The 60,617-nt window shown below is 37.9% G+C and overlaps 4 protein-coding genes across 5 annotated transcripts in view; 3 read left to right on the top strand and 1 right to left on the bottom strand.

The window, feature by feature from the left end:
• Positions 1–11,419: 11,419 nt before the first annotated feature.
• Positions 11,420–28,887, bottom strand: tes (testis derived transcript (3 LIM domains)). Of its 2 annotated transcripts, XM_079809410.1 has the most exons (8): positions 28,705–28,887; positions 24,090–24,175; positions 18,990–19,564; positions 18,736–18,923; positions 17,605–18,009; positions 15,899–16,114; positions 14,436–14,594; positions 11,420–11,977 (listed from the first exon to the last, which is right to left on the bottom strand). In XM_079809410.1, exons 1-8 carry the CDS (start codon positions 28,729–28,731, stop codon positions 11,783–11,785), a joined length of 1,851 nt encoding a protein of 616 aa, XP_079665536.1. In that variant the 5' UTR covers positions 28,732–28,887; the 3' UTR covers positions 11,420–11,782. The 2 variants fall into 2 exon arrangements, with proteins under 2 accessions (XP_079665536.1, XP_079665535.1); XM_079809409.1 differs by having other exon boundaries at positions 18,736–19,564; positions 28,705–28,880.
• Positions 28,888–37,146: 8,259 nt separating this feature from the next.
• Positions 37,147–43,097, top strand: LOC307121525 (carboxypeptidase A1-like). The gene is made up of 11 exons (XM_079809136.1): positions 37,147–37,249; positions 37,409–37,490; positions 37,605–37,739; positions 38,119–38,217; positions 38,315–38,416; positions 40,642–40,740; positions 40,851–40,961; positions 41,080–41,170; positions 41,534–41,733; positions 41,806–41,890; positions 42,739–43,097. The coding sequence occupies exons 1-11, from the start codon at positions 37,185–37,187 to the stop codon at positions 42,924–42,926; spliced, it is 1,257 nt and encodes a 418-aa protein (XP_079665262.1). The 5' UTR covers positions 37,147–37,184; the 3' UTR covers positions 42,927–43,097.
• A 2,094-nt stretch (positions 43,098–45,191) lies between these two features.
• On the top strand, positions 45,192–49,782 carry LOC307121485 (carboxypeptidase A1-like). The gene is made up of 11 exons (XM_079809089.1): positions 45,192–45,268; positions 45,496–45,574; positions 46,477–46,611; positions 46,731–46,829; positions 46,968–47,069; positions 47,577–47,675; positions 47,769–47,879; positions 48,271–48,361; positions 48,863–49,062; positions 49,135–49,219; positions 49,296–49,782. The coding sequence occupies exons 1-11, from the start codon at positions 45,204–45,206 to the stop codon at positions 49,481–49,483; spliced, it is 1,254 nt and encodes a 417-aa protein (XP_079665215.1). The 5' UTR covers positions 45,192–45,203; the 3' UTR covers positions 49,484–49,782.
• A 5,912-nt stretch (positions 49,783–55,694) lies between these two features.
• The window catches only part of LOC307121484 (carboxypeptidase A1-like), a 6,131-nt gene continuing 1,208 nt past the window's right edge, over positions 55,695–60,617 (top strand). Inside the window, exons 1-7 of the mRNA XM_079809088.1 lie at positions 55,695–55,941; positions 56,182–56,260; positions 56,968–57,102; positions 57,234–57,332; positions 57,528–57,629; positions 58,154–58,252; positions 58,333–58,443. Coding sequence (XP_079665214.1) covers positions 55,850–55,941; positions 56,182–56,260; positions 56,968–57,102; positions 57,234–57,332; positions 57,528–57,629; positions 58,154–58,252; positions 58,333–58,443 — 717 coding nt within the window. The 5' untranslated portion in view covers positions 55,695–55,849. The remainder of the gene's footprint in view (positions 55,942–56,181; positions 56,261–56,967; positions 57,103–57,233; positions 57,333–57,527; positions 57,630–58,153; positions 58,253–58,332; positions 58,444–60,617) is intronic.

Genomic DNA, 60,617 nt, shown 5'->3' with positions numbered 1-60,617 from the left:
TAAGGAAATGCGTAATTGAATCATGCGTAATTGAAAAAATTAAGTTATGTGAACTAGACAATTCCACATAACTTATTTTTTTCAATTATACATGAGGTTTATTTAATAATTTTAAGGCAACAGGTTTCCTCAATTTTTAAAAAAAGTCAACTGATTACTTTTTACAGTGTTCCTAAAAAATAAATAATGTGGACGGTACAGTTTAAATAAAACAGTATTCTGTACATATTCATCAATTAAACTTACTATTGCAATAATATAAATCAATGGTCCCAGAATGTTGAAAAAGTGTTTTAAACATGTTATGCTGCGAACATTCCCACAACCAAAATATAATGTTTGCTAAATGTTTTGTAGAGTATAAATGTGCTAGCTGGGAGTTTGGATATAAATTAGTAAAAAAGTAATACTAGCAAACCGCTTGTTAAAAAGCTTGCATTAACTTATTCTTAACACTTCCCCATGTGTGGACACTCAGTTTAAAATCAAACTTTGAATATTGTTTTTGCTAGAAAGTGGCACCAAAAGTCAAAATTATGACAGATGTGGGTGTCACAAAGGTCAAAGGTTAAAGGTCATTTCTCTGTCACCCGCCAGCAGAGTGTGCAGTACAGGAATGAAGAGGCTTGTCCTCTGTCTTTTGATGTCAAATGTCAAACATCCACTTTTCTCTTTCATCCAAAAGATGGATGGATGGAAAAAACTGATGGAGATGTAAAAAAAGGAGTTCAGAAAGAGCCAGACTTTGACCTCTCGCATTCTCATCTCAGTACTTCTCCTTCACAGAGAGGTGATACTCGGTGGCATCAGCACCATTCAGGAGGAGGAATACCCCCCTTTCTTTACTTAAAGGGTCCTAGAATGAGAGAAGATACAGTGTGCTATCTCAGTTTGACCTCCCCCCCTCACCACCTTTAGAAATCCCCCTTATTTAAACCACATTAAAGTAAAGTAAACCTCTTTGCTTCAGAAAGATGACAGAAAAAGGAGCTCTTGATTTTAATGCCCATACAAGGTAGTTACACATTCCTGCTGGAGACGTTTATTAGCTCTTAAAAATTTTCTCCAATAGCTTTCTAAATCCAGAGTACAGCCTTTAAGAATACTTATCTCTCTACAGTTAAATCATATTAAGTGTGGGGTTTCGTACGTATTTATGTAAAGGTTAAGTGCTTCAGTCAACATGCATCATCATTATACATGAACATGATCATGGTCATATTGACAGGAAAGAGGTACTATGTTTAACGTGTGATTCCCTTGTTCAAATAAAATAGGATGTTTGTGTTTATAATCCATCTCCATTGGTCAATCGGATAGTTACACCCCAAACCCATGCCATTGGGAATGAAAAACAACCAAGTCAGTTTAAATATGTTTTCTCTCCACAATGAGTGGTACAAGTAAACAATGGAGTTGTGTGAGAAGAATCAAACAATAGAGGATCTATTGAATGGGTCATCTACACGTTTGTGGCATTTATGTCACCGGATTATTCGCTTCTCTTGGCCAAGTTTTTGAGGTGTTTAAATGACTGAGCTCTGATGGATTGTGTTTGCCTCTGCTTGTACGTTTTTCCAGGGTGAAGAAGGGGAAATGAGACACTGTACAAAGGCAGGAAACTGAGGCAGTTGCTATGCAAACTGAACCTGGAGAGCCCATGGTTAATGCGGCCCAAGAAATCTGTGTCAAACACTATTGAGTAAACATCAGTAACACAATACACCAAGAATGTACTGGAATAATCGTTATCGTTTTTCATTGTTCTGTAGATTCTCTGCATTCTTGCCATAAGCAATAGTCCACTTTTGTTCTTCAGCTTTGATCCATCTATCTTGACTGAGATAGTTTAAAGATTTGTTTGAGCAGAACACCTTAAAAGGCGTCACATAGACAAAAAGCAAACTATTTGAAAGCGACTACCTCAACTATTCTAAATACAGTGACCCAAAAAAGTATTTGGACACTTACACCAGGTTTAAAAAATGCATTACAAAATATACAACCAAATGGCATCTGCAAAGCAAACATAGTAAAGGGATAGTTCACCCCAAAAATGAAAATTCTGTCATCATTTACTCACCCTCAAGTTGTTCCAAACCTGTATGAGTTCCTTTGTTCTGCTGAACACAAAAGAAGATATTTAGAAGAATGTTTGTAACCAAGCAGATAGAGCAACCATTGACTACCATAGTAGGGAAAAAATACTATGGTAGTCAATGGTTGCTCTATCTGCTTTGTTACAAACATTCTTCAAAATATCTTCTTTTGTGTTCAGCAGAACAAAGGAACTCATACAGGTTTGGAACAACTTGAGGGTGAGTAAATGCTTAGCACAAAGACTGGAGGTAAACGGCTCCAGCTAGCCTACTGCTCAATAAGTGACAAAATAAAGCCAACATTTTCCTATTTACATGTTGTGATGTGTATAGTTACATCGTGTACTAAGACCGGCGGAAAATGAAAAGTTGCGATTTTCTATGCCGATATGGCTAGGAACTATACTCTCATTCCTGCGTAATAATCATGGAACTTTGTGACGTACCATGGGTGCAGCGGCGCAATGATATTACACAGCGCCTGAAAATAGGCTAACTTCCGTCAACATAACCAACGTGACAGCCTGCTTGCACAGAGAGCGTGCTGGTAACTATTTTCAGGCGCTGTGTAATATCATTGCGCCGCTGCACCCATGGTACGTCACAAAGTTCCATGATTATTACGCAGGAATGAGAGTATAGTTCCTAGCCATATCGGTCTAGAAAATGTAACTATACACATCACAAAATGTAAATAGGAAAATGTTGGCGTTATTTTGTTACTTATTGAGCAGTAGGCTAGCTGGAGACATTTACCTCCAGTCTTTGTGCTAAGCTAGGCTAGCGGTGAGTGCGTCAGACAGAGTTATGGCACGCACGGAGATGAGAATGCTATGTATCAACCCGTTCTCACTCCCAAGGCGTCAAATTCCGACGCATGGTCAAGTGCTTTCCGCGTCACAATAAAGACGCTAAAGGCACCCCTAGGCGTCACTATATTGACGCGCCAAGTGCTCCATTCATTTCAATGAGAAACCTTTGGCGTCAGAAACAGACGCGTTGGGCATGGGAAAGTTATCGTCATGATGATCATATATTGGGTTATAATTTTGCCATTATGACATGTTGGACTGTGATTCTCAATTTAATCAGCCAGCATCATTTTATTTACGCTATCTAGACACGTTTTAACATGTAACCCAACCCCATTCCATCCCTAAACCTACCCATTTGTGTGGTATAAAACGCAGATATAACAGGCAGAGTCGACTGCATGCACAATTTATTCAAAAAATACAAATATTCCGAGGCCAAGCGATTGATTTGTGTGAAGGAAATCCCCAAAAGCGATCAGCGTCTCCATCCGCAGAAGATCACGAACACATAAAATTTCAAATATTGCCGCCCGTTACGTCAGTTTTCATAGTGAAATTGCATTGGCTCTAGTATGTCTCGTGACCAATTGCGTCATTACGTCAGCTTTGATTGTAAAATGTCATTGGTTCTCGTGTGTCTTGTGACCGAATGCGTCATACTAAAGAGGCATGTGTATTATTTGAATGAGATATGAATGAGTGCGTTAACGGAGCTGCGGGATCATCATCTCAGCGATTAAAACATTAAGATCAACTCTGTTCTTTACATGAAGACATCGTGTGACTTCAGAAGACTTGGAATGCAACATGAGTTAATACTTTTATACTGTTTTTAGTCAGTTTTTGCAATAAATAGATGTGACTGTACTTCTATTTGCCTGTTATGTGTTTCTATATTGTTTAGGAGTGGGTAGGTTTAGGGTAGGAGTTGGGTTAGCTGCTCCAAAATATAAAAGTAACCTTTAAATATGAATAAACTATTAATAAAATCATGTATACTTTTACAAATGCAAAGAATAAAATGCGTCTTGATCTGACGCATTGGGTAAACAACTGAAATCAATGGAGCACTCAGCGCGTCAATATAGTGACGCCTAGGGGTGACTTTGGCGTCTTTATTGTGACGCTGAAAGCACTTGACCATGCTTCGGATTTTGACGCCTTGGGAGTGAGAATGGGTTGTATGTATGGACTTATCTAACTCTGGGGGACACGGTGAATAAGCTAAAGTCCCAAAAAGTTGGAGTGTTCCTTTAATATGGCTCCTTCTTTTTTCACATTCTGCTCTTCACACACAGTCGAGAGCGCGAGCCTTTCAAAGTATACTCCTTTGAAAATGACATTACGTAGACGTGGACAGTCGAAGTAGACTATACTTTGGGCTACAAGCATCTTTAGAATTTTGTGTTTGAACTCGCGTTTTTGCAGGTGTTCTGTATATTTCTATGGCATCGCTGTCAAGGAGTAAGCTGGCGAAGTGAATTTACATACTGTAGAGTTAACGAACGTTAACATGAGCATTGTAATATTTGAAGCGGATGTCATAACAAATGTCAGTAGACGTTTAGAAAATTTTAAAACGAGCGGTTCATTCATAAATCCGTAAGATCTTACCTTCATGCTGTGGAAATACAAACCGAGCAAAGAGCTGAAATGGGCGGGGCTACATAAGGTCTATTACTTTTTCGAAGTAATCCCGTAAACAAGTTGTGATTTGAGGATTGTGCGCTAATATTTTCAGCTCAACCGGTTTGAACGTTGTCTCCAGGACAAACTCATTTTTGTTCATGCCTTTCACGTGGTGAAATTTATCTAAATGTATCTATCTATCTATTGGGACAGTACATTTTGAGGACCAGAACTAATTGCGATATTCATTTTATAATTACATTCTCTATATTTTACCTGTTAAGTATCCAGATGTGTTTTGTACATTGTACAGTGATTAATTACGAACCCTCAGTTCTAAAATTGGGTGTTTTACATATTACTTGACATATTGTTCTACAGTATTGTATTTCATAATTGATGTGAAATGCTAAACCAAACGTCCCAAAAATCGTAAATGTAAAAGAGAGTGATCTCATCCTGATCCATTGTGCTTAAAACATTTTTGTGCTACCCAAAATAAATACCCACCATGCCAAAGAAAAACACTCTCAGTGAATAATAAGTTGCACTAATATCTTAAATGGTCTTAGTGGAATATGGATAGTGGAATATGGATGACTCCTCATTCTCAACTATGTTTGGGGCAGAGCTACAGTACCTATCTCTTCAGCTGGGTGGGGCTTCTCCATTATTGCCCTAGAGAAAAAGAGATAAACAGACCAGGAGAGAAATAGACAGAATGAGTAAGAACATCAAACAATGGTCTAATAAACCAAAGGTGGGTGTGGAGAGTTCACTTAATATCATATTTAAGTTGACACAATGAAAAAGGCAGGAAAAGGAGGAGTGTACGAGATAAACAAAAGCACAAAAGAGTGCAGAAAGAACCCAAAGCCAACCGCAGATATGATTTAAAGAGCATTTAGGCTGTGCCAGGGATTTGCTTTATTTGCCTGCCCAGAGTTGGTATGAGCATGCCCAGATGACAGGCGGGGAAGTACACCTTTAAACCCCGGTGAAAACGACCGTGTCTGCTTCAGATCAGCACACCATATGCAAAAACAGCTCAAACAGCATTTGGAAAGCCGTTGGAGAGAAATGTGAAGAGAGGTGGCCTTAAGGTTTTATGGCAGAGTAAACATCACTGAGGTGACTAGAAAAATGTCAGGCCCATTCTGGCAGGCACTGCAGCACACTAGTTCCTTCTGTTTCGTCACTGTTATGTGTCAAACTATCCCTCGTTTTCTCTCTTTTAGGAGGAATGTTGTTAGTGAGGCTTATCAGGCTTAAGAGACAGCTGACATTTACCTTGAATTCTGAGTCTGACTCTGCCTCTTTCTGTATTCACATTCCTATCAACTATTACATGAAGCAGCTGGACGAGTCTCATGCCGTTGGATCATTGCTTAGTACAGCAAAAAGTCACATAACTTGTCAAGTACGTTTATTTGACAATATTCCTGTTATAACCTTAACCACACACTTCTCAAAAAGAGAAATGATTCATTGATAAGATTGTTGTTCAAGCCTCAAACCAGCCCAACAGGCGTTTGGCCTGGAACCTGGTAAACAAAAATGTTGTTGCTATGCAACAACAAATAGAATGTGGAAGAGCGCCCTCTCCAGGATTATCTCAACAAATTTCTTCTTAAACTAATGAACCCAGAGGGATCTAACATTTCATTTAGATAGTCACCTTCAGACATTCTACTATAAGTAACTTAAGAACTACATGTCAACTAACAGACATTAAAGTACGAGTAAATTGTCGCCTTACTATCTGCTAACACTTTTTTGATGGTCCCCCAACAGAGATTCTGACTATAAGTAATTTTGCAAGTATCAATTTATTCTACAAACCCTAATCTAACATGCTACCAATAATCTGAGAGTTAATTGACATGTAGTTGCAAAGTTATGTATAGTTATATAATGTGAACAATCAAAATAAAGTTTAACCAAATTGAACTGACCATGTGCACTTTAATAATGTTCTAACACCAGATTATTTCACAATAATATGCTTTATCACAACAGGGCTACAGGCACACCTTAAGAAAAAAAAAAAACTTTTCACTACACCCATAGTGTATGATAGCAGATTTTTATTTTTACAGTGGTTTACAGTGTCCTTGTTACATATGTTACATGTACTTACCATAGTAATAACAGTATATTATGCTCAATTATGCAACTAACCCACAACCAAACCCTAATCCTACCCTAGCCATAGTAAATGCATGTAGTTAATTAATATTGCTTAGTACTTACATATATAATAACATTGTGACAATGCACCTTAAAATAAAGTGTAACCAAAGTTTGTATTGAACATTGATAGAACATCATATTTTGTGTAAAAATAAATTATAGAAGCGTTTTTTGTTTTTGTTTAAAAATCTCACTAGCATGGGGCAAAAGGCACAGTTTTTTTTAAGTTTTTTTAGCTGTTTAGCTAAAGTAATGTTTTTATTAATGTCTACATTAATTCTTTGTTCAAAACAAAAGTTTGTACTATTTTCTGTTAAATATGTTCATATAAAAACAGAAACAAAATAATTTTTAAAAGTAAAGATTCTGAAAGCATTGAAGGAGATCCAATAATAATTTAATATGGATTTATACTAGCAACAATAAATTATATATTTTATTACATGATATGATTAATAATATATTGTAAAATATGATGGTTTCATTATAAATATGGTGATTACCAACTTAATATATGATATTTACCATCTGAATCTAATGTCATGTCAACAAATAGATAAGTCAGCCAGCTGTCTATTATCGTCCTATAATGCCCCTTTGTACAAGATGTAAAGTCACAGCGCATTCACACGGGGTGTCAGCATTAACGCTTGCCAGAGGGCGTGGCTGAAGCTTGCCGTTGATGCGACAACAGCCAATCACATTACTTGCCGCGGCTGCTCTAGGGTTGCATGAACGCAATAGGCTAGCGTCTGCTCTAGGGTATTTGCATATGGTGATCTGATTGGATGACGCCTTCGTTGGCGCTTGAAAAGTTGAGAAATCTTTCACTTCTGCTGCTTGCAACGCGAGTGAAGCGACGGAACCCACAATTCAGTTCGGCAACGCATGACATCACCCATTGAAAGTAAATCAGAAGCGTTAACGCCGACGCCCCGTGTGAATGCGGCGTCACTGATGTCCCCAGAGTGTGTATGTGAAGTTTTAACTCAAAATACCCCACAGATATTTTTTATAGCATGTTAAAATTGTCACTTTTTGAGGGTGAGCAAAAACGCAACGTTTTTGTGTGCGTCCCTTTAAATGCAAATGAGCGTCCCCCTTTCAGGAAGAGGGCGGAGCTTCTAGAGCTCAGCAGCTCCAAATACCTCACACACACTGAAAATGTCAGAAACTGTTCAGCCTTTTATGTTCAAACTGGAGTCAGACAATGATGGAGACTCAAGAAGTGACAACATGTAGAATGCATCAGGATGTTTCTGAATGGAAACTGGATGAATTTATGAAGCTGATGTGGAGTTACCTATCTTCAAGTCATCGATCAGCATGTTCTGTCATGATAATCCATAAATCGCTTGAGTGGGAACTGTTGTAAGATGCCTACAGAGCCAGAAAATATATGCTGCATGAAGATAGAACAGGTATAGTTTTGTTTAATTATACGGTTATAACTTATGTTGTCATCTTGCTTGGATGACAAGCTATTACATTTGTGTTACGTACTGTGTTGCAATAAATGTGAAAAGACGGCGACTGTCTGAGCAGACTCCCACATGTGCTACAACTTTTCCTCTTCTCAACATGGCCTTTGTTTAGAGTTAGTGACATCACTAACCCGTGAAGAAGCTTGTTTGTTGTAGTCCTTAAAAAGCGATATCTGTAAAAGAAAATATCTCTCTTTGCACTGAACATTGAGCGTTGTAACTTCGCAGATGTTGTATATGCTCAAACAGCAACATTACACACTAACTAAAGTTAAAAAAGTGAAATCATAATCAACCACCCCTTTAATTATTGTGCCTTTCGCCTCAACAGCAGAGGCACCTTTTACCCCAAATACCATACTTTTACAAAATAATACTTCCATTATTGAAAAACAGAATCACTGTTTTTGAAATGGCACTTCTGCCCATGATCGCATCAAGGATCAGCCAAATTTCCATGTGCATCTTGAAAAGAGGATGTTCTGGAAAGTGCTGTGCAAGTTGTTGTGCCATCTAGTGGTTTAAAGGACAATAAAGACAAAGGCGCCTTTTAGCCCTGGGCGTCTTTAGCCCCGTTGTACCTTACTGGAATTACACAATTTAGTATCTATGTGCTTATCTAGGAATATTTTCTCAGCTAAAGAATGCCAGATAAACATGACTGCGATGAGGAGGGTGGGGGACTTGCAAAACAAACGCCTTTAATAAAGGCTAAAAAAAAAAACACCACTGCATAGTTAGCCAGATTATATACACTACCAGTCAAAAGTTTGGAAACATTAAAGGATTAGTTCACTTTTAAATAAACTTTTGCTGATAATTTACTCACCCCCATGTCATCCAAGATGTCCATGTCTTTCTTTCTGCAGTCGAAAAGAAATCAAGGTTTTTGATGAAAACATTCCAGGATTTTCTCCATATAATGGACTTCAATGGGCTCCAAACGGTTCAAGGTCTAAATGACAGTTTCAGTACAGCTTCAAAGGGCTTTAAACGATACCAAACGATGAATAAGGGTCTTATCTAGCGAAACGATCAGTTTCTGCGAGAAACCGAGCAGTATTTATGCTATTATTTTACCTCTTATCAGACAAACGTGATCATCTCTGAGCTCCGCCATAACCTCCGCTAAGTGAGGTCAAAATACGAGCATGGTCATAGATAAATCGATCGTAGATGTACATTCTATTGATCCGTGCAGGCGCTAATGAGGCATCTACGTATACATCTATGACCATGCTCGTATTTTGACCTCACTTAGCGGAAGTTATGGCAGAGCTCAGAGATGATCACGTTCATCTGATAAGAGGTAAAATAAAAGCATAAATACTGCTCGGTTTCTCACAGAAACGGATCGTTTGAAGTCCATTATATGGAGAAAATCCTGGAATGTTTTCATCAAAAACCTTAATTTCTTTTCGACTGCAGAGAGAAAGACATGGACATCTTGGATGACATGGGGGTGAGTAAATTATCAGCAAAAGTTTATTTAAAAGTGAACTAATCCTTTAAGGTTTTTAAATGTTTTTGAAGGTGGTCTCTTAATCTCACCAAGGCTGGATTTATTTGATAAAAAAATACAGCAAAAACAGTAATATTGTGAAATATTTTTACAATTTAAAATAACTTTTTTCTATTTGAATATATTTTAAAATGCTATTTATTCCTGTGATTCAAAGCTGAATTTTCAGCATTACTCCAGTCTTTAGAGTTACATGATCCTTCAGAAATCATTCTAATATGATGATTTGTTGCTCAAGAAACATTTATTATTATTATCAATGTTGAAAACAGTTGTTTTTCCAGGATTATTTAATGAATAGAAAGTCCAAAAGAGCAGCATTTATCTGAAATATAAAGCTTTTGCAACATTATAAATGTCTATACTGTCTCTTGATCAATTGAATGCATCCTTGCTGAATAAATGTTTTCATTTTTTAAGTTCTCTCCCCCCCAATCTAACCGACCCAAAACTTTTGAACAGTAGTTGCACTGTTACAAAAGCTTTCTATTTCAGATAAATACTGTTCTTTTGAACTTTCTATTCATTAAATAATCCTCAAAAAAATATACACAACTGTTTTCAACATTGATAATAATAAATGTTTCTTGAGCTGAAAATCATATTAGAATGATTTCTGAAGGATCATGTGACTCTTAAGACTGGAGTAATGATGCTGAAAATTCAGCTTTGAATCACAGAAATAAATTACATTTTAAAATATATTTAAATAGAAAAAGGTTATTTTAAATTGTAAAAATATTTCACAATAATACTGTTTTTGCTGTATGTTTACATGTGTGTATATATATATATATATATATATATATATATATATATATATATATATATATATATATATATATATATATATATATATATATATATATATATATATATATATATATATATATATATATATAGGCCAAACCTGACAACCATATTTTGCTATATTGTCATTTCTCAAGTGTCGTAACAAACAAGCTCGAAAGTTGTGTGACTAACGAGTGCAATTCCACAACCAATTCCAGGATCCCGTCTGTCACATTTTTGCTGTCACCAGTAGGATCCTCCAGGGATTTGTATCGTCTCCCTGGCCTGCCTTGACTCTTCATGTGTGGGGCCTGTGGAGCAGCGACGCTTTGCATCTGGGTTCCATCACCTCAGGGAGCTACAAATCAACAGATCATATCTCTTGCACCGTTAGTGCTCACGGGGAAAACAAGTGCTAAGGAGGCAAGCGTGCAAGTAAGTGCACTTCATGTTTGGCAGGGAAAGCACTATGTAAATAAATTCCTGCACGAGGGGTGACTCTGAAGGAAAGAATTCCCTCCTGGAAAACTCCACCCTAGTGTGGCGTGAGGTGAGGGGAGGTGAAACAGCAAAGCCCCTCAACTGTGCAACTATGGACAGTTACGATGGGAGGAAATGACGGCAAAGTCTTCAGCTCGCCGCCATTAGAGACAATGGAACCGGGCTTCCTTGAATTGTGCCCCGTTTCCATATCTAAGTGTAAGAAAACACACAGGACTAACTTTTCCCCAAAAGTGCCGGCCTAGATTGGATTTTTCAATGGTGTGAAACGGTCAAGACGTTAACATGAGCGTAACACCTGTCCCTTGAGATGCCGGACTTGTACATCACAATAACGATATTATATAATGAATATTTGGTGGAAAGATTGGGAAAAAGTCCATTCAGATTACTGCAAAACATTTATTGGATTACAAAATGAAAGCTATGAAATAATAAAGTGCAATGTTAGACCTAAAAAAAGGGAAAAGTATATTTCAGTAGCCAAAGAACAAAAGCCATCATTGCTTCTGTTTATTAATACTAAATTATTTAGTTACATTGACAACACTTATTAAGTTGGGTCACCAGCAGCTGCTCCACTGTATTGCTTATTATTTCTCAAAAACCATTCAAATGACATGAAAATTAAGAATTGGTCATACAATTAACTTCTAAAATGGTGGCATATATGTATATTTATATATTTGTGTGAGATGCATTAGAGAGAAACTGGCTTGCAGTGCTCTAGAATTCCTAGGTGTTCCTTCAGGAGGCCATGATCTTTTTCTTGCACTCTACGGAGCAGAGCAGCATTCCCTGCAGGGCCATGAAGCGCTGGCCCATAAGGCACTTGGAGCAGCAGGAGCACTGGAAACACTGGGGCTCAGCGTGCCAGTGGTGCTCTCCGTACGACACACGCTGAGCTTCAGGCTCGATGGGGTTCTGACAGGCCGCACAACACTGTGAACACAGAGAGACATGGAAAGTAGTATGTTATAATACATGTATTTGTTTGAAATTTGACATTTGATAACGCTCTATACCAGCACAGCTGTGAAACGGCCGTAGGCACGAGGCTGCAGGCCGAACGTTTGTACAACGATTCAACGGCACAAGTGTGTAAATAAATAACAAACAACAACGAAGGAACACAGAGTTGCTTCACTGAAGTTTATTTTATTATGTAGAGTAGAGTATTATGAGAGAGAGATCGTCTAAGCGAGTGTGTTACCTGCATCTAGCTGATATTCTTTAGGTCAATCTTATAATCACAAAATAATTTTGAATGTCTGCTTAGAAAAGCGATCTTTGTTTATTAAACATTTTAACGTTCTCATAATGTCATTCTAACATTATTTTAACGTTCCCAATATGTTATTCTAATAGAATTCTCCTAACGTTACTTTAACATTCCCTAACGTTATTTTAATGTTACTTTAGAATAACTTTAATGGGACCATAAAATAACGTTAAAGTAACATTAAAATAACGTTAGGGAATGTTAACGTAACGTTAGGAGAATTCTATTAAAATATCAATAGAATAACATACTGGGAACTTTAAAATAATGTTAGAATGACATTATGAGAACGTTAAAATAATGTTAGAATGACAATAGGGGGACGTTAAAATAATGTTGGGGGACATTAGAATAATGTTAGAGCAATGATACAATAACTTTAAAATAATGTTAGGGGAATGTTAAAGTAATGTTAGAATAACGTAAGAAGAACTTTAGAATAACTTTAATGGGACCATAAAATAACGTTAAAGTTCTCCTTACTTAACATTCCCTAACGTTATTTTAATGTTACTTTAACGTTATTCTATGGTCCCATTAAAGTTATTCTAAAGTTCCCCTTACTTTATTCTAACATTACTTTAACATTCCCCTAACATTATTTTAAAGTTATTGTACCATTGCTCTAACATTATTCTAATGTCCCCAACATTATTTTAACATTCCCGTAATGTTATTCTAACATTATTTTAACGTTCCCATAATGTTATTTTAATTGAATTCTCCTAACGTTACTTTAACATTCCCTAACGTTATTTTAATGTGACTAACGTTATTCTATGGTCCAATTAAAGTTATTCTAACATTCCCCTTACGTTATTTTAACATTCCTTTAATGTTATTCTAATGTCCCCCTAACATTAGTTTAACATTCCCCTAATGTTAATCTAACATTATTCTAATGTTCCCCTAACGTTATTCTATGGTTCCCCTAACTTTATTCTAACATTCCAGTTATGATATTTTAACGTTTCCCTAACGTTATTCTAATATTACTTTAACATTCCCCCAACATTATTTTAACATTCCCCTAACATTATTTTAACATTGCTTTAATGTTATTTTAACGTTATTCAAACTATTAAAACGTGTAATTAAAAGGGAAGGTGATGTGACAGTTGTAAACATGTCTCATGACATTTTTGGAGTGTGTAGTAGCCATCAAAATCCAAATTTGTGTACTACATTTACAAAATACAATTAAGTTTTTCAGAAATCTTTTCTTTGTACTTTTGTCAGTTAAATAAAGCTTAAAGAGAATGAACAAAAATCACATTCTCGATTTTATTGCATTTTACAAAATGTCCCAACTTTTCTGGATTTGGGGTTGTTAATATGTACATTACGCATATTTATGTATATTTTATACGTCCTTCAGCAAGGACGTATAATCCCAGGATGCACCAGTGCAATAGCACCTGTAATAAGTGTAATCAAAGTCTTTTGGAAGCAAGCCTAATTAATTATTCATATTATTATTTTAATATAATATACAGATATAAAATATAAAAACTCTGCTCTATTTAAAATGTCTGAAGTTTCCTTCCTAAGCTGATGTCTAACAGATGAGTCATAAGAGCGGAGTGTCATCGGACAGGCAGGCGTTGAGAGAGAATGGTGGTGTCCGATATCACACGACTCCATTACGAGCGCATCCACCCTCCCTTTCCTCTGATTATCATGTCACTGGCACTTCCTTAATCTCCTTCACCTGCTCCTGAACCAACATGACTGACAAACACATGCCGAGCCTGTTAGTTTTAATAGCCCAGGCTTAGCAGGAATTCACTTCCATTTATGCATGATCTGAATGATACTTGTACAACGTGAGGGGTTGTAAAACTAGCTGCTAAATGTTTCACTAGTTAGAAGTGCTCCGACTTGATAAACTGTGTCGGAATGTATGCATGTATCTATCTCAGTCATAACTGTAATGCATTTAATTTGTTCATATATATTTACATTCTGCTTAACTTAGATTATATTATTATGAATTTAATATATCTGGAAGAAATATAGGAAGAACAAAAATCCAATAAAAAGATACAAAAGGTACAAAATGAAATAAAGCAGAGACAGTGAGAAGGAGAGAGAAAGTGAGGAATTTCTTCTCTTTACCACAGCGTGGTTCTTCATGTAGCAGGGTTTGCAAACAGGCTTGTCGTTCTCCATGACGTAGGTCTCTCCAGCCAGCACACAGTCACATTCAAAACAGCAGAAGTGCTTCAGGTGCCAATTGTGGCCCTCGGCCTGAGTGTACTCATTACTGAAGATGAGCTGGAGACCACACACACACACACACACACACATTTTCCCTTCAGTATTGTGCTTTGAGCCACATGGCATGTTAAACACAATTTAACAACATTCGACAAAATTGCATTCATTATTTTACTAAGACTGGTTTAACACAAAACTTATGGTGAGGTCTAAACAGCTGTGGTGACATTGAACATTTTCAGCACATTTTACTGTACCAATCTTTTTTACGAACTATTCAACTTAGCACATTTTACTGTACCAATCTTTTTTACGAACTATTCAACTTAGCATATAAGACAATGCACATCGAGCCGCCTATTGTGCCATCAGCTCCTTTTGTTATGTGGTTTCTCGGCCGCACAGAGGATGCATTAAAGCTGACATAACGACTTTATATTACAATTACTGCTCTAATGAAATCTAAATTATCAGTACTGTACCTACTTTTAATAGGCCTTTGAACTTGGCATGTGGTATAATGCCCACTGCGATATTGCACCATCAGCCCATTTTGCGGAGCTGTTTCTTAACTTTACACATAAAGTTACATAACTTTATACTAGAATTACTGCACTCACGAAATCCAAATTTGGAGCACTTTTTACTGTACTAATCTTTTTTTATGAGCTATTGAACTTGGCATCTAAGACACGGCATAACTAAGAGTTATTCTAACGTTATTGTAACATTACTTTAATGTCTCCTAACACTATTCTATCATTAATGTTATTCTAATGTTATTGTAACATTACTCTAACGTCATTCTAACATTCCCCTATTGTTATTTTTTATATTCCCCTAACGTTATTCTAACATTATTTTAATGTTCCCCTAATGTTTTTCTAACTTTACTTTAACATTCCCCCTAGCATTATTTTACTGTTGCTCTAACGGTCCCCTAACGCTAACGAAATCTAAATTTTCAGCAATTTTTACTATACCCATGTTTCTTATTGGCCTTAAACTTGGCATGTGGGATAATGCACACTGCCGTATTGCACCATCAGCCCATTTTGCAGAGATGTTTCTCGGCTGTCAGAGAGGATGCATTAAAGAGGACAAAAGACTGCTATAGTAGTCTTACTGCTCTAACGAAATCCAAATTTCCAGCACTTTTTACTGTACCAATCTTTCTTTATGGAACTTGGCATATAGGACAATGTACACTGAGCCACCTACTACACCATTAACCCAAATAATCGACATGTAAAATATAGTTATGATTCAGTTATTGAAGATTCCGCACTATTTCCAGCTTGCTAAACAAATGTAAGCAAATTTGCGACACTGACCATGTGAACTACTTTGCCTCCACTCACCTCATCGCAACCCGCACACCGAGGCTTTTCGCTATCGCCATAATGGCGGCCACAGTACAGCCGATCCTTCTTCCAAAAATAGATCATGTCCACCAGTAGCTCGCTACAGGTACAGCACACAAAGCATGCAGGGTGCCAGAGTTTATCGTATCCTGCCCGCTCGGCGTAAACCGCTGGCTCACCCTTCTTCATGGGCAGCTGGCACTGGTGACATGACTGTGGGCAGAGATTCGGTTATGAATTCAGCTTGGCATAAACATCAATGAAGAATGAAAGAGGGAAAACACAGTGGGGGGAGATTGGTATTAAAGAACAAGACCAGAGACGGTTCACTTTGAAAATTCATCACCCCTGGTGGAACATGAATATTGGAAATACGAAAAACTACAAAGTCTAAGGAACAGACTCAAGATTCAAATGACTTTATATCACACAATGTGACTTTCTCGTAAATTTCACAATTTTTTTAAAAATTTTACCTCATAATTGTGACTTTATATCTCATAATATGACTATTTCGCATAATTATAAATTTACGTCTTGTATTTTTGACTTTCTTAGATACATTTACAATGTTATATCTCATAATTATGACTTTTATGATTATCATATTTATGACTATCTCAATGCAACATTTGAGTAATGACTTTTTGTATTTATCGCACTTTATGATTATTTAAACATTTCTCACAATGACTTAATCTCATAATCATAACTTTACTTCTCAAATTTATGACTATGTCTCATAATTCTACTTTTTCAGATAATGAATTTCTCATAATTATGATTCTCACAATGCAATTATTGCATTCAATAATGACTCTCATATTTATAACTTTATTTAACTTAAGTACGACTTATTTATGACTATATATCAAAATGACTCCCACATTTATTTTGTATAATTATGACTTGTATCTCACAAAATAACTTTATTTCTTGTAATTATGACTTAGTATATTTTATATTTATAATTTTAAATTGTATTATACAATAACCACTTTTTGGAATGTATGATTGAAATATGTGTTCCAGGGAAACAATAACAGCATACGGGTTTGCAACAACATTAGGTTGAGTAAAGACACACAAAATGTCCATTTTTAGGTGAACTATCCCTTTAAAAAAGGCAAGAACATTAGGCTGATGGCATACATGTGTTTCCATCATGAGATTTCAGATGCTTACAATAGATTTTGGAAAAATCCACCCCAAGCTTGAACATAACCACAGGGACTAAGTGTGGTAATTTATGAAGATCTCTGGAAGAACATAACGTTCATTCCAACCGCCTGACTAACACAGGCTTGGCAGTATATGAACTGCTCTAATGTTAATCAAGTGAATCCGGAGATAAGCACTGGAGAACGGTCCGGCTCCTGTGGCGCACATGTGGTGGAAATAAATACTGCTGCTCAACAGCTCCAATGGGTATTTTTCATTAATAGATGGTGACGTTTAACTGGCAATAAATTAGATTGAGAGTCATTTAGATATAAAGGGATAATGAGGATAAAAGGTTACAAATGCTATTTGTATGTAATAGAGAAAAGTATTCACGACAATCAAATCTTTGTTCTCTATTTAAATCAATTTATAGCTCATTAAACAAAAAACATGGCTATAGATCTTGACAAAATTAGGAAAGAAGTGGTGTGCAGTGGTGTTTAGCAAAAAAAAAAAAAATGTAGGAATGGAATACTTACATAGTTACCAACAGGTCCACCAGGTGAAGTCCCTGCAGCCCCTGGGGCGCCAACTTTTCCCATTGTAGCAATAGCATCACCTTTGTCTCCTGGCGTCTGTGTCGTTCCAGCACCAGGTTTCCCTCCATCCCCGAGACCTTGAGGCCCCTTTTCCCCGGCCAAATCCGCCTGCAGCCCCATCTCTTCGGGCAAGGTGATGTCACCCATGCCCAAAGCCTCATCCTTGTACTTTCGGACATACTGCTGCATTAGCTTAACCTCGCTGGGTGTGAGTTCGTGGCAGCGCTCAGGGTCTTGGTCGTGGTCGGGAAGCTGCTTGGCCATCTGCTTTTTACGGTAGTCCGCTCCCGCCGTACCAACAATGGGTCGCTGCTCCGGAGGCAGAAGTTCCATGTAGCGCAGGGCCTGAGAGGACAGAAGATGCTTTTTGGTCAATATTTGCAACTCTTATTTAACTTCTGTAATGCGATGTATTTTTGAGTGAAACGGGCTATATTTAAAAATAAATGACAAAGGAGTAGGTCTTTCATTTTGGTGAACCATTCCTTTCATATATCTATTTTTATTTTGGGATATTCTAAGAATATATATATATATTATATATATAAATACAATTAATAATTGAAGTTATGTATACTTTTGCAACAAGTTTACAGAAAATAACAGAACAATGTAGGCCTACAGACAAAAAGCTCAGCTTGATTTTTATTAATGAAAGGTGCAACCTTTAATAACTCAAATGTTTTTAATAAAAAACTAAAATAACATACCATTTTAAAATAATTTCTGAAGAATAGCATTTTTTATTTAAAAAAGGGTAGTTTTTTCATTTATAAAACTTAACATACCTGCTAATATTTTAGGCCTCTGTTTATTTCCTCATTTTTAAGTAACAGCACAATTATAAATGCAAATTATATTTCTATTATTCAGCATTTTAAGACAATGTGACAAGATTATTAGGAGAGCGCAACCGAACTTTCAAAGAGGGCAGTTTCAAAAAAAGAAAACAGTGACCTCTAGTGGATACAAGTATCATAGTACAATTACAATCTGACCCTAATTTAATTGACAACAAATAAAATAAAATTATGTATAATGAAGTATGAAGTATAAGATTAAGAGAATTACCAGGCTTTGGTTGATCCCAGGTGGAGCCCATTCATAGGTAACGGATCTAACCACATCTGTTTTGGCAGGCACTGCGGTGGGGGTCGGGACAACGGTAGTGGCAGCACCAGGGCCTTTAGATGGGATGGCAGCAGTATGGCCTGGCCCTGATGCAGCAGTACGGCCTGTCCCTGATGGAGCAGTATAGCCTGTCCCTGATGGAGCATGGCCTGTCCCTGATGGAGCAGTATAGCCTGTCCCTGATGCTGCAGTACGGCCTGTCCCTGATGGAGCAGTATGGCCTGTCCCTGATGGAGCAGTATGGCCTGTCCCTGATGGAGCAGTATGGCCTGTCCCTGATGGAGCAGTATGGCCTGTCCCTGATGGAGCAGTATGGCCTGTCCCTGATGGAGCAGTATAGCCTGTCCCTGATGGAGCAATATGGCCTGTCCCTGATGGAGCAGTATAGCCTGTCCCTGATGGAGCAATATGGCCTGTCCCTGATGCAGCAGGTCGGCCTGTTGCTGGGGTAGCAGGGGAGTAAATTGATGGGCCATGAGCCGACTGAGCACCGGGGGCGGAGGTCTGGCTGGAGCCGGGGATGAAGGTCTGGCTTGAGCCGGGGACAAAAGTGGAAGCAGGAACAGGAGTAGCAGTGCTGATGGTGGCTGCCGGGATGCTGAATGTGACTTGGTTGCCTTTATAAGACGGGATGCCATCTCTCTTCAGCTTGGCTATGAGGCCTGTGTACTTGGTGTCCTCAAAAAGCTTCCCCACCTTCTTATTCTCCTCAGTCTCCAGCTGCACGTCATGGTCCTCAACGCCGCACTTGCAGTTTCGGCAAATCTTTCTGATAAAGAGGATGACAGAATTGTTATTTTTGGGTCAATGCTTGTGGAAACAATTTAAACCATGCACTACCATTCAACCATTTGCGGTCAGTTTGATTTTTTGAAAGAAATTAATACTTTTATTCGGCAAATGCATTAAATTGATCAAATGTGACCGTAAAAGACATTAATAATGTTACAAAAGATTTCGGTAGCAAATGCTGATCTTCTGAACCCTCTTTTATTTATTGAGGAATTCTGAGAAAACAGCACAAATGTATTCAACATGATAATAACAACAAATGTTTCTTGAGCAGCAAATCAGCATATTAGAATGATTTCTGAAGGATCATGCGACACTGAAGATTCAGCTTTACCATCACAGGAATACATTTTCTTTTAAAATAGAAAAAAAATAGAAAACATAAGCATAAGAGACTGACCACAAAAAATAGAAAACATAAGCATAAGAGACTGACCACAAATTTTTGGACTGTAGTGTATAAAGAATCAAACTGAACCAAACAGCAGTGTATATTGGGGAAAAAACAAGTGATTGACAGAGAATGATAGTAGCATATTACTGTAGGAAGAGCTGTCTCCCTGAGTTATATCTGTTTTGTTAAGTTAAGAGCCTGATAACACTAGTTTGGATTTGCTGTGCATTTGTCAAGTTACAGCATGCAGAGATATTCAGTGATTACTTGGAAAAAGAACAACGTGGGCTACATGCTGAAACCCTTACGTCATGATTTTTAAGGCTTTTTTAATAACATAAAATAAACAAACCGTTGTATTTAATGAGAGCTGTAAACATTTCAAGAAAAGACTTCTGTTTCTGTAGAGCAAGATAAAGTGCATTGTTTATCTGCAAGTTGACTAAGATTAATATGGGACATGCCATGAAAAACTCAAACATAAATAAAACGTTAGACTTTGTTGACAATTTGAATGGAAAATGAATGTATTCTGGTCACTTTGTTGCTTCAAACCACTGTAATTAGCGGTTTCCATCCACCTATTTTATGTGAATTTCGGCATACTGCAAAAATTGCTGGGTATAAATGACACGATGTGCATACATTCAAAAAATTTGGGCTTAAGTTAAATTCGCAACTTTGGATAGAAGCATTCACTATATTGCCAAAAGTATTGGGACACCCCTCCAAATCATTGAATTCAGTAGTTCCAATCACTTCCATGGCCAAATGTATATAAAATCAAGCACCTAGGCATGGAGATGCTTCTAAAAAGCTCAGTTGGAGCTCAGTGAATTCAAGCGTTGTACCGTGATAGGTTGCCACCTATGCAATAAGTCCATTTGTAAAATTTCCTCACTACTAAATATTCCACGTCAACTGTTAGTGGTGTTATAACAAAGTGTAAGCAATTGGGAACAACAACAACTCAGCCACGAAGTGGTAAGCCTTGTAAATAGAAAAATAAAAAAAAATTCACAGAGAGCGGTCAGCGCATGCTGAGGCGCACATTGGCAGAAGTCACCAACTTTCTGCAGAGTCAATAGCTACAGACCTCCAAACTTTGTGTGGCCTTCCGATTAGCTCAAGAACAGTGTGTAGAGAGCTTCATGGAATGGGTTTCCATGGCCGAGCAGTTGCATCAAAGCCTTACATTACCAAGTGCAATGCAAAGCGTCAGAAGGATGCGGTGGTGTAAAGCACGCCATCACTGGACTCTAGAGCAGTGGAGACGTGTTCTCTGGAATGATGAATCCCGCTTCTCTGTCTGGCAACCCGATGGACGAGTCTGGGTTTGGCAGTTGCCAGGAGAACAGTACTTGCCTGACTGCATTGTGTCAAGTGTAAAGTTTGGTGGAGGGGGGATTATGGTGTGACTGGCCTGCACAGAGTCCTGACCTCAACCCGATAGAACACCTTCGGGATGAATTAGAAGGGAGACTGCGAGCCAGGCCTTCTCATCCAACATCAGGTCCTGACCTCACTAATGCGCTTCTAGAAGAATGGTAAATTAATTCCCATAAACACACTAAACCTTGTGGAAAGCCTTCCAAGAAGAGTTGAAGCTGTTATAGCTGTATGGGGGGGGGGGACAGAATGTAAGACACAGGCGCATAGCTGTCAACATTGATTGAACATTGAAAATAAGGGAGATTTCCCGGAATCCATTCTCAAAATAAGGGATTTTTTTTTTACACGATTCTTACCCACAAACTTAAAAAAAAGCACTAATCATTAACAGTCTAAAGAGTTTATAACTACACAATATATTTTGATTTTGGCCGTCGGCGTCCTGATCCATCATCGCACATCACACTCATCTACTCTACTCTCCTTGAAGTTCACTTCCCGCTACTTTTTCCCTCTTCCTCCCGCTGCAACTGTCTTCTTCGATAGTAGCCTAAGCCAGTGTTTCCCAACCTTTTTTCGGTCATGGCACACTTTGAAAATGTTCTCCATTTTGTGGCACCCCCTCGCATACGTTACGCTAGGGGTGTAACGGTACAGATTGCTCACGGTTCGGTTTTTTAATCACGGTTTTAGGTTCACGGTTTCGGTACGGTTCAGTATTTGCTATGTTCAGGGAAAAAAGGACTACTGTCAAATAAAAAAAAAATAATAATAAGAACAAATAATTTAAATACAAGCAGCAGCACAAATAAATACTATTGAGCAAAGATAGGCCTACTAATAAAATAAACTATGCTTTTCAGGTTTTTCAGGTACGTCTAACATTAGTTTTCAGGCACAGAAATTGATAAAATGTAAAATAACATTGCATATTTGAGTGCATAAATTAAAGATTAATCCTATTAAGCTTACAAAAGATATTCAATCAAGAGCAGTGAGTGATGCCCTTGTCTTTTGTTGTTTGACATTAAACAGACAGCAGTAAAGGCTACTGCCCCTTTAAGACCTAATGCATGGATATGCGTCGTCTTTCTCGACTGTATAATGTTTACTTAGGCATATTCAGACTATGTCTGCTAGAATACTCATCAAGATGGACATGTTGACATACTTTTTGCGTGAGTTTTTCCGTTCAAGAGCAAGACTTGAAAGAGAACTCAATATTTGCGCGCTGTGTACTAAAAGACAGCGGGAAAAGAGCTAAAATACGTGAGAAACCCGGAAAAACGGGAAGGTTGACAGCTATGCACAGGCGGCCGCACGGACAATCATAATAACGGAGCGCGGTGCAGAGTAAAGTGAGTGTTTCAACTTTTCAATGAATTCCTTGTATAGTTTAGCTTCCTTATGCGATCAGAAAACGTGCCAAACTGGCTCTTAACGTTACCTCAGCTCTGCTCAGCTCTTCGTGATGACTGAAATCTGACACTGCTGCGTCTGTGCCGTGACTTTCGTTCGGCTCACTCACACTTTATTGAAAAGACACGTTCAGTTTTTATTTGTAGTGTTTATTCTCTAACTGAATTAAATTATTGTATTACTATGAAGTTAAAAAACGACGGTGTACGGAGTGGCCTCGTAGGGCAGCAAAGCAAGTGCATTCTGGGAGTTGTTGTCTTTCATCCACATGAGACAAATACATTTTCTGTCTTTTCTCAGTCTAGAAGGCACCAAATTCAAAAATAATTTCACATTTCTACTGCATAAATGACCCAGTTTAAATACAAAGCTTAATGCTAAATCACTGAAGTAACCCTTTAATAAAGTTCATGTGCATGTAAAGGCAGACGTCGCAAAACTTTTGGCAATATAGTGTAGCTATTGTAAAAGCAGGGTCAGCGAGAGGGGAAACTAAATTATGACATTTTGCTGAAAGAAACATGGACATTATAAGGGAAGAAAATAAAATACTACAAAAGTAGACCGTGGCCCCTTTTAAGGACACTTTGAGCTGTTTAACATATCAAAAAGAGCCAAGCAGAAAGAATGATGGTCTTTGTGAAATGTTACAACATAAATCGTAGCCGCAAATCCAAAGAGGCTTTATCTTCACCCAAAAGAAATGTTTCAGCATGTCAGTGATCCAAAGCATCAAAGCACAGATGTTTTTACCCAAAGCGTTTTACAAACTAAAGACTTTGAATTAAAGATGTGGAACAGGAAGTGGGCCTAAGCTTGTCTGAGTCGCTTCACTCCCACTCAGATGTCACTAATTCTGTTCAGCCACTGGATGGCTAGACGCCATCTCTACTGCATGGAAACAAACACAAAGATGAAGTCTCTCTCCAATGACCTGTATCCACACTGACGTCTTTTCATTCAAAGAATTCCTGAAGCCCCACGAGGACGCTTGGGAATGTCACGCACCACCGCTGTAGTGATAGAGCTCTGGCACGGGCATCTTGGCACCTGTGGTTCTCGCTTCAGAAAAACTGGTCGAGTGCAGCTAATGGCCAGAGCTCTCTCAGCATGACACTTTTTCTTGGCATGTTTGTCAGATAGATATGGTACTGCATGTTGCCGTGTTTGTCAAAGATGATGATGGATAAAAACAGAGAAGTCAAATCAATGATGGCCCAAACATGACAAGACAGTAAAAACCACATGCATGACCGATACCATTGCACAAATACATAGGAAAGAAGCAAGTACAAACCGCCAGAAGTGAAGATCAAAGCCTTCACACTTGTCCTTGCATTTCAGACAGGCAGCTCCGGCTCCAATCTCATGGCCCAGGGTTATCTGCCAAAACAACACAAGTGTTGGCCAAATCATCTGAAGAGTATAAAACATTGGCATTTAAGGTATTTTAAATAACCATCTGGCACAAATCTCTTTTTAAGTGTTGTTTTCAAAATGACCAGTGAAAAGGAGGTGCAGAACCTTCAGAAAATGTTAATTATTAACCTCAGGAGAGCAAAATAAATTAATAATTTTATTCAGCAAGGACACATTAAAGTAATCAGAAGCGACAGTAAAGATATTTATGTTACAAAAGATTTCCATTTCAAATAAAGCTATTCTTTCGAACTTTCTATTCATCAAAGAAATCTGAAATACATTTTATAACATTGATAATAAAAACAAATTATTCTTAAGCAGAAAATCAGCATATTAGAATGATTTGTGAATCATCATGTGACACGAAGAATGGAGTAATGGCTGCCGAAAAAGAGTTATATCAACTTGTAATAATATTTAACAATTTTTTACTGTATATATAAGGTATAGTTTTCCAACAATAATATAAAAACAGGTAACAGGTTTGCAAATTTAGCATATGTGACCCTGGACCACAAAACCAGTCATAAGTCGCACGGGTATATTTGTGGCAATAGCCAACAATAAATTGTATGGGTCAAAATTATTGATTTTTCTTTTATGCCAAAAATCATTAGGATATTAAGTAAAGATCATGTTTCATTAAGATATTTTGCTAATTTCCTGCTGCAAATATATAAAAATGTATTATTAGTAGTAATATGCATTGCTAAGGACTTTTTCTCTGCAATTTTCTCAATATTTAGATTTTTTTTGCATCCTCAGATTCCAGATTTTCAAATAGTTGTACCTCGGGCTGTAAAGCATTAAAGCTTATTTATTCAGCTTTCAGATGATGTATAAATCTCAATTTCAAGTTTAAATGCAAGCTCATAAAAATAAAACATTTGTTTCCAATTATTACAAAATAAAGACACCTACATGTAGCATTTTCATGGAAAGTTCTCTCACACTTCATGTATGCATAACTTGCTTAAGAGATTAGTTCACTTCAAAATGAAAATCCGGATAATTTACTCACCCCCCATCTCATCCAAGATGTTCATGTCTTTCTTTCTTCAGTTGAAAATAATTTTTTTTGAGGAAAACATTCAAGGATTTTTCTTCATATAATGGATTTTGAATGCAACCAACGGGTTAAAGGCCCAAATCAATGCAGTTTTGAAGGGCTTCATAGAGTTCTGCACGATCCCAGCTGAGGAATAGGGTCTTATCTAGCAAAACCATCTGCCATTTAAAAAAATAAAAAAGATATATTTTTTTAACCTCAAACGTGCTACTTCAAAGTTGTGATTCTTCACGACGCATGACGTAATCACATTGGAAAGGTCACGGCCGTGACGTACGTGGAAGTACCGACCCAGTGTTAAAACAAACGTGCAAAGACTAAATCAAACGCCCTTTACAAAAATAAAGGTAAAACAACGATGTCGGACAATTTTAAAGTCGGAGGAGAACATGAAATTGAGTTTTTCGGCACTGGGTCGGTACTTCGATGTATGTCACGGCCGCGACCTTTCCGGCGTGAGGACGTCATGCGTCGTGAAGAATCACAACTCCGAAGTCGCGCATTTGAGGTTAAAAAGTATATACATTTTAGTTTATTTTTTAAAATGACAGATGGTTTCGCTAGATAAGACCCTATTCCTCGGCTGGGATCGTGCAGAGCCCTCTGAAGCCATTTGAAACTGCATTGATTTGAACCTTCAACCTGTTGGTTGCCATCGAAATCCATTATATGAAGAAAAATGCTGGAATGTTTTCCTTAAAAAAAAATTATTTTCAACTGAAGAAAGAAAGACATGAACACCTTGGATGAGATGGGGGTTAGTAAATTATCAGTACATTTTCATTTTGAAGTGAACTAATCCATTCATTGTGCCAAATCCAACATAGTTGAAACTACATTTCTCTGTAGTCTGTTTCTCATAAGACAAAGCAGACAAGATTCAAAAAGGGGCTGATGTCATAAAAACTTTTTTTCTCCCCAGATACATGATCCAGTGCCTCTAAAACTTCATAAAGAACTTACTATTTAGGACAAAAAAAGACTTAATAAAAAAAAACCCTGCTATAGTATGAAGTAGGACATAATTTACTAAATAAAAGGAAAGAAAGGAATCTGAAATCAGTCTACTTCACTAGATATTCTAATATTTATATTATTAAGTTCATTCCTGTCTCAGTAGTAAACCTCATGAGCTGGAAGACCGCCTTATAAGGTCAAGTATGTATCAAGATGGAGAATGCCTGGGGGGCTTTTTTTCCTGCCTAAAATACGGAGAGATCCCTCCAGATCTGAGTTACTTTGATCTGCAAAACAACGCCACTGTGGCATTTTGGTCCATAAACCTGTAACTACTGTTATTTATACTGCATCAAAACTAGTGCAAGTCTTGATTATTGCTTTTAAAAACAAGACAACTTTGCCGTACTTGCAAAGTTTTAGCAGCTGAAAAATATTGCATCTGTTAAAGGCACAACATGTAAGATTTGTTTTATTAAAATATCCAAAAACCACTAGAACAGTGATATATATATTTTGTTGACTTGTGCACTTTATCCCAGATGTTTCCAAGAATTTTTAAATCCAGAGAAATAAGCTATTTTAACCAGGACACGGACCATGTCCCGCGTCACCTCGCCTATCAGTGACATCATGTTTTATTGTTGAAACCATGGAAACACCAAAGACGCTTTAATATATTATATGTATTAGACAAGGAAACTGTTTGATACTGTTTGGATACCTTTATAGACAGAAAACAAATTATTGTTATATAGCTCAACATATTGTTTCTTGATTTTCCGCAAATGCATGTTTTCACTGGAAGAAGCGGAAGCGGCGACTGCGGCATAATACAATTTTCGCTGCTCTCAAATAGAGATGCGCGGTTGGCGGTTACAGCCGCGGATAAACCACGGATCGGGCGGATGACGTGACGAAAAATAATATTTTATTTAATTAAATTTGGGTGGGTGGCAGTTGAACCAATCGTCAGCAGCGTCTTGTATCACCTTAAAACAATCAGTGGATGGCGGGCGTGTGCGGCTTTGAAAATTGGTCAAAAAACATTGGTGCGGATGGATGGCGGACAGATGATGAGTTTTGTGATGCGGTTGCGGATGAAATAATAGCCCATCCGCGCATCTCTACTGTCAAGCCGTATGTCGTGCTCGTCTCTCATTATCAATCGCTTCAGTAACGTTAATAATCTCATCCATGAACATGATTTTTGTCCCGTCCCGATTATTTTCCACTGGCTGTGAGCTGAAGACAACAACTCCTAAGATTCCGCGCTCAACCTCAGCATCATCAAGCAACGCCTTTGTTTTGAATAGGCGACCTCTAGCGGCGAAAACTACATATTGTTCATTTAAAGATAATATAAACATTAAAAATGTAGATGTTTATTAATAGTTTCCTTGATATACAATGTTGCAATTGTAAAAATGTGCAAATGTCATATACTCTATTTCATTAAATGGATAATTGACTCAAAAATTACAATTCTCTGAAGACTGTTGGACACTTTTCCATGCAATCAAAATGAATGAGGGCTGCAACTTTCAAACTTCAAAAAAGTGCCATAAAAGTATCATTCAAGTTTGAATTGAAAACTAATGGAAAGATTGAGATTCTTCACCTCCAGTGAGATGTTAACTGTGTTGACCCGAGTTGAAATTTGTGAATTAATCATTCAGATCAGTTTGTCAATCAGATCAGCAAAACTCACTGCAAAGATCAGAATCATTTGTTCACTAATCGAAGAAGTTTGTCAGTGAAAAATTACTTAAAATTCAGTCTATTCGTCACACAAAGTGCACGTCATATTAACTACTTTTATGCTGAATTTGGGTTCTTGACATCTTCAGTCAATTCATTGTCTTTGAAAAACATTTTTCTAAATATCTTTTGTTTCACAAAAAGAAAGAAAGAACGCTGTTCAGTTGTGGGTGGGTGTGTTAACAACAATAATAACTTTTAGTTGTCAAATAGAGGAACTTTACATCATCATCTTGCAAAACCCCACTTCTTTCTTTACTGTACATGTATGTCACAACATATTTTACCACTTTACCACCCCATTGCAACTTGACTTGTGGTTGAATTAGAAAGAACCCCATTTTCTGTAGTAACACCCCTATAATAAAAAAAAGCTAAAGTATCTGCAGAATGATACATAATAATCATAACATCTTCCAGCTTGTTTCCAATATGAAAATCTTTTGGCTCTATCATCCGTTACATCCACTTCATTTTTTTCTATCAAATAAAGTGGGACCAGGATCCTCCTTCTGTTTTACTTCATATCAATGACCACTTCCTATTTCTTACTAAATGTAACCAAGCTGTTTAACCGTTTGCTCTTGAACGTTATACCAAATGTTTCGCCATGTATAACAATGGCAGTGGCTTTACCTTTAAGGGCGTTGCCGAATGTTTCTGCAACTAACCCTTTGGAACATGACCAGTTCAATAAGCGTACCTTTTTAACTTCTTTCTCGATCTCCATTCTTGTCGAGCTTGTTTAGATTTGATAACCAGCGTTGAATCTATTCCCACCAGCAACTTTCCCTGAAGGATCACTTTTGTTGAACGGGACAGTCTCCCACCTCTGTCCCTCTCACCCTCGCTCCTGCTGAAAGACTTCCGCTCATTGCCAATGTGCGCGGTTCAACCAATAGAAGCTGAGATGTTCATGAGAACTACCAATCAGAGCAAAGCATGACATGTCAAAGTTACAAATCGAAACAATCGCGGATAGATCTGAGAGCAGAAGGCTATGGCTGCGTCCGAAAACCTAGGCGGCTGACTTGTTGCCTCGCTGCCTTATCAGACAATGACTTGTAAGGCAGCGTTTGTGCATGAAGGCACCTCACGAAATTAATTTCGGACAGACTTCTGAGGCCGTGTAACAGTTTAATGATCTACAGCAAAATAGAGAGAGCTTTGGTTAGAACTAAACAAATAAGTAATTACTACATTAGTCATTTCTCTCTAGAAATGACATCAGAAGTGGAAAATGTTGGTCAAAAACGTAGGCCACATTTACACACAAAATGCAACTTTAATTGCATTTAATAGTACATATTTTTCACCTGGGATCACCAAGGCTGCGTTTATTTGATCAAAAATACAGTAAACAGTAATACCGTGAAATAGTATCAGAATTTAAATTATCTGTTATTTATTTTTCTTTCTTTTTTTTAAATTTTACTTACACCCAAACTTTTGAATGGCAGTGTATCATGATTTTCACACACACACAAAAATGAAGCAGTTTTCAAAAACTGTTTTCAACATTGATAATACTAAGAAATTATCTTATGTCTATATATAATTAATATTTTGATATTTTCACTATAAGGGAAAAACTTTAAAGCAATTTTACTTGGGGTCTCAGAAATATGTGCTGCAAACCCTATAATGCTCAAAATACTTCATTGGTTTGAGTAGAGTCAACTCAAATTAAACAAATTAGTTAAATCAAATGGACTTTTAAAAGTATTTAAAACTTTCATTTTCTTTTGAGTTCACAAAACTGACACATTTTAAGTAATCTGAATTGTTTTGAGTTTTAGGAACTTGTTTCTTTTAATTTAGACTAGCTTGAATTTAACTGAAACTGGGCTTGGATTTCTATTTCCCAGCATGCTTTGCCATGACACTCAGAGTAAATGTTGAAATGAATGCTGCGTCCCAAATCGCATACTATCCGTACTAGTATTCGAAAATAGAATTAGTATGTCCCAAATCGTAGTATGCTGAAAAGAGTATTCCAAAGATACCCGGACGGTCTACTATTTCCGGTCAGAATCCGAAGTACAGATCGATGCACACTCTAACGGCTGATATTGCCCACAACCCATTGTGAGTTGGACGAGGATTTGATTAGAACTACAAACGCGGATAAAAAGTGTTAAAAAAAACTACAAACATGACGGTTGTGCGAGTCTGACGGTTAAGTAGAGTGTAGAGTGATTTAACCTGACGAAAAGATATTTATTCAATGTTATCCACATTATATTTCACCTACAGCAACATTGTGGACTTTTGTAATGATACGTTTGGCCATTAACATTTAAATGCATTATTACATTTAAACTGCGAACACATGAGGGGAGTCTCTGCATTAAAGACCCACAAATGGCAGATCACGTGCGACTACATTTCTCTCCGATACGGTAGGAAATTAAACTGAATGTGGAGGATTTGAACTGTGACGATGATTGATAGGGCAGTTTAAACGGGATGCACGTAACTGAGGGACAGAGTCCGTTAAAGATGACGAAATAGTATGTCCTAAAGCTTGCATACTCTTTTGCTACACACTCAAAAGTATTTTTCTACACAAAAAGAATACATACTTTTAGGTATAAGTAGGCGAATTGAGACGCAGCATAAGTGTTTAATGTTTTGTTATGTTAGTTTAGAAGAGATATAGTAGTATGTTAAATGTATTGTATCGCTGTACTCATTCAGTAAGTGCTATGCTATGCTAATGCTATGCTATGCTATGCTAATGCCTAATTAGCAAGGTAGCATTTATTGAATTAGCTAGTTAAAGCTAACCAAGTTTCCGCTACTAAAATATTTGTTGATCATTTAATTGAAATGTATGAATTAGCTTACTCAAATATTTGAAATATATGAGTACAAGATAAAATTCTGCAAGTTCTGCTTACTTAAACCTTATTTCTTAACTTAAAAACTTGAGTCTTGCCAACTTTTTCGGGTTTACAGTGTGGACTCGTGTTTACTATATTAATTTGTTTGAGATAAATAAAGCCCTTTACTTATTCAATATAACAAGCGAGTTGTAAGTGCATGAGGGCAGGAAACAGAAACTGATGCACTGGCCTCACAGCGGAAGCTGTGGCTTATTCTGTGTTTGTGTTGGTTTTAGAAGGGGTGTGGTGATGTAAACTGCAAGGTTTTAAATTCTGACATCCTAAATATTGCTTCTCTGCTTCTCTTTTAGGGGTTTATTAAAGATTTGCGCTGACTTGTCTTCACTAAGCCTGCTTGAATTCCTTGCTTCTCTCATTTTTTTGGACATGAAGCACAGGCTACTGCTTCATTGTCATGACTAACCATAGTGTCACTAGTGATAATTTCATTGCTGTCTGAATATAATAAGAAACTGGGTGTTTCCTATCTTATCTTTGGTGTAATCATTACTCACGCACTAAATAACACACAGTCATTCCTTTATTTAGCTCTGTTTCATCGACCAGATTACAAAAGTGTCTTTCAGTACATTTACAGAGATGGAGGTTTAGGTTTTGCAGATAGATCTTCAACCAATAAGCTGCCACCACTATAAATGCTCACAAAGACAAAAGCAATTTCTTTAAGCAAACTGAAGTGAATAGTGTATTTAAATTCTGCAATCAATCATGTTTTTCATGAGAAGTCAATGTACTGACTAAATTGCACCATAATCCCTAAAAATGAAGAAATAAACAGCTGCACTGTTCTCATCCATCAGACTCCAGTGTTACACAAGATTGTGAGAACCAAAGCAGCAAGCGGCCTGTCTGAGCACAGTGTCGACTACAAGGTCAAAACTAGCCTTAGTGTTTCCTGCTCTTCTATTCCACAAAGCAAGATCCTGTTTAGGTGTGTCTCTCCTGTCAGGATATGACTGTGCAGATGGGAAAACTCCAGAATTAAGTAAATGATTACCATGGCTTGGTCATCTTTATTGACCTGTATAGTAATATCTAACAAGCTTTGGTATAAATGTAACTGTTCTGTCCATCTGCTCCATTTAAATATAAACTTTTTTTCAATAATATTCTACATTTTTGAGATGGTAAAATGGTATGGCAGTATAAAATGGTAGTATAGTTTTTTGTTATATATATATATAGATATAAAATCATATCATATCAAATATAATATAAAAAAACTAGCAGAATAAGATTTGTATAAATGCCATTGTCACTGTTCTTTCCATCTGACTCATTCAAATATAACAATTTTCCCCCATAATATTCTATATTAATAGAATATTCAATAATGATTTGTTTGCTGTCTCATCTAATTAATAATAATAATTCTTAAAAACATCAAATATATTACACTTTTCATATATTAATTTATTATTGTATAAAAAAAGGACTACCAATAGTTTTGCATGAATTCAGGCAATACCAGCTGATGCTGATTAGTCAATACAGCTTATGTTGCTATAGAAACATATATGAAAAACAGCTGCATTACTTTCATTTGTCAAACTTCAGCATTATTATGTGCATAATATTGTGGGAACCACAGCAGCAGGCTTCCCTTCCCATTACCACCTCAAAAATACAAGGTCACAGCCACCGTGGCAGTATAAAGGTTGACTCTAGTATGGAAGCATATGAGTAGCAATATTCAATTTGAAATGTGATATGCAAAATTGCAATGTAATTCTGTATTTAAATTTACATTTTCCATGTGCAACGTTTGGAGCAAAATGATCATTCAAATAAATATATAATGTAATTAGCATTTGCTATTTCCTACACTAGTTTTAACATATAATTTAAACATACCTATCAGGCATAACGGCATATGACCACCTTCCTAATATTGTGTTGGTCCCCCTTTTGCTGCCAAAACAGCCCTGACCCATCGAGGCATGGACTCCACTAGACCCCTGAAGGTGTGCTGTTGGATCTGGCTCCAAGATGTAAGCAGCAGATCCTTTAAGTCCTGTAAGTTGGGAGGTTGGGCCTCCATTGATCAGACTTGTTTGTTCAGCACATCCCACAGATGCTCAATTGCATTGAGATCTGGGGAATTTGGAGGCCAAGTCAACACCTCAAACTCGTTGTTGTGCTCCTCAAACCATTCCTAAAACATTTTTGCTTTGTGGCAGTGCGCATTATTCTGCTGAAAGAGGCTGCAGCCACCATGAAATACTGTTTCCAAAGGGTGTACATGGTCTGCAACAATGCTAACAGGGCCGTGCAGAGAGTTCGTCAGGGGCAGGTGCTCAAATGTAAAAAAGGGGCAATATATAAATTATATATATATATATATATATATATATATATATATATATATATATATATATATATATATATATATATATATATATATCCTTATGCTCATCAAGCCTGCATTTATTTAATCAAAAATACAGAAAAAAACAGTAGCCTAATATTGTGAAATATTATTATATATACTTTTTAACTTTTTATTAATCAAAGAATCTTGAAAAGAGTATCGCAGTTTCCATCATTGACATTAAATCCTCATATTAGAATGATTTCTGAATGATCATGTGACACTGAAGAGTGGAGCAATGATGCTGAAAATACAGCTGTGATCACAGGAATAAACTATATTTTAAATTATTTTAAAATTGAAAACCGTTTTTTTATATATTTCGCAATATTGCTGTTTTTTTATCAAATAAATGCAGGCTTGATGAACATAAGAGACTTATTTCATAATGCTGCATAATATTCAAAAATAGTATAATAAAGTCCTTTCACGTAACCATTTCTCCAGCCTACACTTCGCTTAATAGGCCTGTAGGAGCCGGTGGCACTTGGGTTTTGTTAACTTTGATAGTTTCATGAAATAGTAAACGGTGTATCAATATACATAAATACAAGTGAATTTAACACTACTTACCATTAATGCGACGTTTGCTGCTGTGGTTTTGTGCAGGGATTTGTTTGTTGTCTGTTAAAATTCATTTTGTCAGTGATGCAATTTATAAAATTAGACAAACCGCAGGAAATCGTTCCACAAACGTTAGTTCGTCTGTCCATGTAATTTTCAACCGATTTATGAATAAGAACAGAAAATTACCGCTTCACATCGCCCAATGGAATTTGAACTTGCTTTGCCAGATCACGATTGGTTGGTGTATAGCCTATACATGACAAACGGGCATTGGTGAATTGTGTAATACTTTAAAATATATAGCTAATATATAGATTTGTAATTAAATCAACACATTAGCTCTGATTATGGATGAAAAAAAATATATTGGCTTACTTTTTTCCCGTGAGGCCACACACTCTCTGAAAGGACCATATTTGGCTCGAGAGCCGCTTCCGAACAGAGGAAAATCAGCTGTCAATCAAAACGCACGCGACCCATAGCAACGCGTTACGGCAACGCCTCAACAGAAATTGTCCGACTTTTGAGCCGTTCGTTACTATTGTATACATTGTCATGTTATAATAATTACATTTATTTAGTTTTATTGACCACGATATTATCATTGATATTTGTCTGAGAGGGGCACTTTTGATTCATTTTGAAAAAGGGCAGGGGCTCGAGCACCCAAAGCCCCCCCCTCTGCACGTGCCTGAATGCTAAGGTAGGTTGTATGTGTGAAATAAACATCCACATGGATGGCCTAAAGCATTACACTGCCTCCGCCGGCTTGCCTTCTTCCCATAGTGCATCCTGGTGCCATTTGTTCCCCAGGTAAGCGACGCAAACACACCCGGTCATCCAGTGATGTAAAAGAAAACATGATTCATCAGACCAGGCCACCTCCTTCCATTGCTCCGTGGTCCAGTTCTGATGCTCTGTTGGTGCTTTCAGCGGTGGACAGGGGTCAGCATGGGCCCCCTGACTGGTCTGTGGCAACAACCTGCGATGCACTGTGTATTCTGAAACCTTTCTATCAGAACTGGCATTAAATTCTTGAACAATTTGAGCTACAGTATGCCATCTGTTTGATTGGACCACATGGGCCAGCTTTTGCTCCCCACGTACATCAATGAGCCTTGGCCACCCATGACCCTGTCGCCAGACCACTTTTGATAGATATTGACCACTGGAAAACTGCAGTTTTGAAGATGCTAGCCATCACAATTTGTCCCCTTGTCAAACTCGTTCAAATCCTTATGCTTGTCCATTTTTCCTGCTTCTAACACATCAGCTTTGAGGACAAAATGTTCACTTGCTGCCTAAAATATATCCTACCCACTAATAGGTGTTCCTAATAGGTGCTCTAAAGAAGAGATAATCAGTGTTCACTTAACCTGTCAGTGGTCATAATGGTATGCCTGATCGGTGTATATTTTAACGTTTTATAAGTTGCAAAATTAAAATGAAAACGTATTACAGAAATGATTAGATATGTCTAACATGTTCAAACAAACAATGATCGTTTAAATATTATTTCTCTTAATTGCATTTACATTCACACAGTTAAGACAATTGAATTTATTTAAATATAACACGGTCAATGTAGCACAATTCAATGTGGATTTGAAAAAGCATTCTGTTGAACTAAATAGAAGATATTTTGAAGAATGTTGGTAACCAGACAGTTAGTGTGTGTGTGTGTGTGTGTGTGTGTGTGTGTGTGTGTGTGTGTGTGTGTGTGTGTGTGTGTGTGTGTGTGTGTGTGTGTGTGTGTGTGTGTGTGTGTGTGTGTGTGTGTGTGTGTGTGTGTGTGCTTGTGCGTGTTCAACAGAACAAAGAAACTAATTCAGGTTTGGGACAACTTGAGGGTGAGTAAATGATGACAGAATTTTCTTTTTTGGGTTATTCCTTTAAGTAATGTAGTTAACTAATGGAAAAAAATGTAACCTTATTGTAAAGTTTCCACGGGGCCACCCCACACAAAGTTGGGAGCATGAAATTGTCCAAAATGTCTTGGTATGCTGAAGCATTAAGAGTTCCTTTCACTGGAACTAAGGGGCCAAGCCCAAACCCACACCATAATGTTCAAGCAAATAATGATACAGCCTACCATAATCCCCCCTCCACCAATCTTTGCACTTGGCACAATACAGTCAGGCAAGTACCATTCTTCTGGCAACTGCCAAATCCAGACTCGTCCATTGGATTGCCAGACAGAGAAGCGTGATTCGTCATTCTAGAGTCCAGGGGTGGCGTGCTTTACACCACTGCATCCGACGCTTTGCATTGCACTTGGTGATGTAAGGCTTGGATGCAGGTGCTTGGCCATGGAAACCCTTTCAATGAAGCTCTCTACGCACTGTTCTTGAGCTAATCTGAAGGCCACACAAAGTTTGGAGGTCTGTATTGACTCAATTGCAGAAAGTTGGCGACTTCTGCGCACTGTGCACCTCAGCATGCGCTGACCCCGCTCTGTGATTTTATATGGCCTACCACTTCAGTGTCGCTATTGTTCCCAACAAAGTTGTTCCCACTTTGTTATAATACCCCTAACAGTTGACCGTGGAACATTTAGAATTGAGGAAACTTCACGAATGGACTTCATTGCACAGGTGGCAACCTATCACGGTACCACGCTTGAATTCACTGAGCTCCTGAGAGCGACCCACTCTTTCACAAATGTTTGTAGAAGCGTCTGTATGCCTAGGTGCTTGGTTTTATACACCTTTGGCCATGGAAGTGATTGGAACACCTGAATTCAATGATTTGGAGGGGTGTCCCAATACTTTTGGCAAAATAGTGTATCTCGTCAAATGAGTGGTGCTTTACAACAGGTTCCTTTACTCACTGAAATAATATTAGACAAGCTGTCCAATATTATTGCTTGCTCTATCAGTATGATTGTATTTTTTTTTTTTACTCCACAGCCGACATGAGTATTGCTGCTGACTATGTCCATCCCTTTATGACCACGTCACAAAGCTCAAAACATCTTAATCTGATTTCTTGAGCTTGGACAATGTGTTCACTAAACTGAAATTACCTCCACTCCACAGTCACTAGATCTCAATCTGAATGTCGGTAACCAAACAGTTGAAGGCCCTATACTCTTCAAACTCATCTTCTTTTGTGTTCAGCAGAAGAAAGAAATTCATACAATTTTGGAACAACTTGAGGGGGAATAAATAATGAGAGAATTTACATTTTTGGGTTATCTGTCCCTTTAAGAGTCTCAGGGGGAAGCTGTGGCTTAGAGTATTGAGTGTTAAAGAGGAGGGTCAACATGGTCAAAGCTACAGTGACAGAATATAAAGTGGGATTTTAAATGTTGATAGCTATACTTAATGCAAGAAGATGAACAGATTACTATTTTTAGCTCCTCTGTTTGTGGCTGTTTTTGCCAAAAAGACTTTTGAGGGGTGAGTCACTTTGGTGCTTAAATGGATAATAGTTAATCCAAAATTGTATGATGTTTCTTCTGTAGAATACAAAATACAAATAATGTCACTGCTTTTATACCTTTTTATACCGAAATATCTTCACATAACGAAAAAAACATTTGGTGTTGATGATGTCAGAGACCAGGTTCTCCGGATCACCGCACAAGATGAGGCACAAATCTCTCTCCTGAAGGAACTTTCTGAACAGGGGCATCTTGAGGTAAGTCTCACATCAAGACCAGAGATTTACATTTTTTATGTTTCTCATATGCATTTTGGTATTTAAACTAGGAAAGTGTGAACTTCAGATTTCCTTGTTTCCTTCTGCGTTCAGCTGGACTTCTGGATGGAGCCCTTTCATGAGTCCCTGCCTGTGGATGTTCGTGTCCCTTTTCGCAGCCTCCAAGCTTTCAGAGTGTTCCTGGCGTACAATCAGATCCAGTATAATGTCACGATTCAGAATGTTCAGGTGGGAATATTACTGGAGAAAAGAAAACTAATATAACTTATTTTAAAATAATTAAACTTCTCGATTATGATAGCTTTTAGGCGATAAACAATAATACAACACACATTCATTGGTTACACAGGGGTTCCCAAACGTAAAATATTTTATAGGTCTACTTAAAGTGCCCTGTGAAATTGTACGTTTATATTTTAATAATGTAACAACACATTCACGTGTTCTCTTATGTTTGTTAATGGTCACGTGAAATTTGAATTTTACATTTTTATTCATTATTAGCTTCCCACCAACTCTTGAACCCCCTGCAGTTAATACACAATTATTTTATTGTCAACCTGAAGTTTTCTTTTTCTTGTTAACACCATTCTTCTTGGACCGTAAGGATTTGCTGGATGATGAGGAACTTGAGATGGTGAAACATCGCTTCTTACCGAGAAGTACCGATGGCTTTGTCTACACCGCCTACCATGACCTGAACACTGTGAGTGTGTTTCAATGCGTTTCATGTTTTTCAGAATTTCATTACCTGTTGTAATTTTACAGTCAAAGTCTACAATCATTTGATCTTTACCATGCAGATTTACTCTTTCATGGACATGCTTGTGGCAGAAAACAGTAATCTGGTCAGCAAAATTGTGATTGGTAAGAGCTATGAGGGCCGCCCCTTGAACGTCCTGAAGGTAGGCCATAATAAATAATTATATATGTGCAGTGTTGAGTGAAATGCATTACTAAGCAATAAATTATTGTAATTTAATTACTTTTCCCTTGAATTTTACTGTAATTGCAGTTACTTCTGATGTAATTGCATTAAATACTATAGAATAATTCTATACAATTTTTTATAGATTTAACGTGAAAATGTAACATCTAATGTTAAAATCTATGTTTTAATGTAACCTTTTCCCTGTAAATACTTTGGTCAGTTCATGAATAATTTATGCAATTTTACATTATTTATATGAAAGAATTAAAATAGCACTTTCATGTCTATCCTTAGTTCAACTGGCCGAGGTTGATGGGATTTAGAAAGTAATTAATAACAAGTAATGCAATACTTTTTAGAGAGAGTAATTAGTGCAGTAATCTAATTATTCTGTTGAAGATGTAATTAGAAGCTATTAATTACTGTAGCAAATTAGCTCAAAGGGGAATATGAATAATTAATCATAACTCGTAATTCATTTTAGATAGTTGATAGAATTAACTTGATGTAGCTGAATTATTATTACAATCAATTCATCTTTTTGTCCAGCGAACACTCAGTGATCGTCTGTCAATGCTCAGAAATCTGCACGGCAACAGCGCCTGATGGCCAACGCAAACCATGAAATAGGTTTGAACTAGTGAGTGCAATTAAAGGGTTAGTCCACCCAAAAATAATACATTTATTATATTAATAATTCATTACTTACCCTCATGTCGTTCGATACTCGTAAGACCTTTGTTCATCTTCAGAACAACAAATTAAGATATTTTTGTTGAAATCTGATGGCTCAGAAAGGCCTCCATTGGCAGCAATGTATTTTGCACTCACAAGACCCATAAAAGGTACTAAAAACGTTGTTACAAAGTCCATCTCACTACAGTGGTTCTACAATCATTTTATGAAGCGACGAGAATAGTTTTTGTGTGCAAAAAAACAACAAAATAACGACTTTATTCAACAAGTCCTTGTCTTCCGTCTAGACCTCAGACGTGAACTCACGAAGCACCACGATGCATGCGCATTTGGGCATCCAGGAAATGCACAGTACAGAGTAGACGAGTACTTGTTGAATAAAGTCGTTATTTTGTTGTTTTTTTTGCACACAAAAACTATTCTCATCGCTTCATAAAATGATTGTAGAACCACTGCAGTGACATGGACTTTGTAACGACGTCTTTAGTACCTTTTATGGGTCTTGTGAGTGCAAAATACATTGCTGCCAATGGAGGCTTTTCTGAGCAATCGGATTTCAACAAAAATATCTTAATTTGTGTTCCGAAGATGAACAAAGGTCTTACTGGTGTCGAACGACATGAGGGTAAGTAATTAATGACAGAATTTACATTTTTGGGTGAACTAACCCTTTAAGAGTTAGTGTAACGGACATAGGCCAGTAAGAGCTGTGTGTGTAAAAACCTCACTCCCCTGGCCTCATAAGACGCACAACTGAGGCTAGTGGCTGCGGTCTTTAGTGTCCTTGTTAGCACACCCGTCTCCCATGCAGGAGACCCCAGTTTGAATCTGGCTCAGAGCGCATTGAGTAGGACCGGTGACATTTGGTGCTGTGACCTGGAATCGAACCATAGGACTGGTGACATTAGCAGATATTAAGCAGACAGTTTACTAATACTCTAATGAGAGTTAGTTGCAAAGTTACTTATAGTCAACAGAATGTTCAAAAGGGACCATCAAAATAAAGTGTTACCCAGGGGTGACCAAACTTTGTCCTGCAGTTTAGCTCCAACTTGCCTCAACACACCTGCCTAGAAGTTTTTTAGTATATCTAGTAAGACTGTGATTAGCTGGTTCAGTTGTGTTTAATTGGGGTTTAAATTGAACTCTGCAGGACAGCGGCCCTCCAGGAGCAAAATTGGACACCCCTTACCTAAATGAATCAGCAGCGGTTACAAGTTATGGCACGAACGCACATTTAGCCCCGCCCACAACTCAGTTGTCAGTGTTGTGTAGAATTCAATGTGTTGCTCAAAACAAAGGAACTTGCTCCTAAAGCACATTGTTTACAATTCAGAAAGTTTAATCTATGAATGGCTCTGCAGTATTTTCACAACAAAACATTTGCATTATTTAACTTCAAAATTGATGTTGAATCTCATACTTCCCCAGTGTTTATTTAAATGCAGTATGTGTAATATAATCACGCTTTTTTTCATTGTGATCTCATATCCTTTCATTCAGTTCAGCACTGGAGCGAACCGTCCAGGTATCTGGATTGACACTGGCATCCACTCCAGAGAATGGGTCACTCAGGCCAGCGGAATCTGGTTTGCCAAGAAGGTAAAGCTATTTATTCTTGAGTTAGCAAATACAAACATGTTTTTTAAAGTTAATTTAATGGAACAGGAATTGACTTAAGCACATAACCCCATACGCTTTGTCTTGTGTAGATTGCGATCAGCTACAGACGTGACCCCGTCCTCACCGACATCCTTAACAACTATGATATCTTCTTGGAGATCGTCACCAACCCTGATGGTTTCGCCTACACCCACAGCAGTGTGAGTTTTAGAGTCTGATGCCTGGAAGACTTCACATGCACATTCAATTCAGAACAACTATATTTTGGCAATAAATCCCAACTTACTGCTTTTCAATTGCGAAATCTGTTTGTTTAAGGACCGTATGTGGCGTAAAACCAGGAAGCCGAACCCTGGCTCCAGCTGTGTTGGAGTTGATCCCAACAGAAACTGGGACGCTGGCTTTGGAGGTGAGATGCTTTTATCATTGCAGTCGTACTGGAAGGCCCATATCTTCAGGTCAGGTGGGGGGTCTGCCTACCTTCTTTGATTTGATTTATTTTGCCATTGATGAGTGGTTGGACTGGTAGAACAATGAGGCAGACCGACCTAAAAATGGAAATTGGTTACACTTTCAATATTTCAATAGTCCACTATAAGTAGCTTTGCAACTACATGTCAACTAACTCTCAGTAGCAGTTGCAAAGTTACTTATAGTTAGTAGAATTTCTAAAGTGGACAATTGAAATAAAGTGTTACCTGTAACTTTTAAGGGGCAGTAAAGATTTAAAGTATGTTATACTTTCTTGCAATTCCCTGTTTTCCATCAATAGGTCCTGGATCCAGCAATAACCCATGCGATCAGACCTATCACGGTCCCAGTGCTCATTCTGAGCCAGAGGTCAAGGCCATTGTGGACTTTGTGAAATCTCACGGCAACATCAAGGCCTTTGTGTCCATCCACAGCTATTCCCAAATGCTCCTGTATCCATACGGATACACAAGCACTCCTGCCAGGGACACGGCTGAATTGGTATGCATGTGGAAACATACTATTCTAGATTAAACAACATTTAAAAAAATGAATTCTGTATTGTCTCTTCAGCATCAGCTCGCCAGTAAGGCCATCACTAAACTGAAGTCATTGTATAACACGAGCTACAGATATGGAAGCATCATTACCACCATCTGTAAGTTTAATAAGATTCACTTAATATTAAAGGGTTAGTTCACCCAAAAATGAAAATTCTGTTATTAATTACTTACCCTCATGTCGTTCGACACCCGTAAGACCTCCGTTCATCTTCAGAACACAAATTAAGATATTTTAGTTGAAATCTGATGGCTCTGAAAGGCCTCCATTGGCACAATGCACGGTTCACTCTCAAGACCCTTAAAAGGTAAAGACGTTGTTACAAAGTCCATCTCACTACAGTGGTTCTACAATAACTGTATGGAGTGACGAGAATAGTTTTTGTGCGCAAAAAAACCCTAAATAACGACTTGCATAGTGATGACGATTTCAAAACACGGCATCATGAAGCTTCGAAGCGTTATGAATCAGTGAGTCGAATCATGATTCGGATCGCGTGTCAAACCGCCAAACTGCTGAAATTTGGCGATCCAAACTGCTGAATCGACTCACTGATTCATAACGCTTCGAAGCTTCATGATGCCGTGTTTTGAAATCGTCATAACTATATAAGTCGTTATTTAGGGGTTTTTTTGCGCACAAAAACTATTCTCTAACTCGTCACTCCATAAAGTTATTGTAGAACCACTGTAGTGAGATGGACTTTGTAACGACGTCTTTAGTACCTTTTAAGGGTCTTGAGAGTGTAAAGTGCATTGTGCCTTTCAGAGCCATCAGATTTCAACTAAAATATCTTCATTTGTGTTCCGAAGATGAACGGAGGTCTTACGGGTGTCGAACGACATGAGGGTAAGTAATTAATGACAGAATTTTCATTTTTGGGTGAACTAACCCTTTAATTTTGCATCCCTGCTACCCTGCTAACAATCTTTGTTTTGTTCTCAGACCAAGCCAGTGGAGGCACTATTGACTGGACTTACAATCAAGGCATCAAGTACTCCTACACCTTTGAGCTGAGAGACACTGGTCGCTTTGGTTTCATCCTGCCAGCCAATCAGATCGTCCCCACTGCTAAGGAGACCTGGCTGGCCCTGATGGTCATCATGGAGCACACTAAGAATAATCCATATTAAACATACAACAATGTTTCTTTTATGTGTCGAAGTGAATAAAAGAGTGTTAAAGGGGTCATGTACTACATTGTTTTATTGTTTTATAATGTTTCCTGGCGTGCACTTATAATGGTAGTATGATTTGTACATCAAAAATGTTAATAATTTAGAAATAAAAGGCATTTTCCCCTGATTTTAGCCCTATGATTTGAACGCTCTGTTTTAAGGGCCGTGTCTGCTGTGAGACTTCAATGTAAACACCTAGCGCTTTGATTGGTTAACATCGCTTTCTATATATAATTTAATCACCCTTTAAAAAACTGATTATTTTCATCCTACCAAGAGAAACAATGTGAAGTTGACCGTTTAGACACCGGTTTGATTGACTGACAAATAGACAAAGAACATCTGACTGTACAGGACACGAATCATTACATGTCAGAAATTATTGGTCACAGATCAGGCATTAGAATTAACACAGTTACTTGCATGTTGTGGCATTACTGTGGAATCCATATAGCAAAAGTATGTTTGCAAAGACTGCGCCAAAATCCACATTGTTGGAAATAAATAACCACATTCCTAGCATTAGGATCCTTTTGAAGGTAATGTTATTTGTAGTCCGTCCTGTATGCTCTTCTCTCCTCGTCATCTCACTAACACGCCAGTGGGCGGGGCTAAAGTTGCAATGACGAAGGCATTGATTTTCTTCTGCAGATGCGGTCTTTCATCTATCTATAGATAGGCACATTCCACAACAAGTCATTATCTAGGCTTGGTTACAATAAAATTATGTTTTTGGACTAACAAGGAAGCTTTCAGTTCTGAAATAGGATTTATATAGTATGGTGACCTCTTTCATTTGAAAATTGTATTTCTCAGTTCATAACCAACAGAGAGAATCACCATCTTATGGATGTTGCTTGATATACATTATCAAACATAGAGAATACATTATTCAGTCATGAAAAGCTTCTCTATACATATCCTTACCATATCATTTATCAGCCGCTATTAGATATTTTTTTATTTTATTTATCAGTATTGTTTAATACTGGATATTTAATTGTTCATGCTCATTTCCTCTATTTTTACATTTAGATTATATTTGCCATCATCTAACGCACACTTAAAGTTCAACTTTAAAAGCATTAACAGTTAAATAACACTGTTAAATGTAATCTCAAAATTAATATACATTTTTTTCATACAGTACATTATGTTGTGAAGCATAAATTCACATTATTGAAAATATTATTATTATTTAAATTATTTAGTCAAAAGTGTATATCATTTTAAATGTATTGGTTATTGGCCATAATATGAAATTTGTTAGCTTATCAATTCAATTACATTTGTATTAATATTTTGCAGTAAAAGAGCTCAAAACGACCTCCCCAGTTCAAAAAGAGCATTTATATGGCATTTTCAATTATTTGTTTTGATTTCATGCAACATTGTGATATCATCCAGATGCATCAACACATGACCTCCCACATTTACATATGACGCCTGTTGGAAGATGAGAAACCCATTAATCAGAATAATGATATAATGAACAGGAAGCAGGACAGATATTTTTATTCCTAAACACTATAATATAATAATATAATATAGTAAAATGCGGGCATCGAGCTGTTCTGCTGATCTTTACATTCCCCCAAAGGATCGGAAAGTTTGAAACTGAAGTTTTCTTTTTTTTTAACAGGAGCCCAATCAGATACATTTTCAGATGTATTAATCTGTCAGTATAGCAAATGTCTGTGGAGTATTTAATCTATATTTGAGTGAAAATGGTTGGAACTCTTTCCTTCTTAAAGTTCTTTTTTTGTAAATTAATTTCTAAACTGTATTGACACCTAGACTTTTGCTCTTATCAGTCAGCTTACAGTGTTCACCCTGACAACATTTTCAACGGCCTCGCCACAACAAAACAAAATAGCACAAACCCTTACTGATTTGTTTATCATTTCAAACCCATTCTAATGCTTCCAAAACAATGTCAAAAACATTACAGAAAACACATTGTCGAAAAATGTGAAATGTAGTGACTATTTACTGAATTTCCTGTTTACCTCCTTATTTGATGCTATATTTAAAAACAGGCGAGAAAACAGATGCAATGTTCTCATCCCTTAAACTCCCTCATCAGTGTTTTATAAGGTTGTGAGAACCAAAGCAGCAGGTTTGTCTGAACCCTGACCCTGTTAACTCCTCAACTCTAGTCATCATCACCATGAATAGTAGGCCTATATAAAGGGGGCGCTTACTATGAGAAACTCTAATTCAAGCAGCAAGATGAAGGGGTTACTGGTTCTAACGGCTCTTTTTGTGGCCGTGTTTGGAAAAGTGACTTTTGAAGGGTGAGTTCACAAATCTTACATCTCCAAGTAACCTACCAACCTACTTTATGCTTTCAAATTCCTGGTTAATAAATAAACGTGTTAGCATATTGTCCTATGATATACTGACAGCTGAAATACTTCCTTATGTACGGGTTTTTGTTCTATTTATCTAAAACATGCAAAATAGGCCTATATTCATTATTTTGAATTTTGAAGCTAAAGAAATTGTATTACTTTTTCTACAGAGACCAGGTTCTTCGGATCACTGCAAAAGATGCAGAGCAGATTTCTCTCCTGAAGGAACTCCCTGAACAGACATCCGGGGTAAGTGTTTGGGAAGCCCATAGATTATTTGATTGTTTCTCATATGTTGGGATAAAGGTGACACTTGAACAGTATTTGTTTCTGGTCAGATTTATTTGGGTGGTGAAAAAAACCTGTCGAAAGTACAAACCACATAAACTAACATAAGTTTACAAATATACTGTTATTTTTTTAGGTGAGAATGTAGTTATTTAGACCTCAAATATGCAACTTATATATAAACAGCGCATATTTGACTAATTGTTTAGACATTTTCAGAGATTGAGCTCCAGAATGCCAGCGGCCGTTCAGCACTCATGCGAGAACAGCTTTATCCTGGCCAGTCCTTCGGGAATTTGCAGCTGGCTCTTATGTAGATAATGTTTAAACATGAAGTATAATTCCTTTTGGGTATATCAAATGGGCAATTTGTGTTCTTATTCATCTATTGTTCCAGAGAAAATCCATTTGTCTAAGGGCATAGTTTCATAACTTTATATTTTTATTTAGGCTAACTGAAATCCTGTAGGCTACTATAACTAGGGCTGCTTTTATATTTTTGACTGAACTGTTTGCTTGTGTTTATTTCCTATTGTACAAACTTATACTTTTATAATGGCTAAAATTGTAAGTAATATTTATTACTAAAAAGCCGTATTTGATATTGAGAAAGGGTCTGTTTGTGATTTCGACTTCAGTGAAAGTTAGAGGAATTATTACACCATTAGTCTTATAACATCTAAGTCTTGGCAAGTATTCACGTAAACACAGTCAGTTATGTTTTAAGTGAACGTAAACAGTTGAGAAAAAAACGAATGTGTAACAGTATAATGGGTCCATGCATCAGGTCTTAAAGTGATTACAGCCGAATATACCTTCTGCCAAATATGAGATAATATGCCTAAATTTCCCTCTCTGTTCAGCTGGACTTCTGGATGGAGCCCGTTCATGAGTCCCTGCCTGTGGATGTTCGTGTCCCTTTTAACAGCCTCCAGGCTGTCAGGGCATTCCTGGCATACAATCAGATCCCCTATAATGTCATGATTGAGAATGTTCAGGTGGGACTTTTTCAAAGCTGTGGTTGAAAAAAACTAATTCATATTTACTTCCATATAACATAAAATAATTGTTTACGGAGCTGAAAATCCTTACTTATTTGATGGCTTTCTGTAACAAGGAATTGCTGGATGATGAGGAACGTGAGATGGTGAAATATCGCTCCATGCCGAGAAGTACCGATGATTTTGTCTACACCACCTACCATGACCTGAACTCTGTGAGTGGTACAACTTTAATTCAATTCTATATATTTTATTGTACTTTAAATTGTTTGTATCAAATGTTTTGTGTTTAAGCCTACAGAAACTAATTTTACAATTTAGCATGCATTTGATCTTCACAATACTGTCTGCAGATTTACTCTTTCATGGACATGCTTGTGGCTGAAAACAGTAATCTGGTCAGCAAAATTGTGATTGGTCAGAGCTATGAGAGCCGCCCCTTGAACGTCCTGAAGGTAGGTCACGACTCACAATCAATAACAGTCTTATGATGTTCTTTATGCTTAGGAAACTTTAATGTTAGTTATTACATATGGCAGTATTCAGTAGAGATGGAATTAAGTTATTCAATCCCAATTTGCATACATCTATATGCCAGAATAGTGTGTCCCAAATCATAATATACTGATAATAGTACCTTTGGAAAATACCAAATCTCGGGTGAGTCCATGAAGGATGCATCGTTCATCATTTATCAGCGAAAATTGCACCCAAGCCATGATTATGTTGCAATTTCAGTAAACTAATAATGATTTTTAGCATAATAATTGTAGCTAGATGCTAATAAGGTGGTATCAAGATGCCTTACTACTTGCAGAAAAAAATGCATGTTTTACAGTTTCCAGTCATGTGTGATCAGAGTCTCCTGAGGAGTGTGTTTTAGAACATGTATAATGTACATTTTTATAAGCAATAAATGAATATTTCTATTTGTTCATTATGACTAATATCCTTTCATTCAGTTCAGCACTGGAGCAAACCGTCCAGGTCTCTGGATCGACACTGGCATCCACTCCAGAGAATGGGTCACTCAGGCCAGCGGAATCTGGTTTGCCAAGAAGGTCATCTGAAATTCTGAAATACCAGATGAATGCCAAATTAACTACAACATAACTGAATCAAAGATTTACACACGTGTATTTTTTGTTGAGTAGATCGTGAAAGACTACAGTCGTGACCCCGTCCTCACCGACATCCTTAACAACTATGATATCTTCTTGGAGATCGTCACCAACCCTGATGGTTTCGCCTACACCCACAGCAGAGTGAGTTTGACGCCTGGAAGATGTTACATGCACATTAAGTTTAATAGAATATTTTAATGAAACTAATTCCAATAGAAGAGAGCGCATCTTAGGGAAAAGTGTACAGGCAAGGTGCTCTATGGTCTAGGGTTTGTAAAAGTTCATAAAATAACTTTTGGATTACCATGGCACTCTTTTAGATTAAAAAGCCTTTATTGTCAGATGGCTACATATAAAAAATCTAAAAACTCTCCAACGCGTTTCGGCCCATGCCTTCCTCAGGGAGAGAATAACAACAAATTCAACAAATTAGTTGAATTGGTCATCCTAAAGTTTTCTTTTATGGACTATTTAAATTAAATATGCTCTCTTTCTTGTGGAATCCAATTGGTTGGTTTATTGGTTGTTTAAGGACCGCATGTGGCGTAAAACCAGGAAGCCGAACCCTGGCTCCAGCTGTGTTGGAGTTGATCCCAACAGAAACTGGGACGCTGGTTTTGGAGGTGAGATGCTTCAGTTGTACTGTAAGGCCCATGTTTGGGGGCGGGTGGGGGGGTCTGCCTGCCTTCTTTGATTTGATTGGCCATCTCGATTATTTTGACATTGACGAGTGCTGGTAGTCCACCTAGGCAAGCCAACCTAAAATGTAACTTGGTTACACTTTATTTCGATAATCCACTTTAGATATTTTACAAACTAGAAGTAACTTTATGGGTTAGGGTTAGTAGAATAAGTTGACATGTACTTTTGTACATCAACAAAGTTACTTGAAGTCAGTAGAATGTCTTTTGGGGGACCATTAAAATAAACTGTTACCAGATATTAAACAGTCTACTAATTCTAATGACTGGTAGTGGACATGTAGCTGACTGCAAAGTTACTTATAGTTAGTAGAATGTCTAAAATGGACAATTGAAATAAAGTGTTACCTGAAACTTTTAAGGGGCTGTAAAGATTTAAATAGTATGTAATACTTTATTGTAATTCTCTGATTACATCTATAGGTGGTGGATCCAGCAATAACCCATGCACTGAGACCTATCGCGGTCCCAGTGCTCATTCTGAGCCAGAGGTCAAGGCCATTGTGGACTTTGTGAAATCTCACGGCAACATCAAGGCCTTTGTGTCCATCCACAGCTATTCCCAGATGCTCCTGTATCCATACGGATACACAAGCACTGCTGCCAAGGACAAGGCTGAACTGGTATGCATGTGGAAACATACTATTCTAGATTAAACAACATTTAAAAAAATTAATTCTGTATTGTCTCTTCAGCATCAGCTCGCCAGTAAGGCCATCACTGAACTGAAGTCATTGTATAACACGAGCTACAGATATGGAAGCATCATTACCACCATCTGTAAGTTTAATAAGATTCACTTAATATTAATTTTGCATCACGGCTACCCTGCTAACAATCTCTGTTTTGTTCTCAGACCAAGCCAGTGGAGGCACTATTGACTGGACATACGATCATGGCATCAAGTACTCCTACACTTTTGAGCTGAGAGACACTGGTCGCTATGGTTTCATCCTGCCAGCCAATCAGATCGTCCCCACTGCTGAGGAGACCTGGCTGGCCCTGATGGCCATCATGGAGCACACCAAGAATAATCCATATTAAACATACAACATTATTTCTTTTATGTTTCGAAGTGAATAAAAGAGTCTTAATAAAAACAACAGAGAATCACCATCTTATGGATGTTGCTTTGATATACATTATCAAATATACGTTGTTCCTCCCCCAAAAGATTCTGGATACTGATATATCCGTACCATTTATCAGTCGTTATTAGAGATTTGTATTTATTTATCAGTATAAGTTAATATTGGATATGTAATTGTTGAAGCTGATTACCTCTATTTTAACATTTAGATTATATTTGCCATCTAACGCTCACATAAAGTTCATAAAATCTCAAAATGAATATCGATTTTTTTCATACTGTACATTATAATATTGGGATGTATGTGACACGTCTTGCATGATGAGAAACCCATTAATCAGAATAATGATTCTTTCACAAACTGCTCGGAGACGCAAAGGCTGAGGATCCAAACACAGTCTTTAGTAGGGAAATCCAGAATCATAATCCATGTAACAGGCAGACGGTCAAACACACAGGTAAACAATCCAAATAGGCTGGAAATACAGGCAGGCAGGGTAATCCAAATAACCAGGCAAAAGAGTCAAAAGGGAACCAGAATAGCACACTCAGAATTTCAGTGTGAAAACAAAGCAAAGAATAACTGAGATACACATAGTTTATATAGGCTGGGTTTAACAAGATAATAAGCAACAACAACTGAAGATCAGACAGGATGTGCCTGGGCAGAGGGTTCTGGGAAATGCAGTTCATGAGGATATGGCAATGGACTAGGAATGAGTGTCCTCTGGTGGATATCAAGGGATATGACAGACATAATGAAGAGGAGCAGGACATATGTTTTTATTCCTTAACACTGATATCAGCGAAAAAAAGGGCATCGAGCTGTTCTGCTGATCTTTACTTTCCACCAAAGGATCAGTAAGTTTGAAACAGGCGACTGAAGTTTATTTTTAACAGGAACCCAATCAGATAAGTTTGCAGATTTATGAATCTGTCAGTATAGAGTATTTAATCCTTTTACCTGATAAGGTTGAAAGCTAAAGTGGCCTTTGTTATCTAAACGTTCAGGTTAAATCCTATGTTTCTTTTTGAGAAGGAACTAGACGCTATGTCCCCTAGAGGGCTGTAACGGGGAATGCCTCCGGCATGACAGGTGTCTGAAGCACATGACAATCTAAACTGTCTAAATATGAGTCTAAATATGACAATGAACTTGACATTGGCAGGTGGCAGCCTATGACGTCACCACTGGTGCGACTGTGAGTATAAAAGGGCACCTGTGAAATACGTCATCCTCTTTCTTGTCTTCAGGAGACCATCTGTTTGAGTGTGTCTCAATAGAAAGGCAAACTATGGCTAGCATTAGCACCATGAGTTTCAGGAAGTGTGTTCATCCATGTCAGCGTTTCCTGATACCTGATGACACACGATATGTGCGTTATGTGCATTGGTGAGGAGCATGCATGCTCAGTCCTTGAGGGGGCTGTATGCATGCATTGCGAGCACTTTCCCATGAGGAAGCTTCGCTCTCGTTTGTCTCTTTTCTCGAGGGAATCGGGACAGCTATCTGTACCTTGCAGTTCAGGACCCGCTGCAGCTGAGGCAAGTAGGAGACTGAGTTTGTGGGGCTTTTCACATCCAGAGGAAACGCTGTCTGCATCGAGCTCGCAGCATCCTCAAGGACTCCTCTCACCCAGCCCACAGACTGTTTTCTCTCCTGCCCTCCGGCAGGCGTTTCAGGATCCACCGGACCAGGACCAGCAGACTAAAGAACAGTTTTTTCCCCAGAGCTGTCTCCTTACTGAACTCAAACCCCCGTTGATCCACTTCCCTCATATACTGATAACTCTCCTACCTCACATCCACCTTCACTTTGTTATTTGCACTACCGACTGTTTATTACAGTAACGACTGTTTACTTATGCATTTTGCACTACCATACCGTAACTGGATTATGCTCATTTGCACTGCCGACTGTTATTTACAGTACCAACTGTTTACATTTGTATTTTGCACTGTACTTCTAACTGTAATATGCAATCACTTCCACTGCACTTTTACACTTTTTTTCGGATAGCTTCTGTCCATAATTTATTGCACTACCTTAATCCACTGCCATATTCCTCATTTTAGCCTAACATATCATTGTATACCTCTATCTGTAAAATTCTGTTTATAGTAATAGCCATCTGTATATTATATTATATTCATAGTACATATCCACCTGTAAATTCTGTTTATAGTATTAACCATCTGTATATTATTCCCTGAAACTGCCTCATCGACACGCCATCTCAATAAACCCGTCTCCAGCGTGTTGCCTCCGATCATTCGAATATTGCACTTTAATAATTATTTAATCAACATCATCCTCAATAAACCCGTCTCCAGCATGTTGCCCCCGGTCCCTCGAATATTCTGATCTATTATGACCTCCGAGCTGTAAAACTGCCAGAATAATAATAATAATACGCTGTTTGTTAATTGGCCAGAGGAGAACTGGCACCCCGACTGAGCCTGGTTTCTCCCAAGGTTTATTTTTCTCCATTAGGTCACCTAATGGGGTTTTGGTTTCCTTGCCACTGTTGCCTCTGGCTTGGCGTGCTCAGTTGGGGACACTACATTTTTCAACTAAACATCGAAATACATCTAAATAATAAACTAAATTAACCATTTATATTAAATTACTGATCAAATTATTGATCTAAAGCCCACACTGTCACTGTATGATACTTGAAATTTTTCCAGAATGGCTATACAGCTGAATAAAATTATGCTGCATTATTTTCCTGTTTAACACTGTAAAGCTGCTTTGAAACAATCTACATTGTTAAAAGCGCTATATAAATAAAGTTGACTTGACTTGACTTGACACTGTACATATTCACCTGTAAATTCTGTTTATAGTAATAACCATCTCTCTATTTATAGATATATTTATATATATTCAGTACATATCCATGTCCTGCACTTATGCAAACGTTGCATATCCTGCACTTGCTGCTATTGCACTTCTGGTTAGACCTAAACTGCATTTCGTTGCCTTGTACTTGTACTTGTGTAATGACAATAAAGTTGAATCTAATCTAATCTAATCTTTTGAGAAAGGTATGAAAATCTCTGAATTATCGGCGGCTGGCAATCCTCACGTCCATCTAATCCGGCAGTGAGCATTCTCCTCACCTCAAGCCCACGCAGGATGAGGCTGTTAAGATCAAGGATGTCTCTGAGCACTCTTAGTCCGCCTGCCTTCATATGACGAGCTGCCGGATATGATAGAGATTACATCTGCCATGGAAGCGCAAGCTTCCTTGAAAGCTTCCTGTCGGGACATAACCGCACAGTCTCGTACGAGATACAGAGGTGCAGAGATCTTGAAGAAAGCCCTATTCTGCTTGCATCCATCTTTCACAGGCGAACTATGCTAGAGAAATGAAAGCTCTAGCGTAAAGTTCTGCCAGGAAGATTCAATGTTACGTCACTTATCACATTCAGTCCTAACCAATCATGTCCTAATTCTCAGAGTATAAAAGATGGTCACTTACACATGTCTGAGTTCACAGATGCTGATGCCAACATTTACCTCCATCCTCCCCACCACCACCAGGATGGTCCCCACCTATACCTCCCTGGGGTTTGGTCCCTGCCTTCATCTCCAGGCAGGAAATGCAGAGTCCATTACCCCCGAGACGGGAGCTACGGACAGGGCCAATGCCAAAGAAACAAGTAAATATTATACTTGCTGGTCTGTCAATAAATTTGTTACTTTATTGTACTTCATCTGGTCTCCCAAGTCTTTCTGGTAGAACTGTATGTTCAGGCCTCCGCTCCCCTGGGGCTCAGCCCCAAATTCCGAGTCGTAGGCTCTCTTTGAGTCGTAGCTCCTCCTTGGAGGTGCCCTGAGTATAGAACATAATTAGGCCTCCTCTCGTTTTAGAGAGTCAGCATATTGAGGACTCCCTTCTCGGAGATGGAATTGGAAGTACTTTGAACCATTGTTTATTCGCTTTATCTGCTATAATAGTGTCAAGTTGTTAGGCCTTCTTTAGGCCTCCCTGACATACATTGGACGTAGCTAGGCCTCCTCTTCTGAGAAAGTCATTTTTTCAAGGCTTTCAAGAGAAAGCCGTCTTCCAAGCTCAGCCTGGAGCTAAGTTGTTAAGCTCTCTGTGAGCCTCCTTTGTCACTGTCAGCCTTATCTGAGCCTATTTATTGTTAGTCCCCCTCTCACTACAGAGAGCTGTTCTTTAGAGGCCTCCACTCCACTGAGCTCCGCCCATTATTGTGTCAGGCAGCTAGCTCTGTTATGTAGCTTCCTTGAAAGGCATAGGACGTAGTGTTTTCGTCCTATGAGCTCAGCCATAGTACTGCAAGTGTTTCTAGGCCTCCTCTCACTAGAGAGAGTTATCATACCAGGTCTCTGCTCCCTTGAGCTCTGCTAGTGCAGTTTTTGCAAGTTGTAGGGTCTCTGTGAGCCTCCTTACGAGATGTCCTGATGGTTGGGCATCGTCATGATAAGGCCTCCGCTCCTAGAGCTCGTCTAGGTTGTTTGCCAAGTGGTTAGGCTCTTTGTGAGCCTCCTTTGCTGCTAAGAGCATCACTAGGCCTCCTCTCGCTAGAGGGAATTCTCTTATCGAGGCCTCTGCTCCGCTAGGATAGCCATTTGTGAGTTGTAGGCTCTCTGTGAGCCTCCTTACAAATAATCCTTAGTGTGGGGCGTTGTTAGGTCTCCCCTTGTTTTAGAGTCGTCATGCTGATGCCTCCGCTCCTAGAGCTCGGCTAGGCGGTAGGGTAGTATGCTAGGTCATTAGGCTTTCTGCGAGCCTCCTTGGCTACTGACCTCAGTGTTGAGTGTTGCTAGGCCTCCTCTCATTATTGTATTGAGTCATTGTATTGAGTTCTCCACTCTGCGGAGCTTCGCGGGCCAGTTAGACTCTTGTTTGAGGCCTCCACACTTCCGGGCTGCCTTAACAGAAATTCTGAGTGTTAGGCTCTCTGTGAACCTCCTTGGACGCTGGCCTAAATATGTACATAGTTAGGCTTCCCCTCTTTAGAGGCATCCTGCTGAGGCCTCCGTTCTTGAGAAGCTCTGGTCTATGATCGTTGCTGGTGGGGACCTCTAGGGATGGGGCGGCAGTGGCTCAGTGGTTCATGTAGGTTGACTCCTTTGAGTCCTCATCCTTTGACTTAGCTCAGCCAATAGGGCACTGGCGGCGTAGGTATTCTGTTCCCCATAGCACACTCTAAGGGATGCAGCGCGAGTTCCCTTTCGAAAGGGAATGTCTCAGGTTACGTATGTAACCAGGATTCCCTGAGAATAGGTCCCTTTGCCATGCTTCCGGTTTTCCTGCACACGTCTCCTTCAGACAAGAAGTGGATGACGTATTTCACAGGTACCCTTGTACACTCACGTTGGCACCAGATATGACATCATGGGTAGCCACCTGATGTCAAGTTCATTGTTGTGTTTAGACTCATGCTTCAGACACCTGTCTCGGCAGAGGCATTCCCCATAGTGCCCTCTAGGGGACGCAGCGTCCTAAGCTTTTCTATCAGTTCTAAGAAAGTCTTTCATCTATAAAGAATAAAAAGTTAGAGAATAACAACAACTTTTAATGGGGTCAAATTAATTATATTGGAGTCAAATAAACAATTGAATTAATCACTTGATCCTTCAACTGTTTTTTTGTTTTGATTATTATGTTATTGAATGATGGCTCAATTCACATGCAAAGAGGGTGTTTCTTTAAAGCAAAAAATGCTAAAATAGAACAAAAATAAATAAATCAAATTACTCTTTAACAAGGAAAAATTGATATGAAAAAAAAATTATTTAAAGATTTTGACGCACCTAGACTTTTGCTCTTATCAGTCAGCTTATTCAGTGTTCACCCTGTCAACATTTTCACTGGCCTCGCCACAACGAAACAAAAACTTACTGATTTTTTTATAATTTCAAACCCATTCTGACTGATGATCATGTCACTCTCGTAATTTCTACAAAACCTTAAAGCAATATTTGCAGAACAATGTCAAAAACATCACCTAAAACAAATGAGTAGGTTTGCAAAAAAGCATAAAAACACATTATCGAAAAATGGGAACTGTCTATAGACTGAATTTCCAGTTTACTTCCTCATTTGACAGTGAATCATGGGCTTGAAATAAGTACAACTTGTTTTCTTGTCAATTGTTGCTATATTTAGAAACAGGCGAGAAAACAGATGCAATGTTCTCATCCCTTAAACTCCATCATCAGTGTTTTATAAGGTTGTGAGAACCAAAGCAGCAGGTTTGTCTGAACCCTGACCATGTTAGCTTCTCGAAACCAGTCATAATCAGCATGATAGTAGAACTATATAAAGGGGGCACTTACTATGAGAAACTCTACTTCAAGCAGCAAGATGAAGGGGTTACTGGTTCTAACGGCTCTTTTTGTGGCCGCGTTTGGAAAAGTGACTTTTGAAGGGTGAGCTCACAAATCTTGTTTTTCCAAGTATCCTATCCTATCCCTTACTTTATGATTTCAAATGTCCAGTTAATAAATAAACGTGCAGCTGAAATATTGTCGTATACTAACAGCTGAAATAGAGAGAGAAACAAACTGTGACTTGCATGTGACAGTTTTTGTTTTATTTAAAAACAAAATAGGTCTATACTTTTTATTCCGAATATTGAAGCTAAAGAAATTGTATTACTGTTCCTACAGAGACCAGGTTCTTCGGATCACTGCAAAAGATGCAGAGCAGATCTCTCTCCTGAAGGAACTGCCTGAACACACATCCGGGGTAAGTGTTTGTGAAGCTCATAGATTATTTGATTGTTTCTGATTTGTTCCACAAGCGATTTGTTCTCGTGCATCAAGCACAATAGAGCTTCTATTTATGTTCGCTGATCAATGTTTATGTGAATAAAAGCCTAAATTCAATCTGTTCATCATATAAAGCGATTGTGTCTCTTCAGAAAATTTTGACTAAACTGCTCGATTCATATGGATTAGATTTACGATTTCTTTATGAACATTTTGAAGTGTCAGTTACGTAACTGCCAATGGAAGGACAGAAAGCTCTCAGATTTCATCAAAAAGATCTTAATTTGTGTTCCGAAGATTAATGAAAGTCTTACGGGTTTGGATTTGGAACATAAGGGATAGTTCACCCAAAAATGAAAATTCTGTCATCATTTACTCACCCTCATGTTGTTCCAAACCTGTATGAGTTTCTTTCTTCTGTTGAACACAAAAGAAGATATTTTAAAGATGTTGGTAATCAATCCGTTGATGGTAGCCTTTGACTTCCACAGTAGGAAAAAAAATACTATGGAAGTCAATGGCTCCTGTCAACTTGTCTGGTTACCAACATTCTCATAGTAAATTATATACATTCAATACATTTAATTTATTTATATGTATTACTAGTACTGTATGCATTGTTTATATTATACTCATATTATAATGTAAAATAAAGTATTACCCTATATTTTGCTCTGTGTTCAGCTGGAATTCTGGATGGAGCCCGTTCATGAGTCCCTGCCTGTGGATGTCCGTGTCCCTTTTAACAGCCTCCAGGCTGTCAGGGCATTCCTGGCATACAATCAGATCCCCTATAATGTCATGATTGAGAATGTTCAGGTGGGACTATTTCAAAGCTGTGGTCAAAAAAACCCAAAAACAAATAAAACTTCTGGTCGTATACTTCCATATAATACTAAATATTTTCAGAGTTGAAAATCCTTACTTATTTGATGGCTTTCTGTATCAAGGAATTGCTGGATGATGAGGAACGTGAGATGGTGAAACATCGCTCCATGCCGAGAAGTACCGATGATTTTGTCTACACCACCTACCATGACCTGAACTCTGTGAGTGGTGCAACTTCAATTCAATAGCATTACAAGACATTGAACTTTCAACACAAGCCTTTTCAAAGAAACCATGTTTTATTGTAGTTTAAAATTGTTTGCATCAAATGTGTTTATGACTTCAGTTCAATTTGTTGTGTTTAAGAATAATTTTACATACAACCATACCTTTGATCTTCACCATACTGTCTGCAGATTTACTCTTTCATGGACATGCTTGTGGCAGAAAACAGTAATCTGGTCAGCAAAATTGTGATTGGTCAGAGCTATGAGAGCCGCCCCTTGAACGTCCTGAAGGTAGGTCACGACTCACAATCAATAACAGTCTTATGATGTTCTTTATGCTTATTTTACTATTAGGAAACTTTAACAATCAATAACAGTCTTATGATGTTCTTTATGCTTATTTTACTATTAGGAAACTTTAAATGTTAGTTTTTACATTTGGCAGGATTTAATAGAGATGGAAATAAGTTATTAAATCGCAATTTGAGTTTCCGCTGATAATAGTACCTTGGAAAATATCAAATCTCAGGTGAGTCCGTGAAGGATGCATCGTTCATCATTTATCAGCGAATATTGCACACAAGCCATGATTATCTACTATTCCAGTACTTTCAGGCTAATAATCTTCACTAGATGCTAATAAGGTGGTATCGAGATGTAGTTTTATTACACTGCCACACTACTTGCAATTTCCAGTGTGGTGTATAATGTACATTTTTATTAAAGAACTGGAATGCATGCAGCGTAAGTTATAGAAAAGTCAGGGTAAATTAATATTTTCACTTGTTCTTTATGACTAATTTTCTTTCATTCAGTTCAGCACTGGAGCGAACCGTCCAGGTATCTGGATCGACACTGGCATCCACTCCAGAGAATGGGTCACTCAGGCCAGCGGAATCTGGTTTGCCAAGAAGGTCATCTGAAATACCAGATGAATACCAAATCTAACATAAGTGAATCAAAAATTTACACACGTGTATTTTTTGTTGAGTAGATTGTGAAAGACTACGGTCGTGACCCCGTCCTCACCGACATCCTTAACAACTATGATATCTTCTTGGAGATCGTCACCAACCCTGATGGTTTCGCCTACACCCACAGCAGTGTGAGTTTGATGCCTGGGAGATGTTACATGCATATTCGGTTAAAGCTACACTGTGTAACTTTTTTAGTCTATTGTTAGCTAAAAACACTTAGTTCTTTCAAAAATATATGTGCTCATTAATGTATATTTACTTCTTTCAAGTAATAAAGTATTCTCGTAAGTTTATAATATGCCATTGAAAATACATAAGGTAATGGGATCTAACGGTGGTCGCCATGTTGCCCCTCCATTTTGAAAGTACATTAGCCAAAGAGGGACATACCCGTAAATTCAAGCTTCGCTTTTCGCGTTTTAACCGGTTTTAACACTCGATGGCACTGTACAAAATTCTCTGCCTCGCGCATGTGCGCGTCAACTTGTTCAGACTTGTCTGGTGCATGCGCCGAGAGTTTTCATCTCAGCAGCGTCCAGTAACAGTTATACAGAGTTTTCCTGGCTTGTTTATTCCTCAAAAGTCTGTTTTTCCTTGTGTGGTATTTCTGTGCTCGTAAGTAATAATAGTTATTGTCATTGTAGATGTGTTTCAGAGTGTGTCATCGCGTAATTCAGTTGATGTCACCTCAGAAGTATTTTTGTGTCAACATAGGGTACAATCAGTGTTGGGCACGTTTCTTAAAAAAAGTAATTAGTTATAGTTACTAGTTACTTCTTACAAATAGTAACTGAGTTAGTAACTGAGTTACATCATTATAAAAGTAACTAATTACCAGGGAAAGTAATTACTGCGTTACTTTTTTTTTTTCTCCAAATGTTCAAATATGTCAAATAACTTGGATGCCCCCAATATTAGATATGTTAAATGAATGAATTGGACACTAAATAGAATAAATTATTATTATAAAACATTGTACATTAATGTACACTATTGTAATGTTACTGTGGGACAATGTGAGAGACACCTATCAAATTCAATGCATTATTGTAAATATTATCAGTAGGCCTACTATAGTGTAAATATTGTGTAAATATTATCAGTACTATACTTTCCTTTGGTAGTGGAGCTCACGTTATCACCTGGGTTTTTAGCCACTTTTGTGGCATATGATGATGTGAGGCGCTTCAGAATCACTTGCCACCGGCGTGGAGAGACTCTTTCTTCCTGGGCATAAGTTGCACATTACTTAAATATTCTTACCTTTCACCTCAACGAGGGAAAAGTAGCGTTTATACTTCCAATTTGCGAACGCTACCTTTGAAGTCGTTGGACCATCGCTGAATGTGCATATGCGTGTGCGTCATAGGTGTGTGTGTGTGTGTGTCTGTGAACCAAAGACCGTGAAAAAAATAGGTGTGAACTCAACCTATCAACTTCAACCTTGTCTCCCACCCACCAATCATCATCAGTTATGTGTACCACCGCACCCACCCCCAACACGCATGGCTAGACTGACAGAGAGCCTGTTCGGATGAAAAGCGCTTCAGTGAGCTCAATGACTAAAGACTAACGCCGCATTTTTTTTCCTCAGTAACGCTAACGGCGTTGTAACGGGAGAAACAGTAATTCGTTTGATTACTCGTTACTGAAAAAAATAATTCCGTTAGGAACGCCGTTTATCTGTAACGCCGTTATTCCCATCACTGGGTACAATAGCGTAATGCTCACCTATTTGAATAATCATTCAGTTATTTTGTTATCAACAATGTTTATTCGTTTATAGAAAATATTTGCTTGTAATGTATGTTGATGGAAATATGTATCAGGTCTGATCGGCATATTAACAATTTATACAGAGCGCACGGCAGTGCTAACGTTAAAGCTGCGCACACACTTTTGTAATCCGACACCGCTTGTTAGCAGCAGCTGCGGCAGCTCCGCTCCTTTTAATGCAGCTGCCTTTAGCGCCTATATATGGTACAATAAGCTCTGGTTTACGGTTACATTATACAAATGTAACTTATAAGTATAGTTATACAGTTCTTAACTGTGTATGTATATTTACCATCCTTATTTGTTCTCTCACAGAAACCACATTTATGTACATATCCACGCAAACCTGTTTATGCCTTGCAATTGGATGACTGAATAAACATTACTATCATCAAAGTTCACTCTGGATTAGCTGCAGTTCTTTCTAGCCGAATAATTAGGCCAGTTGAGTTCCAACCATCCCACTGCGCACAGAATATCCCACAGGCACCGTGTCGAATGTGGACGAGGTCGAACTGGAAGCCAT

This window comes from Gobio gobio (assembly GCF_949357685.1).
Source record: "Gobio gobio genome assembly, chromosome: 25".
In the NCBI taxonomy this organism is placed as follows: Eukaryota; Metazoa; Chordata; class Actinopteri; order Cypriniformes; family Gobionidae; genus Gobio; species Gobio gobio.
This window is presented reverse-complemented; position numbering and strand designations above follow the sequence as displayed.

Coding starts and splice junctions, on each gene's coding strand:
- tes (XM_079809409.1), bottom strand. CDS start 28,731: ATGGAGATCGAGAAAGAAGTTAAAAAG. Junction 18,010..18,735: donor CTGGGATCAACCAAAGCCTG/GTAATTCTCTTA, acceptor CTGTCCTCTCAG/GCCCTGCGCTACATGGAACT. Junction 11,978..14,435: donor ACATGAAGAACCACGCTGTG/GTAAAGAGAAGA, acceptor CTGTGTTCACAG/TGTTGTGCGGCCTGTCAGAA.
- LOC307121525 (XM_079809136.1), top strand. CDS start 37,185: ATGAACAGATTACTATTTTTAGCTCCTCTGTTTGTGGCTGTTTTTGCC. Junction 37,491..37,604: donor CTGAACAGGGGCATCTTGAG/GTAAGTCTCACA, acceptor TTCTGCGTTCAG/CTGGACTTCTGGATGGAGCC. Junction 41,891..42,738: donor AAGCATCATTACCACCATCT/GTAAGTTTAATA, acceptor TTTTGTTCTCAG/ACCAAGCCAGTGGAGGCACT.
- LOC307121485 (XM_079809089.1), top strand. CDS start 45,204: ATGAAGGGGTTACTGGTTCTAACGGCTCTTTTTGTGGCCGTGTTTGGA. Junction 45,269..45,495: donor GGAAAAGTGACTTTTGAAGG/GTGAGTTCACAA, acceptor CTTTTTCTACAG/AGACCAGGTTCTTCGGATCA. Junction 47,676..47,768: donor GAATCTGGTTTGCCAAGAAG/GTCATCTGAAAT, acceptor TTTGTTGAGTAG/ATCGTGAAAGACTACAGTCG.